Here is a 72,089-nt window from a genome sequence, read left to right as displayed (position 1 = left end):
AGAGAATCAACACAAAGACTGTGAGCAACATGTCTTGGAGAAGTCTCAATCTAGATGCTCCCATACCCCTTTAGAATATACGGAGTTGTTAAGTGAACAAGAGCAATCCAGAAAGTGTACCCCAAATACCCTGCTGTATACAACACAGTTGCCAGATCTACAAGAAGGACTCTACTGTTTTGAGACCTACAGAGAAAGTGAAATCCTTAAGCCCTGACAAAATATACACTATATCAAAATACACTAATCATCACCAAAGAAATAGCAGGGAAACTATACAAAATCTACTCTGAAATATATTGAAAAGTTTATGAGAAACTGGTTTCCCAGAGCACTTGGGCAAGAAAAGGCCCACACATAAGAGTAAAAGAGAAATCCATCCCAATAGATCATAAACCCCAATGCAGGAATACAAGAACAATGAACAAACAAGGTACCAAAGATATTGAAGTGAATAAAACACCGTAAAAAAACTCAAAAGGATGATTGTAAAAATGATCAATAAGTTCCAAGAGAACACAGAAAAACAACTGAATGAATGAATCAAGGAAGTCAGTGTAGTATATGAATGAGAAATTCAACAAAGAGATAAAGATAATGAAAAAGAATCCAACAGAAATCTTGGAAATGAGAGACATGATAAATCAAATAAAATGTTCAGTTGAAAGTTTTTCTAGAAGCATAAACCATGCTAAGACAAAATCTCAGAGCCGAAAGACACAGTGGATAGCCTTGGACAGACAATAACAAAGAAAACAAGTAACCATGGAGGCTGGGGTTGTAGCTTAGTGGTAGAGCACTTGCCTAGCACATTTGAGGCACTGAGTTCTGAAAGGCCAAGGTTTGTCGTTGGAGATTAAAATGCACACACACAGATAGCAGTGACAAAGATGAAGCACTTTACTGCAAGCTGGTGCTAGTTTATATAGAAAGTTAGAGTCAGTTATCTTAAACCAGGAAGCTCCCAGGGCCAATCACAGTAAAGGTCAGATCATCACCTATGGTGCACGCACGTCCGCCCTGCGTAAGATTCATGGGGGGCATGAACTGTCCACAAGTACAGAAGACGGGAGGGCCAATTAGAAGGTTTTCAAAACAACTTGTTATCCGCCCACTGGCAACTTGCCTGCCGCCATGTTGCATTAGGGGCTCCTTATCTGAAAGGCCCAGGGAGTTCTAGCCACCCACTGGCAATTTGCCCACCGCCATGTTTGAAAGGCCCGGGGAGTTCTCAGGGAGACTCCCAACAAGTTCAATCCTCAGCACTACAATAAATAAATAAACAAATAAATAAAGTATTGTGTCAATTTGCAACTAAAAAAATATTTTTAAAAAATATTCATGCCCAAACATTGGTGAACCTAAGTACATAAACAGACACTATTCAACTTAAAGGCTCAGAGAAACCCCAGTACACCAATACTGGATGGTTTCAACATACCTCTTTCACCAATAGATGTGTCATCTAGACATTAACATTCCCATTCCAAAAGGGAAAAATAGGGGCATAGAAAGAAGGGATGGGACCAAAGCAAGGTCAAAACCCAGTCAGTCAATCAGGTCCTGTAATTCTGTGTACAGCATCTAGGACACATGGCTGTGAGATGTTCTTTTCAAAGAACTTAGGCAGCCCCACCCGATTGGTCTTGCCAGTTGCTGTCAGCAACATCCATGCCACTGACTGAATGCTGTGCTACCTTGAAATTTCCTCCACCAGATTAGTCTGTCCTTTTAAAATTCACACAAAGTCTCAGGACATGGGCAAAATGTAACCAAGTTCTTTGCCAGAATATAACATGGATGGCCTCTAGTCCAACTCCCAAAAGAATCCTGATTTTGCTCTGAAACTTTATAAGCACAGCCCACATTCCTGTGAGCATTCTGGTCTTCTGAGCTCCCACCAGAATTGTCCATTAAGCTTTGCTCACAACATTCTAAAGCTTTTCTAACTCATACCTCTAACATTTTTACAATTCCTGCTACAAACAATTTCAACAACTTCTGGGTCACATGGTCAAGTTAGTCACAAAAATAACCCTACCTCTTGGCCCCAATTTCTGTTTTCGTTAGCTTTTTCATTGCTGTGACCAAAATAACTGACAAAGACAACTTAAAAGAAGAAAAGTTTCTCCAGGGTACATAGTTTCAGAGTTCTTAGTTTATAGAGAGCCAACTCCATTGCTCTGGGCCCAAGGTGAGACAGAACATCACTAAGGAAGGGCACAGCTGAGGGAATCTGCTCAGCTCATGGTGGGGTCAGGAAGCAAAGAGAGAGACAAAGGGGCCACAAGAATAGCTCTTCCAGGGCATACTCCCCAGTGATCCACCTCCGTTAGTCGTGCCCCACCAGCCTGTAGTTATCACGCAGTCAGTTTATTCAAACTAGAATGGATTAATTAGGTTGCAGTTTCATAACTTAATTACTTTGCCTCTTATACTTGCATTTACAGGAGCTTTTCGGGGACACCCATTGCCAAACCATAACACTCTATTTACAGATGATATGATCTTATACTTAGAAGACCCAAAAGCTGCACCAGAAGACTGCTTAGAGCTAATAAATAAATTCAGCAAAGTAGCAGTTTACAAAATTAACATACAAAAAATAAACAGCTTTTCTGTACACCTCAGTCTGCTGAGGAAGAAATCAGGAAAATAATCCCATTCACAATAGCCTCAAAAACAAACAAGGAATTAATCTAACCAAGGAGATGAATGACCTCATCAACAAAAACTATAGAACACTCAAGAAAGAAATTAAAGAAGACACAAATTGGAAAGACCTTCCAGGTTCATGGATAGGCAGAATTAATATTGCTAAAATGGCCATATCACCAAAAGCAATATGCAAATTTATTTCAATTCCATCAAAATACCAATGACATTCTTCACGGATCTAGGAAAAAAAAATAGTCCTAAAATTCATTTAGAAGAACAAAACACCCAGAATAACCAAAGCAATTCTAAGCCAAAAAAGCAGTGTGAGAGGAATACCAATATCTGACTTTAAATTACACTACAGAGCTATAGTAACAGAAAACACATGGTTATTGGAATAAGTACAGATAGACCAAAGGCCAAGAATAGAAGTCACAGAGACAAACCCACACAGAAACAGTCATCTGATCCTTGACAAAGGTGCCAAAAATAGACATTGAAGAAAAGACAAACAATATTTTTAATAAAAGATGTTGAAAAACTAGTTATTCATATGTAAAAGAATGAGACTAGATCCTTATCTCTCACCTTGCACAAAAGTCAAGTCAAAATGGATCAAAGACCTAGGTATTAGACAGAAACTATGCAACTCCTAGAAGACAACATAGGGTCAACACTCCACATATAAGCACAGGCAATGACTTTCTTAATAAGATTCCCAAAGCTCAGGAAATAACATCAAGAATTAAAAAATGGGATGGTATCAAGTTAAAAAGTTTCTTCAGAGAAAAGGAAACAATTAAGAATATAAAGAGAGAATCTATAGAATGGAAGAAAAGTCTTTGCTAGCCATTCTTCTGACAATAACCAGAGTATATAAAATATTCCAAAAATTTAACACCCCAAACCCAATAGCCCAATTAATAAATGGGAAAATGAATTAAAAAGACACTTCTCAAAGACCAACAAATATTTAAAAAAAATCTTCAACATTTTTAACAATTAGGGAAATTAAAAGCAAAATTACACAGAGATTTTATTTCATCCAATTAGAATGGCAGCCACCGAGAATACAAATAATAATAAATGCTGGAGAGGATATGAAGGGAAATGAACACTTTTACACTGTTGATGGGATTGTAAAAGTACAACCACTATGGAAATTAGTATGAAGGTTCTTTAAAAGACAAAGAATGGAACTACCTTATAACACAGCTGTCCCACTCCAATTTCAATGGATTAAAAAAAAAAACTAGAAATAAATGCTCATATATATGATCAGATGATCTCAACAAAAATGACAAGAACATTCAGTGGGGAAAAGTCAGTCTCTTTAACAGATGATGTTAGGAAAATTAGATAGTCACAAAGAGTGAAGTTGGACCCCTGCCTTTAGTCACATACAAAAATTAACTCAAAATGGATTAAAGATTTAAATGAAAGACCCAAAGCTTCTAGGGGAAAAAAAAAGGAAAATCTTCATGACACTGAACTTGGCAATAATTTTTTGGACTGGACACTAAAAACATAGGCAGAGTAATAGATAAAGCTGTATATCAAACCTTAAGACCATTGTGTAACAAAGGACACAGTTAATGGAGTGAAAAGGCGACCTACAGAGTGGAAGAAAATATTGGCAAATCATGTATATAATAAGAAATCTTATCCAGAATATATAAAGAACTCCTACAACTCAACAACAACAACAACAAAAAAAAAAAAACAGATGACCTGATTTTAAAATGGGCATAGGAATCAAGACTTTTCTCCAAAAATGATAAATAGACACATAGCCAACAATATATTAAAAGATGTTTAGCATCATTAATCACCAGAGAAATGCAAATCAAAACCACAATGAGGTATCACCTCACACTATTAGAATGGCCCTATCAAAAAACTGAAAGTAAAAAAAAAAAAAAAAAAAAATAACAAATTTTTAAAGACTGAAAGTAAGAAGTTCTGTAGAGGATATGGAGAATTTGGAAACTTTGTGCAATGTTTCTTAGTTTATAAAATGGTGCAACTTCTTTAGAAAACAGTATAGAGTTTCCTCAAAAAGTTAAAAATAGAATTTTCATATAATACAGCAATCCCCTTTATGGGTATATATCCAAGAATATTAACAGATGGTTCTCAAACATATATTTGCATATCTATACCATAGTATACTCTTCACAATAGACAAGAGGTAGAAGCAAACCAAATGTCCATCAACATATGAATGTATAAACAAAATGTAGCATACACACACACACACACACACACAAATGGAATATTATTCAACATGTTTTGGAAAAGAAATCCTGTCACATCCCACAATATGGATGAACATTGAGGAGGTCATGTTAAATGTCAGTCACAAAAAAAGGCCTGTATCATTTCACTTATGAGGTATTTAAAGTGGTAGGAGCTGGGAGTAGAGAACAGAGGGTAGTTGTTTAATGGGTGCAGAGTTTCAGATTTGCAAGATGACAAAGTTCTGCAGATCCATTTCATAACAATGTGAATATACTTAACACTACTAAACTGTACATTTTTAAAAGCTGAAGATGGTAAATTTTTTTGAAAAGCAACACTCACCCCCAGGTATTTGTCAAAACCCATATAATGGTATGAGTACACCTTAATGCAAACTATGAACTATAATCAATAATAGTGTATCAGTATTGATTCATTAATTGCAACAAATGTGCCATACAACCTAAAATAATACCTGGGGCTGAGCAAAGGGTAGGATGAATATATGGAACTCAATGTTCTACCTGTTTGATTATTCTTTAACTATAAAACTCAATAAAATAGTAATTATTAGCAAAATAAAACATTTCACCTATAGTTACCTGGATGGGTGATGTTGACTGAGAAGATGCACTGGCTTCTGCACAAACTTAAGTGTGACACAGATATGGGAAGAGGATAGAATAGTAAGCACTGTGGAACTGGTGGCTGCTGGTGATGTGTTAAAGAGAAAATGATCCACTCTGAATAATCAGTCACCAAAGTGTAAAAGCTAGAGAACCCCCTTATCTCCCTGCTGTATTTAAAGAAACCCTCATCTCTTATAGCCAGAGGGCTCACCAAACTGAGGACCAAGTCATGAAATAATTTTGAGATTATCAAAATTCTATCAGTATGAATTCTCAGCCCTAGCAAGTATTTTATACCAAATTCATAGCCCTGATAGGAAAAAGCAGGAATGCTTAAGACTTGGGATGGGGATATTTGGGTAAACACACTTGACAATATTGAACCTCAAATTACCCTGGATCCTTTGAGCCTGTAAATGTTTCTCCATGTTAGAGAATAGTGGCTACTCCTTGCCTGAAGACAATGTAGGTTCTTCAGTGGAGGAAAGTACCTTATAGGACAGTCATGTGCTGTCATATTCCCTCTTGCACCAAGAACTAAGGTCAAAACCGAATGGCCCAGCTAAGAGAAATTCAGACCTGCTAATGGATGAGAAGGATTATACACTGACCAGTGCAAGAGCTGGCCAAGATGAGCTCACAGGAAAGACAAGAAGTTGCCCAGACATGGACCTTGAGAACTGAGGGGAGTAGAATATGAAATTGGATAAGAACGAGTTATCAACTTGGGCCCAATCTTCCATGACACAAGATTTACCACACTGATAAAGCTCTAGAGGTTTTTCCTAATCTATTGTTGAAATGGCTCTTGGAAACCTAGAAAATTAATTGGCACATATGAAGTGAAAAAAAGCTAGCAGAACTACCATGACAGACTGTGGGCAAAGGATTAAGGGCTCAAAGAAATGGGCATGCTAGAATGGACTTAATATAATCCTTTGTACTGGAAAACCCATTAACTGACTATATTCCTTAGAAGAGCCTAGAGAACATTCTGGTTATCCAAACAATATTAAATGTGCTGGAGAAAAGGTTTTACCAGCATCATAGAGAAGCTTAGAAATGGCTGTCTTCTGTAAACTGAACTTAATAGATAAAGGATGCTGTTCAGCAGTGGATCCATCACTAGCTATAGGAATCATAAAATGCAAAAATACCAGAGGCCTCGTATTAGCACATAGTTGCCAGAAGTTAAGTGGTCATGATCACTCAAATGGACAGCAAAGTCAGAATGGTAGTCAAAGTTGACAGATCTACAGGGATTCACAGGACGTGATATTCCTAGAGGCAAGACAGATAGCCAAGGGGTATTGCTTAATATTGTTTAATAGGCCAAGAATATATAGGCAGAAAATTGAGATCAGCTTCCCTAATAGAAACCTATGGTCCTCTCCCTATTTTCCCGAGTAAGTTCTCAGATCCAGAATTCACTGATTGAAAGAGGAGACAGATTAAATCTGAGACAGTTTGAACAACAAAATAATTATGGTAAAGGATTATAACATATTAAATAAGTAAAAATTCATAGAGCTACACTTACACAATAAAGGAGAAGAAACAGCTCTTTCTTGCAGTAGAAAGCCAGTGAAAAACTATTAAAGGAATAATGAACTTAGACATAACTATTTAATAAGCATCTTCACCAGAACTGGGGGAAAAAAAAGTTTCAGGCAAGAATAATCAATGATTGCTAAAATAATAATGAACGTTTGATAAGAAAGAGAATATAGCATTCCCATAATCTCAAGTATCACTCTCACAAGACACTTACAAACTGACTGGAACAACCTTACCCAAATTATCAAACTTAGCATTTGCTGTAGTGGGACTAATCTGTGCCTATTATTATGACGGACTGAAGAGGAGACAATATTGCTTCAGTGGTAATTCTACCAAAAATCCATTTCCTGCTTCTGATTGTAAGGCAAACAAACCCATATTGAGAGACACTTTACAAAATAATTGGTCTGCACTCTAGAAAGCAGTATTGAGATTCCTTAGAAAATTTGGAGTAGAACTACCGTTTGACCCAGTTATCCCACTCCTTGGTATATACCCAAAGGACTTAAAATCAAGTAAACTATGGAACCAGGCTAGATGCCTTTCAATAGATAAATGGATAAATATGTAGTATATATACATAATGGAATATTACTCAGCCATAAAGAATATGAAATTATAGCATTTGCTAGTAAATGGATGGAACTGGAGACTGTCATACTAAGTGAAATAAGCCCAAAAAAACAAAGGCTGAATGTTCTCTCTGATATGCAGATGCTAACTCACAATGGGGATAGAGGGTAGGGAAAAATGTGGATTTGACAAAGGGGAGTGAAGGGAAGGGAGGGGATTGGAGTAGGAAAGTTAGTAGAATGAATCAGACATTATTTCCTATGTTCATATATGAACACACAACCAATGTAATTCCACATCATGTGCAACCAGAAGAATGGGAAGTTATCACATATGTGTAATATGTCAAAATACATTTTACTGTCACGTATTTAAAAAGTTGTTCTGTACTCTTCAAAAATGTCAATTTCACGAAATACGGACTCAGAAATTGTTATAGATTAACAAAACCAAAAAGAGCAGACAACTGAATATAATGCATGATCTTGGATATTCTTTTTTAAAGGATGTTTTGGGGACAATTGATAAAATCTGAATACAATCTATAGTTCACATAATAGAATTGCATCAATTTTAGTTTCATGATTTGATAATTGTAGTGTGGATATTAGGAGAACTCTTTGCTTCTAGAAAATGCATACTAAAGTGTTCAGAACCAAAGGAGAATCATGTCTATTAAAGTATTATATAGCTCAGGAAAAAAAAAATGTGTGTGATACATACTCCCTTATCTACCTACAGAGAAAAGGATAGAGCACATGCAGGAAAATGTTTACATTTGGGGAATCTGAGTGAAAAGTATCCAAGAAATTTTTTTGCATTTTTCTTGCAACTTTTCTGTAAGTTCAAAATTATATAAAAATTAAAAATATACACTAATGTAAAACTAAAAGTGAAGAAACTTCAATACCACAACAACCTTATATAGTAGTGATTATCCTACAGCTTCCTCAAAGGGGTCCCTGGTAATTTATTCAGATAACCATATCCTGGAGGAAGTGGATACCCAGATCTTGAAAGGGCTATTATGTACAGGGTCCCTATTGACACTGATACTCAGAACCTGAACTCTCATCATAGCAGAGTCATTTGGTATCAGGTAATAGTCTTATCTTTGGGTCCAAGATCTAATGGTCATTTCTCTAGTTCCCAAAGTATAAATGGAATGTACATGCTAATTTGCAAAACTCTCACATTGAACATTGCTTCCTTAACCACTGGAAGAATTATAATAGGAAAGGTCAAGTGGAAGCCCTTGAAACTGCCCCCCTTTAACCAAAAGAATAAATTAATAACCAAAAGAATAAATTAATAAACATTACCGCTTTCCAGGGAGCAATGAGAGAGATTAGAGCCACTCTCAGATTTCAGAATAAGAAATATTACTCTCAGCAGAGATCAGAAGAACCACTAACTACAAAGGTAATGGTACCTAGCCCTGTGCATATTCTCACTGAACTCACTTGTATGGCTCCTACAAATACCTGATAAATCATAGTGGATGGCAATGGAGTAGAACAACTTAATCAAGTCGTAGTCCTTATTGCAGTTTTTGTGCCAGGTGTGGTATCTTTACTAGAGAATTTAAATATAGGCTCTAGGATGTAATATATAGCTATTAATCTGGCTAATGCATCCTTTTCTGTATCTATCAGAAGATCAGAAACAGACCCTGTTCACATGTGATGAACAATAATGTATATTCATGATCTTGTTCTAGATTCTTAATTATTCTGCTGTCTGTTAAATGGTATGATTTGGATATGGTTTCAGTATGTCCCACAAGGGTTTATGTGCTGGGAACTTTAGTCCTAAAGTGGCAGTGCTGAGAGGTGGTAGGATCTTCAAGAGGTAAAACGTAGTGGCTGGTCCTTGAGTCACTGGGGGAGCTGGTGCCAGAAGATATTAAGGAACTCTTATGGAACCCCGAGTTGTTCTGTCTTGAGAAAGAGAGAGAGAGAGAGAGAGAGAGAGAGAGAGAGAGAGAGAGATTGTTTAAGAGTGAACCTAACCCTGAGTCATTCTCTGGCTTCCAGCTTAGCAATGTGATCTCTTCCTCTCACATGCACTACTAACATTTGCTATGAAGTCTTCACCAGAGCAAAGTTAAACTAAGCCAGTGCCATGCTTTTGAATCTCCAGAACTGTGAGCTTCATAAAGTGAATTTGCCTCAGGTATTTTGTTATAATAACAGAAAACTAATACAGTCCCAAAGCAACCGAGAACGTCTGGACTGTCTACAGATAACACACAGTCAGTAGGTATTTACAATCTAACAACAACAAAAAAAGTCCATCAAAAGAGGGTAAGCTATGAGACACAGAAAAGGGAGAGTTGCAGAAGTGAATGCTGGCAGCTCTGAGACACCTAGGAAGCTTACTGCATATAACATATCAAAACACAATGAAGTTTCCTACATGCACACACACTCCCTTAACAAGGAAATAAATGGAAATACACCACTTTGTCTAGCGGCTGGTTAGTCTGCATGGTGATGGCACACTGCTAAATAAATAACGATGCTTCCATTATACAACCACTATTAAGTGACGACTTTATAAAAAGAAGTCAGTTTGTTTCACCAAAGATACATCCAAAACCAAATAAGATAAAACATGCTCATTAGTTGCTCCAAAAACAGTTTGCAATGAGTTCCTTGAGATGCATAACATAATATAATGGGAAATTAAAACAAAGGATTCAAAGAAGACATAGTATTTAAATTCAAATTTAAATTTAAACAATAAGATTTTGGCAGGTTTAAAAAAAAAAAAAAACAGGAGAGTCAAACTCAGCAAAGCCTCTTCCTCCTAAATTAACGAGTTGTTTTTCAGACATACTCTAGTGATTGCTAGATAAAGAATAGGTGAGTAAGAACAAACCTGTCACCACAACCAGATCAATAGTTCAAAAGACAGATCCAGCTGACGGCAGACCAAGGGTGTCACAGTCATACAAAGAACGGTGTCCACGTGGGAATGAAGGGAGAGTTGTGTAAGAGAAATGTCTGGCAGCCAAGCAACTCCTTCTACCAGGGCAGTACCAACCCTGCACTGAGCAACCTTCAAAGGCCTTCGAGGGCTGGGGGAGGCATTCAAGGCAGGAGGTGCCACAGAGGCAGTTAAACACAGGGGTTGGGCTCCCTTGATTTTGTAGCCTTAGAAAACCGGGCCACTCCATTAGTACTAATAATGCAGGCAGAGAAGCAAAGACAAGAATGCTTTGCTTTTGAAGATAAATCCCCACAGGAAAGCTGCTTTGCTCTGTGTTGGAAGAAACAGACAAAGAGTTGCAAGAAAACGGTCACATCCTCCAGCACTTTCATCTCCTGGCTGCCTAGCAACTTCCATAGGTAGAGTGTGGAGAGGGAAATTCTCCTAGAAGCCTGAGAACACATACACGGTACCCTGTGTGCAGTGTCATCCCCTCTGAGCCCTGGTAACACAGCCTCTGAAGAGCTGCCCTGCGAGAGAGCAGCCTGTCCCTGACCAATGAGGGTCCGGGGTGGTGTCCTTACCTCTTTATGGAGAATCTGATTTGAGGTTGCTTCTTTGGGCTTATGGGTTGATATGTGGTGGGCTCCTCAGGCTGCCAGCAAGAAAATAAAAGTCGTTGTACTGATTGAAGCCAAAGGAATATTATGGTTTAAAAATAAGCAAGAGCAAGCTTAATTGAATCATCAGTTTTTAATCACCTTTTCACTCAAGTATCTTAACATGACAGTCCCTGTTTCTGCAGGTGCCAAGCCAGTAGCAGGGGGGCACATCTTGCTCGCTCTGTTATAGGTTCCTCGAGCTCCTACAAAGAGCATCCTAATCTTAAACCAAATATCAGTTCTCAGGAATTCTGAGATAAGTAATTATGAGAAGAAAAAGGAAAATTGAATAGGAACTATTATTCTCAGCAGAGATCAGAAGAACCACTAACTACAGAGCAAGATTTCAAAACAAACATTTTTTTTTAAAAAAAGGATCTAAATCCCAAGTACATGTATCTAGAGAAACTAAAGAAATTTTTTTTTTCAGAATATTTTAGACCCTATGAGGCTGCAACTGTAGCTCAGTGGTAGAACGCTTGTCTCACACATGTGAGGCACTGGGTTCCATCCTCAACACCACAAAAAAGTACATAAATAAAATAAAGTTATTATAACTAAAAAAAATTGTAAAGAATATTCCAGACCCTAATAGAGTATTTCTATGACTCTGCACATTAGCAAGGATGATTTAATAGAGGTCTATAAGTGTACAGTAATTCTATATTCTTTTTTAAATAATTTTTTCATTTGTTCTTTTTAGTTATACATGACAGTAGAATGTATTTTGACATATTATCCCATTCTTGTGGTTGTACCTGATGTGGAGTTACATTGGTTGTGCATTCATATATAAACACAGGAAAGTTATGTCCAATTAGTTCTACTCTCTTTCCCATTCTGTCCCCCTTACCTTCCCCATTATTCCCAATCCAGGGAATCTCCACTGACACACCCACACCCCCAACCATGCCTATTGTGAGTCAGCATCCGCATATCAGAGAGAACATTTGGCCTTTGGTTTTGGGGGGATTGGTTTATTTTACTTAGCATGATATCCATTTCCATCCATTTCCCAACAAATTCAGAATTTCATTCTTTATGGCTAAGTAACATTCCATTGTGCATATGTACCACATTTTCTTTATTTATTCATCTATTGAAGAGCACCTAGGCAGGTTCCATAGCTTAGCTATTGTGAATTGAGCTACTACTATGAACATTGATGTGGTTGCATCACTATAGTATGCTGGATAATTCTCTCTTCTTATGAAAACAGACTTTTAATTGTTTCTGAAACAAAATCTGTTCAGATATTAGATTACTGAAATCCTTTTAAGACTTATGGCTTTGAAATTTTAGTTATGTTCTGCTTAAAATATACTCTCAAACTGGGAATAAGTAAAAAATAATAATAAATATACTAACCACTTAGACATTTTTTTCACATGGAAATTTTAACACCAAAAAGAATTATCGGTTCAGAAGAAAAAAAAAATAACCTGAGGTTAGCAACTACTCAGAAATAAATAATTAAAACATTAATTACTACGATTAAATATTCAAGTTTCTACCTAAACGTCAAACACTGTTCTAACTCCCTTATGCTTGTTCCTCACACAATCCTTATAACAACACTATGAAATGAATGTTGATAGTGTTCATTTTTTCAAGTGATAAACTGAGGCACATAGAAATCAAATAATTTGCCCAAGGTCGTGTAGCCAGTAAGTGGCAATCAGAATTTGAACCGAGATAGCCTGGTCGTAAAGCCCACAAACTCATCCACTACAATGAATAACTTTATACAAAACCCACAGGAATGACCAAAGCCCCAAAGAAAATCTATCCTTGTGTTTTATATTTAAAAAATGTAGATCTGTTAACCCAAGATCGAAAAGGATGGTAGACTTTGCTCATGAGCCTATTGCTACAGCACCTTGTGCTCTAAATGTTTAGAGATGGGAAGAAGCAAGGGTGCCTGCGAGGTGGCCCACGCCTGGAATCCAAGCAACTCCAGGAGGCTGAGGCATCTCCAGGTCCAAGCCAGCCTCAGCAATGGTGAGGTGCTAAGCAACTCAGTGAGACGCTGTCTCTAAATAAAATACAAAATAGGGCTGGGGATGTGGCTCAGTGGTCCAGTGCCCCTGAGTTCAATCCCAGGCACCCTTCCCCCCCCCCCACCCACACACACACACAAAGAAATGGCAATGATTTTGCCCTGGCAGTTTGAGATTTTGCCAGTGACCACGCTGTCGTGAGAGAAGCACAGATCTGTGTACACACACAGATCGAGGGATTGTTGGAATCATGGCTTTGACTAGCGATGCCATGACTATTTTATGCATATCTGTGCATATTGAGTCCTAATTATTATTTCTGTGCATATTGAATCAAAATCAAGTTCTAAGTGATTACATCTCTAATGGCTTTAATTACAGGAACTTACTAAATCTCTGTAAATGGGGACTGCAGGGGACACAGCTTTCAAGAGCCCAGGCTGTGGTGTCAGACTTTTGCTTGAGGCTATGGCTTGGCCACCTGCTGGTTTTATGACCTTGGTAAAAGTTACTGAAACTCATTTTCCTCTTACATAAAAAGGGGAAACAATAGCCTCCACCAACTCTACCATTTCCTGGGGTTGTTGTAAAGACAAATTACAAAGCAGTTAGTCTGTTGCCTGGTGCAGAATAGCTTCCTTCTCTCCTCTTATGTACATTATATACACACACAGCACTGGTAAGTAAGGAATTGATATGAGCAGACCAAGAACTGAAGAATATGAACCCTCCAAAGCCAGAAAGCAGGCAGAAATAAATGTCAGAGGAAATCTTGAAACTTCAGAATCTCTGTAATAATGGTTTAAGGATATGGACAAGCCTTTGTGGGGAAAAAAATGAACAAAAAAACCCCTCAAATTTATGATTAAAGTATTACAAAAGACATCCTCTTTTAAAAGAGGAGCTACCCACTATCATGTATAATTTTAATGCACCAATAAAAAAAGAAAGAAAAAGTCAGGTGGAACAGTGCACACAGGTAGTCCCAGCTACTTGGGAGGCTGAGGCAGGAGGATCGCAAATTCCAGGCCAGCCTCTGCAACTTAACAAGAGCCCTCAAAAACAAACAAATAAACACACACACACACACACACACACACACAAAAGATCAAAAGGACCAGGGATGTAGCTCTGTAGCTTAGTGATAGAGTGTTCCTGGGTTCAGTCCCCAGTTCCAATCAATCAATGTTTAAAAGTTAGAGGAGCTAATAACAACATATTTAGAATAATAACAACATAGTTAGAAGTTAACTAAAACAGAAAGAACTCTAGAAGTCAATGGGCACAGAGGCCACTTTTGTCTGAAGATTTGCTGTTTCTACTAGTCTTGAAATTGCATGTGGATGACTTTTACTTGGCTGTAAAAAAAAGACAGAGGTCAAAGATCAGACAAAAAAGGGAGTCTTATAGGAGATTCTCTTCTCAAAAAGCTAGGGGACCAAAGATGAGGATGAACCAGATGAATCCAGGCCTTCTATGAGATGTTGTATCCAAGATAGTCTCAGAACTCAAACTTTGAAATAGGGTGGTTTTGAACTAAAATTAATAGAAGCAAACTCAAATACTCTCTGGAAGGCTATAACTTTATTCTAGTTTTCCACTGTTCTTAGAAATACTTCCAAGGCAATAGTCATCAATCATGAATGTACATTAAAAACAAATTATCAGCTGGGAATTGTGGTGCATGACTGTAATCCCAGTGACTCAGGAGGCTGAGACAGGAGGATCGCAAGTTCTAGGTCATCCTCAGCAACTTAGCAAGACCCTGAGCAACTTAGCAAGAGCCTGTCTTTAAACAAATAAGTAAATAAAAATAAAAAGATTTGGGGATGTAGCTCAACAGCAAAGCACCTCTGGTTTCAACCCCTAGTATCAAACAACAACAACAAAAAATTACCATGAGAGAGAAAAGTACTAACAGGTACATGTGTATGTACGCATGCGTGCACCAGGTTCTGACTGACTATGAGAGAATTCTTTTATTATTATTATTATTATTATTTATATGACAGTGGAATACATTACAATTCTTATTATACATATAGAGCACAATTTTTCATATCTCTGGTTGTATACACAGTATATTCACACCAATTCATGTCTTCATATCTGTACTTTGGATAATAATGATCATCACATTCTACCATCATTAATAACCCCATGCCCTGTCCCTTCCCCTCCAACTCCTAGGCCTTATCTAGAGTTCATCTATTCCTCCTATGCTCCTGCTCCCTATCCCACTATGAGTCATCCTCCTTATATCAAAGAAAACATTCGCATTTGTTTTTTTGGGATTGGCTAACTTCACTTAGCATTCACTATCTTCTCTAACTCCATCCATTTACCTGCAAATACTATGATTTTATTCTCTTTTATTTCTGAGTGACATTTTTTATCCATTCATCTATTGAAAGGCATCTAGGTTATTATTATGTTTAAATAAATATTTAAAAATTTTTTAAAAGATCCAGTAAGAGGTAGAAAGTGCAGAGGAAAGGTCAAAGACATTCATTTGGGGACAAAGACCACAGGGATAATGGCTGAGATTTTTCCATAAATATAGGATTATAGAGCTCAATGAAATCCAATTAAGATAAACAAAAATAAGACCTAAATATAGCACAGGGAAACTGCTGAAAACCAAAGACAAGGAAAATACTCCTAATTTAAGTCAGAAAAACAAACAGATTTTCTTTTTTTTTTTTTTTTTTTTTTAATATTTATTTATTTTTTTAGTTTTTCGGCAGACACAACATCTTTGTTTGTATGTGGTGCTGAGGATCGAACCCGGGCCGCATGCATGCCAGGCGAGCGCGCTACCGCTTGAGCCACATCCCCAGCCCCAAACAGATTTTCTTTAAAGCAGTATCAGACTGACAGAAAACAGTGAATTGATCTTTTAATGCGTTGAAGATTTTTGTCAACTTAGAATTATATCTCCAGTGACAATATTTCTAGAATATTTCTAAGTGAGATGAAGACATTTTATTTTCCAAGTAAAGGACAATTTAATAGAGTCAACTCAGATAGAAGTAAAAATGGTCCAAAGCCGAAGATAAGAGGTGTGAAAAGAATTTGTGAGTTCATCTAAATAAATACTGAGTGCATAAAAAAAGATTGTGTGGGTTTGAAATATAGAAATAAAATAAATGATGATAGCATATAAATTGGAAAAGGGAAGGGAGGGGAGGGAATGGGAGGTACTAGGGAATAAAATTAATCAAATTACACTGTTTTATTGTGTGCACATATGAATATATTATAATAAATCCCACTGTTATGTATAATTATAATGTGCCAATAAAAAAAATGAAAAAAGAAATTGGAAAAGGGATATACAGGGTAGAAACTATTCCAGTTCAATTCATTTCTCAGGAGAATGGTAAAGTTCCAAATTCACTTTAAACTTTGACACATGTTGTAATTTCTAGGATAACATCCAACAGGAATGGATAGAGAATATAGAATGTCTAAAACAAAAGAGGAAAACATAATTATTAAAAAAAATTAATTGAAAACTGCAAGAAAGTAGAAAGAGTACAAGACAAGGTAAGCACAAAGCATAAAATAAGTTGTTAGATTTAAACCCAAACAAAACAAGATCACAATTGAAATATTCACAGGAGACTAAGGAAAAATCTCTAATAGCTGATACAGGTGATTTTGAAACTATACTTTTAAGTGAAGAAGAAAAGTGCAAAAATTCTTATGTTTTGTGAAAGAGAGAAGAAAGAGGAATATATATATATAGGGGTTTTTTTAAACTTTATTTTATTTATTTATTTTTATGTGGTGCTGAGGATCAAACCCAGGGCCTTGGACATGCGAGGTGAGCACTCTACAGCTGAGCCATAACCCCAGCCCCTATAGAGGTTTTATTTTTCAAAATAATAGAGAAAGGATAAATGAAATAAAATTATCTATTTATGGGAATGAAAAGAGGTTGATATCTATGGGGTAGAAGAGACAGAAAAGGGAATGAGACTTTTATTTTGTATTAGGGATTGAACTCAGGGGCACTCAACCTCTGGAAAGAACATCTCATAGCCATGTGTCCTGGTTGCTGGTACATAGAAATAGAAGACCTATTTGTCCAGCCAAGTTTTGATCTTTCTTCAGCCTCATCCTTTCCTTATATGCCCCTATTCTTAATGGGAATGTTTACTCTGTGCCACTGTATGTTGGATATATGTAATTTGCTTTGAATTTTTATGGGAACTCACAGCCATGAGTTTGCCTTGGCTCTCAAAGGAAACTTTGGACTTGGGCAATGCTAAAACTGTTAAGACTATGGGATTCTTAAAGATGGACTAAATGTGTATTGCATTATTGGATGGACATGAGCTTTGGGTGCCAGGAGTCAAATGTTTTGGTTTGGATATGGGGCTGAGGGTTTCATAGTTCTCAGTCCACAGATTTTCAACTCCACTGCTCTGGGCACAAGGGGATGCAGAACATCGTGGAGGAAAAACACCACACAAAGCCTCCTGTGTTGACATAGGAACGTTCAGAGGTGAAACGATGGGATTGTGAGAGCTGTAACCTGCCGGAGTCCGGCTGCAGCAGAGTAAGGGGGCGGGGGAGTGGGGGGGGACGAACAACTTGTGTAGATTGACACAGCAGGAGTAGGAGCCCTTTATTGCAGGACAGGAGCAGTATTTATACATTCCACACAGCTTATCTAATTAGCATAAACTAGATACATCAGTCAACCAATAAGGAATCTCCACACTTAATGGCTCACTTTTGTTACTTCTCAAACCACTCCCTCTGGCATTTTGCCAGGCACCATCCAGACTTGTTTACAAACTCTAACATTCCCCTGGCAAAATGCCAGGTGTTATTTTGACTTGTTTACAGACTCTAACAGTAACCTAATCATTTCATCTTAGTTTGAATGGAAGGACAGGGTGTAACTTTAGGCAGGTGGGTTATGGCTGGATGAGGTAGGTCACTGAGGACATGTCCTAGAAGGGTTTTGTTTTGTTGTTTGTTTTTTTTTTCTGCAGCCCCTTTTACCTCCCTCCTTCCTGACCCTGCTATGTGCTGAGCAGCATCCCTCTTCCATGACATTCCTCATCTTGACCCCATAGCTATCTAAGGATTAAGACCTCTGAAACCATGAGCTCCAAATAAAGTTTTCCTCTTGTAAGTTGTTCTTGTTGGGTATTTTGGTCATGGCAAAAAGCTGACGGAAAGGAAGGAAGGGAGGGAGGGAGGAAGGAAGGAAGGAAGGAAGGGAGGGAGGGAGGGAGGAAGGAAGGAAGGAAGGAAGGAAGGAAGGAAGGAAGGAAGGAAGGAAGGAAATCTTATATCAGAGAGTGAAAAATGGACAAACAATGATGGGTACTATCAAAAGGACATGGGATCTAAAAGAGCTCTCAATAGCCAAGTGGATCATTTAAACTTCAAAATGAATAATGCAGGAATAAATTTTAACAGGTAATGAAGTAATTCATGAATCCACACTGATACTAAAACATTCTTTTAAAAGGGATAAGGCAAAAGATGAGAGGAAGAAAACTTTTTCTTAAGGCAGAATGCCAAATAATTGGCATAAAAGGAATGATAGAAATAGAAAACAACTTTACAGCCAGTAAAAATCACCAGTGGATGATAAAATATTGGATAAAAGGTTGTTGAGAAGCAGAATGTGGAGAAATCTGACAGATTCTCACCTGAACCAAGTGATCAACCTTAGTGTCATTAACAATGGAACCAAGTACATCATGCAACCCTAATATACCAGACTTAGAAGAACACAGCAACATCATTTATCTATATAGTACTTCTGCCAAAAATGCATATTATATTATGTTAAGAGAATGTAAATGTTTTTAAAAGCTAATCAACTTACATACATTTCATAAAAGTAGAGGTGAGTATTCATCTGCATTTGTGTATATACTTATAAACAGAGAGAACAGCAAAATGTTAATTAATTGGTGAATCCAATTGGTGTTCATTATTGCAAATTTTCTGCAGATTTAAAACTCTTCAAAATAAAAAGCTAGGGAAAATTTAACTGAAACACCCATTTCAAAAACAAAGGTTGTTATTAAAAAATTGAACTATATGCCATCTCTAAGAGCCACATTTAAACCTAAGGATATGAGCCAAGTGTGATGGCATTCACCTATAATCTCAGGAACTCAGGAGGATCACAAGTTCAAGGCCAGACTAGGCAACTTAGCAAGACCCTATCTTAAAATAAAAGTAAAAAGGACTGAGGATGTAGCTCAGAGGCAAAACATTCCTGGGTTCAAGTCCCAGTACCTGTCCCCGCCCCCAAAAAAAAGGAAAATGAAAAGAAAGAAAACTGGGTAGTTCTACAAATATCAAACAAGAAAGATTTTAATGAGGGTGTATGCCTGTAATCCTAGTAATTCAGCAATTCAGGAGGCTGAGGCAGGAGTACTTCAAGTTTGAGGACAGCCTTCACAATTTAGCCAGATCTGTCTGAAACAAAAAATGAAAAGGACTGGAGATGTAACTCAATGGTAGAGCACCCCTGGGTTCAATCTCCAGTATGGTGGGGAAAAAGAGAGAAACAAATAAAGATAGAAGGAAAGATTTCAAAGATTTCAAAGCATTATCAGCAAGAATTATAATAATTTTTCAAAAAGTTCAATTCACAAAGATACAAAAATCCTAAAAACATATATGTCAGTAAGAGAGCTGTAATATAAATATCAAAATTGTTGCAACTATAAGAAGAAAAGAAGAATCTACAGGCATAGTGAAAGATTTTAACCTAAATCTCAGTTAAGTATAGACCGGGCAGCCAAAGTAGCATTCAAACAAGAAGAGGATAATCCAAACATATAGGAAACTGAAATTTGACATCCAAGGATAGTTTCTGAAATATTGTTATATAAAGTTCTTTTATTAAGGGAAAAACAAAAACAAAAACATGAACCCAAAAGGAAGACTTGAAATATAAAAAGCCATAACAATCTAGAAGGCAGTTAAACATCCTCTAAAAATTCTTTGTTATAGTAAACAACCCTAGAATTGAGATCTTGAGAGATTATCTGAGATTATCTGCATGTGAGGAGTAGATGGGATACAGAAAGAAGAAACCGAAAACAGGCAAACAATCTTGTTTCATACAGGAAGAACCCATACATTCTGAACACAGAAAAATGCTTAGACATATGTCAAAAATTTAAGATTAACTACTAGAAAGACATAAAGTATTCTTTTTTTTTTTTTTAAGGATATTGTTTCAAACCAACTAGAGTTAAAAACAAGAACAAGAATAAAAATAAACAAACAAAAAACTGATCATAGACAGGAAAGGAACAAACAAATAAGAAAACAAGAAATACAATAAGACATGGCCTATCAACCCATCAGTGAGTACGACCCAAGCTATGTCAAGGGAAGTAAAGCTTTGGGCTATTTACAGATAGCCCTAAAATGAAATACTGCATAAAAGCTGAAAATAAATGGATGAAAAAAAAATACAAGGGGAAAAAAAAGTTAAAAGTTGATTATAATAATATTAATAGTAGCTTAAACTCTTTGTTGCTGCTATCACTGAGATAAAACAAAGAAGGATATTTTTAAAATTATAATCCACATATAATAGGTAAGTCACAGAGTGGCTTCAAAGTACATAAAGCAAATAGCCTTGTCAAAAACATAAGGAGAAGAAACACAGAAAAATGTTTAGACATATGTCTAGGCCACAGTAGGCCTACCTCTTGGAATTGACTCACATAGATATTCCACAGGATCTTCCTGCTACATTAGCAATGTCCTACAAGTCATAATCTATATGTCTCTAGCGTATACTGAGGATTGACTCCACCTGTAGGAGAAAGAGTAACAAGGGATGGTTGTGGTGGGTCTTTAAAAGAACTGGCATTCCCATCCAATGCATCTGCCTCACATGGGGTTATCATGGGGTTTTCATGCATAGGAAAGCTAGACTGGTCAGACACCAGAGGTGAGGGACTCCCACTGTCAAAGGAAGGTTGGGGTGACCTGAGGTTTCAAGATTGTCAGTTTTATCAGAATCTAACCAGATATTGCAAGTTTCTGAATCCCATTCTTTCCTATTCCAGATCCTAAATTTTAACATAATAAACTTGAAACACTGAATCCAACTATTCAACACTGATTCAACTATCTATTAGATTAAATTTTGTATCTTATTTTCAGCAAGATCAGCTCTTTGACCACAAGAAATAATCCTTTTTTGGGAATGACAAAGAAATTTTTGGTTCTCAGACCACGACTTGAGCTGAGCATTAAAGGACCAGGCCTTATTATTTTCTCTCTGTAAATACTCTAATAAACGCTGGAAAATCTGCCCCATGTCACAATCATCACCACTGCCACAACAGTCAAGCCAAGCATTTGTTTGGTATCCCAAAGAATCTGCATCCATAGGTCACAATTAACCACAGGTGAGAACTTAATTGTGATGGCACTATGTGCTGTTGATCGCCAGCATCCTGTTTCCCATTGGCAAGCAGTGGAGCTCTGCACTTAAGCCCAACAAATCCTCCAAACACCATTTGCGGGCATGTTCACTCAGGCAGGAGATACCTATCTTCTGGGACTATATTAGTCAAGGTCCAGGCAGGAGATGGGAATTAACTATTAATCTGAACAGGGAAGGTTCAACAGGAAGGACTATATCTAGAGAGTGTGTACTGATGTTTGAGAACACCCTTGAGTTGAGGAAGAATAGCCAAGGAAGAAACTTTGAAGGGCACCTCCTTCACAAGGCTGGGATGCAGATCCCCTGGGAGAGGATGAGGCTATGAGGCTGCAGTTCACTGCATGTGGGCCAGAGCTGATCCAAACTCCTCGTGCTAAGACTAAATGGTGGAGGCACCAGAAAGAGCACATAGAATGGGCACTGGCAATAAAACTTGCTAAAAGGCTAGCGCCACCTGGTGTCCTACATACGAGCCACTGGCAACCACACAGCAACCTGAAATAGATGCATTCAGAAAACAGGAAGAGGCCCCTTCCTCCTGCAATGTCCCTCTAGCGTCCTCTATTGACGAGGTTTAACGTTGCATGCATAGAAAGGAGAAAAGTTGATAGACTCCAGCTCCCTACCAAAGCAATGAGAAGGGTGGATTTAGAGTTGAAAAGAAGTAAATGGATAAATATTTAACTTACTGTGCATTTCACCTCCTTTTTCTTGGACCAACTGCACAGCTGTCCAGGGCTCTTTACCTGAAACAGTAACCTGAACCCTCATTCCCAACGGGGCAGAGCCCTGGGCAGCTTTACTAGAGCAATTAACCTTTCTTACTGGTTATGAGTCTGGACCCTGTGCAAAGCCTAATATCTTCCACCCCTGCCAATGTCTGGCTGGGCACAAAATCATGAGCCACCACACAGCTTGTAGATTCAAACAGCAACTCTTTATTCCCGAACTCACACCAGCCGTCTACAATCACGTTCTGGGGAAATCCACGTTCTCTGCCCAAATCCACGTTTTCTGCCCAAATCCACCTCCACTGGGCTTCTATCTCCAAAATATATTGTCTGAATCCCGTGAGAACTCAAGGGGAACTCAGGCAGCAGGATACGCCCTATTCCCAGCAGGAATAATCTTAAACCTTAAACCTGGAACCTAAACTGGGAACGCCCTAAACACGATTATCTTAAAACCGGGAACACCCTAATCTGCCTTGGTCCTTGAGCAAGGTCACGTACATTCAATGTCACTGCAACATGGGGTACGCTGGCAAGGAAATTGTCGTACCTACTTGGCTAATGGCTCCCAGCACACCCCCATTTCTCTGAGTCCTCTTTTGGCAACAGTGACTTTAACTCTCCCTTGATAGTTTCTTCAAACACTCTAGGTAAGTCTGCATTTGTTATCATTCGTTTTTGCCCATTTACCTTGTAGTGACTCTTGAAGCTATGACTGGATATTGGTTCTCTCAACCACCAAATTCAGTGTAAGTATCACTGTTCCTCTCAGTGGAACCAATTTCCTTTGGCACTAAAACCTTTACGCTAACAGAGCCCCAGTTCATGGGGACAAGAATTACTTTGTAAGTGGGTTATCATATAATCACTAGAGGGAACCGAGACAAGGTTATAGAGAAAGAAGCTGAGGCACAGAGATTTGATCACTTACACAGTTTGCAGAGCTAGAAAGAGCTGACCTAGAGTTTAAAACCAAGTTTGACTCCAAAGTCTCCAATGTTTCCAATACAGCATATTGCTTCCTACGGTCTACCAAGCTGCCATGAAGTATTGGAGATTAATTAAGACAATGACAGACACAAACATCCAGTGCTCTGCCCCTTGACATCTAGGAGAATCACCTATTCAATATCCTAAATTTATTATTATTATTATTATTATTATTATTATTATTATTATTATTATTAATTATTCTGGGGATTGAACCAGGGGTGCTTAATCTCTGAATCACATTCCCCAGCCCTTTTTTTATATTCATTCAACGACAGGATCTGAATTGCTTAGAGCCTTGCTAATTTGCTGAGCCTGGCTTTGAACTTGCAATCCTCCTGCCTCAGCCTCCCAAACCACTGGGATTACAGGTGTTCGCCACTGTGCCTGTAGCCCAATATCCTAAATTTTAATGTGAGAAGCTTAAAAACATCTCACCCACACACAACACTGATAGCTGTGCTGAGTTGCCCTACAGTGTTCCAGCCCATGTGTGTTGTTCACCATCCCCAGAGCAGCGTCTCAACTGCATAGCTAGAGAGTCCTTAGTTTATGACAGAGCTGAACCTTTTCTAGCAAGATCGTGGAATCTTGCAGCAAGAATGAGTCCTTGAGCCCAGTTATTATCTTGGCAGTTATTACCTCACTTGTCCTAAGGGCCGTAGACATTCAGCCAGTCTGACTTAAGTGTGGTGATCACGGTTTTATAGAAAAAGGTGCACCTGGTCAGAGAGGGCGGGGTCAAGCTTCTGAGGGAGGGGCCCATGGACCTTTAAGGACTGCTTCAAGCCTGGGCTCCACTATTTGTTCACAACAGGAGTAGCAGCTGCAAAGGAGCTGAACCCTTACAGATGGTTAAAATGTCACCTACGCCTGTCTTTCATAGTTTTGAAATTGCTGTTTTGTGATCATCTCTATTTCTGTGGCACACTCATGGGAGCAGGAGAGCAAACACATGGCTGGAATCTGGAAAAAACTCAGACCAATAGAAAATGCAAGATCCTTTTTTTTTTTTTTAAGGAGGCAGCTGGCCATAATCTAATAGGGAAAGAAATGGCCATGACGTAATTGTTCTCCCTAAAGATGAAACTTCATAACAATATTACTTTCATTTGTATAAGTCATCAACGAGCCCGGGCTCCCACATGGGTTTAGAGATGTGATCGGGTTTGTGAGTTCTAAGTGCTCAGGTGGGGCAGGTATTATCCATCTACTCTTCCCCAGTGAGCCGCAGAGGTAAAGAAGCACAGCCCACCTTGGGAGATGGAAAAGTGCCTTTCAGCTGCTGCCACCCAGCAGGGAGGCCCCTTCTCCCCTTGGTCCAAACTCCCTGGGCCTAGGTCTTATCCAGCTGTGCCTGGCACTGACTAAACACGTTACCTGCAACCCGTGCCCTCCGAGCCCAGGTATCAAGTGATAATCTGATTCGCCAACCAGTGCATATGCAGAGAGGCAAATAGGATGTTCCCCACCGACGTCTTTGGAGAGAACATATTCACTTTTTCTAACATGGCAGTAGTTATAATAGTTTTAGGTTTATTTAACAAACATGAATGTGGCTCCTGGCATGGTAATGTGACCAGCACTGTTGCAAATATTCATTCATTAAAACTTATAAAACCTTGCCAAGCTCAGTGACACACACCTGTAATCCCAGTAGCTTGGGAGGTTGAGACAGGAGAAATGTGAGTTCAAAGCCAGCCTCAGCAACTGCAAGGCGCTAAGCAACTCAGTAGACCCTGTATCTAAATAAAATACAAAATAGGGCTGGGGATATGGCTCAGTGGTCGAGTGCCCCTGAGTTCAATCCCTGGTACAAAAAAAAAAAAAAAGAACTTATAAAAGTCTTTAGGAAATATGTTCTATTGTTTGCCTTGTTTTATAGGCAAAGAAACTGGGGCACAGAGAGGGTAAGGAATTTACCCAAGGCCACACAGCTAGTAAGCTAAGGCAGGTTTCAAAAGTTCAGGACTTTCTCCTATACCCACACATACAAGTTTGGCATTTACCATGTGAAATTCTCAGAATGGCAAGTCTGCTCTGCATTTACAATTAGAGAAAACCCCTATTATAAAGAAATATAAAAGATGTTCGGGCAGAAACCAAAGAAGGATTTATTGTTTCCTTAGAAGGTAGGCCTTTCTTTTCTGTTTATTTTGTTCCAAATTAGCAGTGACAGCCGTCAATCTCAGATTCCTCTGTCATCTGAAGTCAGCCAATACCACCATCTTCTCTTGCTTGCTACTAATAAGCAAGCTGGAACTAACAATACGTAAGATTTTTATCCATCCAGCTCAACACAAACTAGAAACCTGAACCAAGAGACGAGACTGGTAAGAGCTGGAGAGCCCGGGAGTGTGGATCTGGCTGGCTCCTCCACCTGGGCCTATCCTGGACTCTCTCCCCTCTGTATTCTGCAGCCATGGCCCACGCCACTGCAGAGACAGCAGAGCCCAGTGACAAGAAGAGAGGGGACTCATAGAAGCAGACCCTCTTTTGAGGCCTCCATGAGCTGCATGAGAGATTGTCTTCATCAAAGTGAAATGTTTATATTTTTAAAAATAGGGCCTCTTAGGAGACATGTCATTGGAATTACTTCACTCTTGTTTTTCACAGAGTGAAAGTACCTGCTGGGAGCCATTAGCCAAGTAGGTATGACAATTTCCTTGCCAGCGTACCCCATGTTGCTTAGTGGAAGGACTCGTGGAAATAGGACATTTTGCAGTGACATTGCATCTAAGGTGACCTTGCTCAAGGACCAGGGCGGATCCGGGTTTAGGGTGGTTCCAGGTTTAAGGTTATTCCTGCTGGGAATAGGGCGTATCCTGCAGCCTGAGTTCCCCTTTAGTTCTCACGGGATTCAGACAGTATTTTTGGGGAGACAGAAGCCCAGTGGATGTGAATTTGGGCAGAGAACGTGGATTTCCCCAGAACGTGATTGTAGACGGCTGGTGTGAGTTCGGGAATAAAGAGTTGCTGTTTGAATCTACAAGCTGTGTGGTGGCTCGTGATTGTGTGCCCAGCCAGACTGCAGCAAGTACCTGCTGTAGTTTGGATAGGGTTTGTCACCCAACCATTCACTTGTTGGAAGCCTGGTACCGAGTGTGATGACAAGGGATGGAACCTATAAGAGGTGGGGCCTAATGGGAGGTCCTTAAGTCATTTGGGGCACTGGCAGAGGAAAGGAATGCTGGTCTCCAGGTGGGAGTTCTTGAGTGAGTGAGTGGTTATAAGAGGGAACCTGACCTGAGTGGCTCCCCGGCTTCCTGTATGGGGATGTGCCACAGTCTGGCTGGGCACAAATGCCGCAGTCTGGCTGGGCACACAATCACGAGCCACCACACAGCTTGTAGATTCAAACAGCAACTCTTTATTCCCGAACTCACACCAGCCGTCTACAATCACGTTCTGGGGAAATCCACGTTCTCTTCCCAAATCCACGTTCTCTGCCCAAATCCACCTCCACTGGGCTTCTATCTCCAAAATATACTGTCTGAATCCCGTGAGAACTCAAGGGGAACTCAGGCAGCAGGATACGCCCTATTCCCAGCAGGAATAATCTTAAACCTTAAACCTGGAACCTAAACTGGGAACGCCCTAAACAAGATTATCTTAAAACCGGGAACACCCTAATCTGCCTTGGTCCTTGAGCAAGGTTAAGTACATTCAATGTCACTGCAACATGGGGTACGCTGGCAAGGAAATTGTCATACTTACTTGGCTAATGGCTCCCAGCATCTCCCCCCTTCTGATTAATTAAACAACAAGCAATGCGGCTTAAGGACCGTGCCTGGTAGGTTGTCCAATTCAACATATGGTTCTTACCCGTCATCGGAAAACTGACCTTTAGGCGTCAGCCTCCTGTCTTAGGTTGATACCACTGCAATTGAATCATACCCGTCACTGACTACCGGTCCAGCATACAGCCATACTTGTGGATAGGTCTATGCACCAGTGGGGGGGTGAGGTTCTTTGCCTCACCTCTGTTGGCCCCCAAATTTGGCCTTGGTGCCAGTGGGGGAGTGAGGTTAATGTGGCTTATGGACCGTGCCTGGTAGGTTGTCCAATTCAACATATGGTTCTTACCCGTCATCGGAAAACTGACCTTTAGGCGTCAGCCTCCTGTCTTAGGTTGATACCACTGCAATTGGATCATACCCGTCACTGACTACCGGTCCAGCATAAGCCATTGGCCCCCAAATTTTAGACCATCACTAGCAGAAGGGAGGAGGATACAGAAATGCCACGACACCAAGCCAATTGACGGCTCCTTGGGAAAATTGCATCACTGGTGACACCATCAGCAAGATATGTCAGCACTACCACAATAACATGGGTGCGCTGGCAAGGAAATAAAATGCATCACTAGTGACACCATCAGCAAAGATATGCCAGCATTACCACAATTCGCTGCACCAAACGATAGTTACATAGTCCAGGCAAGTTCTGCAAGCAGTTCAAAGCAGAGGAATCTATCAATATGTCCATTTCCTCCCAAAATCCGTTTCCTCCCAAAGTAAGTTGACTCTTTGATTGAGCATTACTTGTTGAGTTCTTCACCGGCACTGGGATGGAGATAGGAATTCTGGCAATGATGCTAAAGAGACATTATCCTGAAAAGAATTATTAAATATAATGAAAAGGAAAGGTGAAAGTAAACAAACAGATCTGTTAACCTACTTTAAAAACAATCCTTAACAGCCTTTTACCTAATTTAAACTAGTAAACAAACAGATCTGTTAACCACCTTTAAAAACAATCCTTAACAGCTGTTTACATAATTTAAATTAAACCATTTAAATCACGTGAATAAAAAAAATAATAATAATTCGGATCCATTTTTTCATGAGCGCTCCTCATACAAGAAATATGGACATACGCACATACAGACATACAACACAAAACACAAGAGTGTACACAAACGTACAACACATAAGAAAATAGTAAAGGCCTTGTAGCTTTACCTAGGTGAAATCTCCATTGCAATGTTTAAAAACTCCACAGTCAAAAAATAAAACTGATCAGAAAAACATTAACCTAGGTTTGTATGAGCTCAAAAAATAAAAATAGAACCTTATGATGTGGAAAAATGCAATAATAAAATAGCTATTGAAAAAAGCATCCTGGTTAATCACTGTCGCAGATGTAAGAATGGCCAAGCTGGAGTTCTGGATATCAGCTGTTATGGATTTGAGTCAAATCATCTTCTTTTCGATCTGTAGAAACTGTTTTAGTTAATCTCTCTGGAATCCAAATGGGCTGCTGTTCTCCCTGTGGAAAAACACAAACAGACCCCCGACTCCAAACAATCACTGGGTCAGGACCTTTCCATTGTCCTGTTAGAATATCTTTCCAAAGTACTTTAGGCTTATGTACATTTTTTGGATACATATGCCTTTCCGCAGCACTAAGTCCTGATGAATCCAAATTTAAAAAGTTTAGAGTAAAAAGCGTTATTTTAAGTTTATCTTTGGGGGATATATACCCCCTTCCAATTCCCTCTTTTTGCTTTAATAAGTATGTTTTAATAGTTTGATGAGCTCTTTCAACTATGCCTTGTCCCTGTGGATTGTATGGGATTCCTGTTATATGAGTAATACCAAATGATGAGCAAAATTGTTTAAAAGAGGTAGAGGTATAGCCAGGACCATTATCGGTTTTTAACTGTTTAGGAACACCCACAGTGGCAAAATTTTGTAAGCAATGAGCTATAACATCTTTAGTTTTTTCTCCGGCATGAAGGGAGCCCATCAAAAATCCAGAAGAAGTATCGACTGTAACGTGTAAATATTTTAATTTTCCAAATTCTGGCAAGTGTGTGACGTCCATCTGCCAAATATGGTTAGGTATCAGTCCTCTAGGATTGACTCCAAGATTAACTTGTGGTAAAAATGTCACACAATTTTGACATTGTTTTATTATATGTCTGGCTTGTTCCTTAGTTATTTTAAAACGCTTTTGTAAAGTATTAGCATTAACATGAAACCTTTTATGAAAATTTGTAGCTTCTTCAAATGTAGAGAAAATATGTATGTCATGTGTAGTTTTATCTGCTAAATCATTGCCTAAACTAAGGGCTCCAGGCAATCCTGTATGTGCCCTAATATGTCCTATAAAGAATGGATCTTTTCTGTCCCAGATTAGACTTTGTATAGTGGAAAACAAAGAGAAAACAGTAGAAGAAGGGGAAATCCTACCAGCATCTTCAAGAGATACTATAGCATTAACTACATACTGACTATCAGAAAATAAATTAAATACAGAATCTTTAAACATCACAAAAGCTTGTAAAACTGCATTAAGCTCTACCTTTTGAGCTGATTGTTTGGGTACTAAAAATGTAAAAGTTTGATCAGGGGTAACTACTGCTGCTGTACCATTATTTGACCCATCAGTGAATATATTTGGAGCATTCATGATAGGTGTTTTTCTTGTCATTTTAGGAAAAACTACAGGATGCTTAGACCAAAAAGACAACAAAGGATTAGATGGTAAATGATTATCAAATGAAACATTAGATTTACACATGATTATTGCCCAAGTATTTAACTCATTAGCTAACTCATCAATTTGATCCATAGTATATGGAGTAATAATTTTATTGGGAGAAATTCCAAACACTCCCTTCGCTGCTTTTATTCCTTTGAGTATTAATTGTCCTACAGCCTCAGGATACCTAGTAAGAATAGTGTTAGGAGAATAAGATAAATGTATCCACAATAATGGACCTTCTTGCCAAAATACTCCTGTAGGAATATTTTTTGTTGGTAGTACAATAAATAATAAAGGCAAACTTATATCAATTCTATCCAAATGTATGTTTTCCATATATGTTTCAATAATTTTTAATGCCTTTCTTGCTTTAGGAGTTAACATGCGGGGTGAATTTGGATCTGATGGACCTTTTAGAATATCAAATAAAGGTCCCAATTCTCCTGTTGGTATACCTAGATAAGGCCTTATCCAATTTATGTCTCCCAATAACTTTTGAAAGTCGTTAAGTGATTTGAGTTGATCTACTCGTATTTGAATTTTTGGTGGACGGACCATGGTTGAGGATAATAGAACTCCTAAATAATTAATTGGAAAATTTAATTGTACTTTATCTATTGCTATCTCTAGATTATAATTTTTTAATAAGTTTGTAAGTGTGGCATAACATTCCAGCAATATGTTTTTATCTTTATGTGCCAATAATACATCATCCATATAGTGAAATATTTGTAGTTCAGGATTTTGATTTCTAAGTGGCTGGATTGCTTTGTTAACATATATTTGACACATAGTTGGACTGTTAGCCATCCCTTGAGGGAGTACTTTCCATTCATATCTCTGATCAGGACCTTCATGATTTAATGCAGGGATAGTAAATGCAAAACGTGGACTATCCTCGGGATGAATTGGAATTGAAAAAAAACAATCTTTAATATCTATAGCTAAAACATGCCAGGTTTTTGGCAAAGCAGACAATTGAGGAATCCCTGATTGAGCAGGTCCCATAACAACCATCTCATTATTAATGGCTCTTAAATCTTGCAATAATCTCCATTTACCAGATTTCTTTTTGATGACAAAAATGGGAGTATTATGGGGAGATATGGAAGGTTGTATATGTCCTTCCGTTAATTGTTGTTTGACCAGATCATGGGCTACTTGTATCTTTTCTTTAGTCAGGGGCCACTGAGGAACCCACACTGGTCTTTCTGATTTCCAAGTAATTTTGATTGTCTCAGTGGCCCTTTCTGAAAATCCAACCCATGTCTGTCTGTTCCTTGATCTATTTGTACTGGTGCTGCTATACCTTGCCCTTGTTTTCCTAATCTTTTTTCTTTCCTAAAGCCTTGTCTAGCCCTAGTAGTGGGCGCATTAGGATTGATATTATTTGTTAACGTCAAACCTAATTGATCTAGGACATCTCGTCCCCATAAATTTATAGGAAGATGATCCAATACATATGGCTGTATAGTTCCTTCACATCCTTCAGGATCCTTCCAATCTAATATCATAGAACTTCTATGGGGATTAGTCGCCACTCCTAGGCCTCGAAGCGTTTGAGTGGCTTGTTGTAATGGCCAATGTTTTGGCCATTCTTGACGAGATATGATGCTAAGGTCAGCTCCTGTGTCCAGTAGCCCATTAAACTCATGACCTTGAATATTTAGTTTTAGCATTGGGCGAGAATCTAAATTTAAAGACAACATAGCCCAATCTACACCTGTGGAGCCTAATCCCCTGGAACCTCTTTCTACACTATGACTAGGAAATTTATTATGTAGGCTGGGTATTATTAACAACTGTGCTATTCTATCTCCAGGTGAAATTACTGATATACCTCTTGGAGAACTAGCTATAATTTTTATTTCACCTACATAATCGGGATCAATTACCCCAGGACTTATCATAAGTCCTTTTAATGTAGATGAACTACGTCCCAGTAATAAGCCTACTGTTCCTTGGGGAAGAGGTCCTTTTACTCCTGTGGGAATGATTTGAACTCCCATCTCTGGAGTTAATACTGCTCTGGCAGAGGCACAGATGTCCAACCCTGCGCTCCCTCGGGTTTGTCTGATGAGGGATTTAATGGACAATGTGTCCTGGGCACTACCCTGATGGTGTTGCTGGGATCCTCCACTGCCCCGTATATTTGTGGTTGTGGGCCCCGGAGCATTGGGCCCCCCTGTCCGTTTTTTGGCAATGGAGCCTGATGCCTTTCTCCACGATATCTTGGATAAATACCTGGTCTTTGTCCGTTTTTTGATAAGGGAGTACCTTCTATGGTGGTTTGAGAACGGCATTCATTAGCCCAATGTCTCCCTCTACGGCATCGTGGGCAAATACCTGGTATTCTATTCCTTTGATACCTACTTTTGTTAAACCCTCCTCCTATGGGGCAATTCCTTTTAAAATGTCCTGTTTGTTCACAATCATAGCATGTTTTTGGCCTGGCATCTAAAGCCTGTTGTACTGCAGCTGCCAAGACTTGCCCTTGTTCATTAATATCTCTACATAATTTAATATATGTGTTTAAATCTTCATGTCTCCATGGTCTAATAACCTCTCTGCAGCAACGATTTGCTTGGTCATAAGCCAGTTGTTTTATTAATGGCATTGCTTGTTCTGTATCCCCAAAAATTTTGGCAGCCGTTTGAATTAGCCTATCTACAAAGTCAGCGTAAGGTTCATTAGCTCTCTGTATTACCTTAGATAGCTGACCTTGTAAATCTCCATGTCCTTGTAAAGTCTTCCATGCCCTAACTGCGTCTGCAGCAATTTGTGCATATATAGCAGGATCATATTCAATTTGTTGCCGTTGACCCTCATAAGGTCCTTTTCCTAACAACATATCTAGATTTCTTTGAGGGTAACCGGCTGCTGCATTTCGCCTAGCTGTCTCCGTGCAAAATTCCTCATTGGCAACCTTCCATAACAAATATTGTCCTCCATTTAGTACAGATTTACACATGCTAGCCCAATCTGCTGGCGTCATGTCCAAGTTAGTAATGGACTCGACCATGCTTACCGTGAAGGGAGCTTGGGGCCCGTAGGTTGTTACAGCCTCCTTTAACTGCTTCACTGTTTTAAAATCTAAAGCACGGTGAATTCGCTGCCCTCCTGCCTGTTCACGTACAGGGCATGCTAATCTTTGAGGTCCTGTCTCAGGATCCCATTTATCAACTACGGGGTTTGAGGGCCACTCAGCTGTCTCCATCGGTGGGGCTGTTGGTTGAATTACGCCCTCTTGTGATAAAACGGAGTTACTAAAAGCCTCCTGTTGTGGCCTTTTTCCTAACAACCCCTTTTCCTTTAAATTTTCTTCCTCTGTCTGACTAGCTCGAGAGACCTTCTCTTTTGCTTGATCTAAAATGTCTTTCTCCATGGTCTGAACCTCTAACAATTTACTTAACATCTTTTCGGTTTGTTTTTTACTAATTTCTAATCTACTATAAAGATAACGCAACCCAATAAGATAGCACAAAACAAAGCCGAAACTGAATGAAACAAAAACGGAATAAAAAATCGTTGTATCAATTTTCTCTTCCTCAGGGCCGACAAACTTCAAACCTTTAGTCAACCATTTTTTCCAGTTTGCCTGAGAAATTTCTAGGGATAGGCAGCTTGAAACAAAAACAAGATAAATCAAAACAATAACACATTGTTTTTTGAGTTGGTCACCCATTCTTTCGCTCTTCCTCAGGGGCGAGCAATTTCACTTACCTCTAAGCTTCAGAAGTTCCCCGTACAAGCCACCAAATGCCACAGTCTGGCTGGGCACAAATGCCGCAGTCTGGCTGGGCACACAATCACGAGCCACCACACAGCTTGTAGATTCAAACAGCAACTCTTTATTCCCGAACTCACACCAGCCGTCTACAATCACGTTCTGGGGAAATCCACGTTCTCTTCCCAAATCCACGTTCTCTGCCCAAATCCACCTCCACTGGGCTTCTATCTCCAAAATATACTGTCTGAATCCCGTGAGAACTCAAGGGGAACTCAGGCAGCAGGATACGCCCTATTCCCAGCAGGAATAATCTTAAACCTTAAACCTGGAACCTAAACTGGGAACGCCCTAAACAAGATTATCTTAAAACCGGGAACACCCTAATCTGCCTTGGTCCTTGAGCAAGGTTAAGTACATTCAATGTCACTGCAACATGGGGTACGCTGGCAAGGAAATTGTCATACTTACTTGGCTAATGGCTCCCAGCAGGGATGTGATCTCTTGCACTCCTATGCACCCCCACCATGATGCCATCTTTTAGACCCTCACCAGAGGTAGAACCAATGGGACCTCCTAATCTTGAACTTTCGGAACTATGAGCTAAGAAAACTTCCTTTCTTCATAAAGTCAATCACATCAAGTCTTTCATTATTCTAATGAAAAGTGGACTCAGAGTGTCCTATGTGATCTGGAGAGGGTGAAATAAATTCATATACTAAGACCTGATCCCAACCTTTGAATTGCTAATGACTCTAAAGTCTATGAATAAACATATTAGCTATCCCCTGATTAAAAATAGAGATTCAAATCAGATACTGCCATCAAGGACTTGCAAGATATTTGGGGAACAGATAGGATTCTTGAAACTCCTTTGGGAGGATAAAAGGCAGTGCTGGTGATCAAACCTGGGGCTTTGTGCATGCTAGGCAAGTGCTCTGAGCTACAACCCCAGCCCTCAAAACTCCTTTATCTGCGCCACCACTGTAGAGCCCTAAAACAGGAATACCTACCAGTGCCTGAGCTGCCCATATCCTCTTAAGAGAAACAGAACTAAACAGCCCAGTAGGCTACCACTGATTCTACCCACGCACTCTGTTGGTATTCTGGGATAAGGTGTGCATGATTTATTAGTAGTACTCAAGTTATTCGATAAGTCTTCCTTCCTGTAAAGTTGTACTACAGATGTTTTTTTTTTTTCCTTAATTGTTGTTTCCAAGTGCCTATTTCAATGTTATAGAAAATGCTAAGTGACCATATGTATGATGCACAACAGAATTGAGTGAGACTTGAGAGATAATTGGTCCAATGAGAGCAAAATGAAGTCAGAGACCGTGAAGTTCAAGTCCCACGCAGCATTCCCATGCACAGTCCTCTCTGGAGAACACAGCCATTCACTGCAAGCCCCAGCCCCCTCTTCAGGTTAAAAACTTCCTCCTCACTCTAGTGTTAGTTGGAAAAGTTTCTGCCATAAATAGTCATATTCAGAGAGGGGGAGTAGCAGGTCAAAGGCTAAAAAGAAAAAAAAAGAATGTATATATACTTAAGTAGCTGAGATAAGTTTATGACCAACATACTTGTCTGGAAAAGCCTTGGGCAGAGGTCATGTGACAACAAAACAAAACAAAACCAAAGCCCTTTGCCTTCACTTGGGTGAAAACTGGCTCTTTGATTAAATCTCAATCCAAACATCTTGTAAACTCAGGGTAGTTGTTACACTGTGGAAGTCCTAGTGGCTACGAGGCCATGCTAATCATTGCAAGTGCCAGCTGTCAAGGAGTTTTTTGTTTTTTTTTAAGCGGGTGTCCTTCATCAAGATAACGTAAATTTACTGACAAAGGAAATTTACAGACAGCCCAGAGGGGAAGCAGGAGGTAAGGGTGAATGGCCCAGTTAAAAACAGCAAAGTACTCGCAGAAGAAAGTTCCCTGACCTTGGAAACCACACCAGGTTCCCAGCGCCCTGACCAGCTGCTCCATCAGAAAAACTCTGGCACAGAAAAGCATAACCAGACATTTTGCTCACACCTTCTGAGAAAGCCAGAGAAGGCAGAGAAGTGTGTGGGCCTATGAAAATAAGAAGCAACACAGAAAGGATGTAGGGGTTGGTTAAAAATAAAACTTATCAGATGAGAATTAAGTCCTGAGAATGTTATCTCTCCCCGCAGGAGGGTGGAAAAAAATATAGGCATGTCAAGGAGAGCACAGGCCACAGGATGAATAAGCATAAAAAATAGGAGGAAATGACCAAGCAAACGTGCCAAACGTGCTGGAGGAGGACCTCTGGAGGTACGGACTTCCCAGGATCACTCAGCTCTCCCCGGAGGAGGAGTCACTGAGAATTAGAGAATTAATAGAAGCCCAAACCCCTAGAGGGATAGGAAGAAACTGCCAGAGGCACTGTTTGGTGGGGAAAGACCTTTTTTTTTTCCTCTCTATGCCTTTCCAAATAGATTATATCCTTTTTCGTATGTACGTGCATTACTTTCTTTCAAAAGAATTAATGTCTATGGAAAGTTCTTGGGAAATTCCTACTTACCAGCATCTTATGGCAGGTAACCTGGTCCCCAATAAATTTTTCAAAATCGAGAGAGAATTTGTGAATACTTAAATTCTTTCCCAGGTGCTCGCTTCTCCCTCATCTGCCCAGGGCCATGCCCCAGCCCTGAAGGGAAGAGGCTTGCTGGGAACAGCCTTTCTCCTACTCTGAGACCTGTGAACCTGAGCTATTCCCAGAAGTCTCTTCAAAGGTGCACACCACACCATGAACTGTTCTCTCTTAAATCCCACTTCCCCTGCAGCTCTTGAATGATAAATATTCTTTCTACTCCTTCATCCCAGCTGGGTGCACTTGTGTACACCAATAATCCCAGCAATTCAGGAGGCTGAAGCCAGAGGATTACAAATTCAAGGCCAGCTTCAGCAATTTAGCAAGACACTGTCCTGAAATTAAAAAATTAAAAAAAAAAAAAAGGACTGAGGATGTAGCTCAGTGGTGAAGCACTCTTAGGTCTAATCCCCAGTAGCAAAAAAAAAAAAAAAAAAAGACATTCCTTAATCCCAAGGTCACATTTGCCCCTTCATACATTATACATAGGTCATAGGGATGGATATGTGTTTCCCCTTAGAAAAGGGCAAAACAGACTACCCATTAAATTAACTTATCCACTTCTAAAGTAATTTCACTCCTCTGCTTTTAAATCTATTTGCAGAACTGAGACAATAAAACACAACAGCCATTCTCTGAGATGTTTCTCTAACTTTAAAAAAATAAAAAAATAGCTGGGTGTGGTGGCGGCCACAAAAAGAGCACAGTATGCCCAGTGATTCTAGAGGTTCACAAGTTCAAGGCCAACCTAGGCAACTTCATGAGACCTTATCTCAAGATGAAAAAAGGACTGGGGATGTAGCTCAGTAGTAAAGCATCCCTGGGCTCACTTCCCAGTATGGGGTGGGGGGGAAACACCACACAAAATAGCCCTGTATAAACGTTCTGAAAAATTTTGTCACTCAGGAACATTAAGGAGCAAGTACTTCCATAAAAGATGTCTTTCCTAAGTGCTAAGTTTATCAAAGATCAAACAAATGAGATCTAAGGATGAAATGTGGCCCCTTTCCAACACCCAGTCTTTCACAGTACATAAGCCAAAGAGCTGAGTATTTTAAAGAATTTACGAAGACATCCTTCTACAGATAACTTAAAACGATTAGGTAGATAGCCCAAGTACCTTGGAGAACTAAAAATGTTTGTAAATCTGCACTCACTGTCACCGGGAGGTGAGAGAAGTATTCCACTTCCTTATCAGATGGAGAGCTATCAGCAACAGAACCCACCAAGCTCTGCCTCCAGACCAAGGTGGGCAGTTAGGTGAGCCAAATAGAAAGGCAACATCTCCTTTACTCTTCACAGAATGCATCCGACATAGGGACAGGAGGGCAGCCGCTTGTATCTTTGCCAAAATGTCCTAGGGTGCTGTGGCCTGATGGAATTTCTCCAGACTGTACCCAGGAATCCCAGTGTTTCCTGTTCTTAACGGTCCCTGCTGCTTAATAGATATTAGGGTGGGGACACACACCAAAGAGCTTATGCAGAGCCTTAACTCAAGGGGCCAACGTTGGATGTAAACCCAAAGCTCCTCCATGATCCTATGAGGCCTGGAGGGAAGATCCCATTTCAAAGTCAAGAGAAAATTCAACCATGAAGCTGTTTTGTGTGTGTGTGCTTTTGCAATACTGAGGATTGAACCCAGGGGTGCTCTACCATGGAGCTACATCCCCAACCCTTTATTTATTTTGAAACAGATTCTTGCTAAGCTGCCCAGGCAGGCCTCCAAACTTGTGATCCTCCTGTCTCAGCCTCCCAAATTGCTGGGATTACAAGAATGTGCCACCATGCCCCGCTGTGACACTGATGTTTTCTGCTTGTGTGATTGCTATCAAAGAATTGACACTCTCTTCAGATGCTGGACATGACACTCTTTGTTAATAACCACAATTATGACTATAATTATTATCATGCAAAAATATCAAATAAGCATTTAAAGCTCTACCTCTCTGATCTGCACTCAGTCCTGTTCTTTTGTTTGGCTTCTGCTCTGCGGGAAGGAGATGCCAAAGACAACAAACACCGAGCTGGAAGTCTAGAGGCAAATGCTGGTGTGCTAGTCCATCACCATATAACCTTGGATGAGCCACCTAGCCTCTCTGAGCACATTTCCTCAGCTGTGAAAGAGGAAGAGCTGTCCCACGGTGGTTGCAAAGAATAAACATGCGAGAGCACGTAGCACAGGCTCCGTCACATAGGTATTCAAAGTACTGAGTCAACCTACCCATTGTTCTCAGCTTCTGTACATCATGACTCTTTAACCTCTAACCCTGGCCTTGAAAATGTGAAGGAGCTAAACCATGGTAAATCCAGCATCTCTCTCTCTCTTTCTTCTATTTTTTGTAGTGCTGTGAACTGAACTCAGGGGTGGCCACCGAGCCATATTCCCAGTCCTTTCTATTTATTAATTTTTTTAACCATTTATTTGATATCAGGTATTGGGTCCAAAGACACTTTACAACTGAGCAACAACCCCAGTTGTTTTTATTTTGCATTTTGAGACAGGTTCTCACTAAGTTGAGAATTTGCAATCACTGCCCATGAATTTGCAATCCTCCTGCCTCAGCCTCCCAAATTGATGGGATTATAGGCATGTGCCCCCATGCTGAGCCAAATCCAGCTTTCAAAGGATCTAAACTATCAACCCAGTGAAAAGCAACATATTAAAGATCCTGGTTAGATGGAGGTAGATTGGATAGTCTCAGTCTTTAATATAAACCAGCATATATTACCCAATAGAGTTCAACCATAGTCAGCTTTATTATGAACCGTTTATTGCCAGTCTGTTTTGATAATAGTCTCTAACTATCTCACCAAAAAAAAACAAAAAACAAAAAAAAAAAACATGGTATTCTTTTCATGCCATTCAAAATAATTCAAGACAGAAGCTAAGTCAATTTTGTATCTTTTTATTTAAAATGACTTTACTAAGAATATCCCTTTTGCTCGTCTTTATAGTTGATTGAATGTCAAAGTACCTGACAGATCAACTCCTGTTTTATACAAACTGCTGACCTAGCATGGCTTTCCCATCATTGCTTTCTAAAACAACACAGGAAATTTCAAGACTGAACAGCCAAAAGAAAGTAGGATGATCTAGCCTCTAAAAAAAACCTGAGTTATTTAAAGATAAAAAATAGAATCATGTCTGAATGGATAATTCATGATTCAGACAGCCCAGAATATAATTGGTATTAACTACTCTACTAAAGATCTACTTAATGCACTTAGGTAAGACTTTTTATTTCTGTGAAATTGGATTTTTGGTTCAAAATTTAATCTCCTACCAACGACTCTGTACAATATAGATGATGTAACGGTGAGGTAGGCTCTTAACATTTCATTGCCAGGAATATAAATGAAATTGATCAGATTATTTGCCAAATAATGTTTCTTTAGCAGAGCTAAGTCCTCCCCTAAGTGGGCTGTCAAAGAGAAGAGAAAAAGCAGACATTGGGTATTAAACTTATATTTTCAGCTTAATTGTGCAGAACTCAAATTCAGCCATGAAAAATCAGCCTGCATGATACACACTGATTTGTTGTACAGTTTATTAGTTTGTAGGACTTTTGTCTGGAGGCAATGAGGTCAGACCTTTTGGCAAGTCAAAATATCAATTAAAATGAAGATTAAAAAAAAAAAATAAGTCATGCTACTGGAACTACACAACACTCCTTCAGAATAGTATCACTATTGTTCTCCTGACATTCGTAATCATAGAGAAAATACAGTCACAAGATTACAGAATATAAAATTTCCTAATAAACAACCTTCCTTCTTTCTTTTTCTTTTTCTTTTTTTTTTTTTTTGGTACTGGGGATTGAACCCAGGGTCACTTAACCACTGAGCCACATCCCCAGCCCTTTTTATTTTTTGAGACAGGGTCTTGCTAAGTTATTTAGGGCTTTGCTAACTTGCTGAGGCTGGCCTCGAACTTGCAATCCTCCTGCCGCAGGCTCCCGAGTTGCTGGGATTACAGGTGTGTGTCACTACGTCCAGCCCATTCTTTCTCTCTTAATGAGTTTTTAAAAAATTGGTTCAAAGGCAGAATGTACTCTGTCCCATCTGAAACTATTCTTCTGTTATTCCTAGAGTCCCAAGATACAAAAGGGAAGAAATGCTATTTGAGCAGTTTTGGGATTCATAGTGGTCAATGAGTGACTGGTTTGGAGATTAAACACATAGAAAATGACACTATGGAAAAGCATTCTAAAACTCTTAACCTAAATTTATAAGTCAATAGTGACAGAAAGGTGTGTGTGAAAATTTTTGTGAGCCCTTCCTGCAAAAGATGGAGAAATGAATCAAACCATTACAATACTAACAGAGGAGACTGAGTTTATTCAACAAGTATTTACTGAGCCTTTACTATGCACCAGACCCTATTTTAGGTGCTGGAAATATATTGCATTGATTAAAAACATACAAAATCCCTGTCTTCATTGTGCTTACACTCTAGAGGAAGGATACAAGACATTGAACGTAATAAATAAGTATATTACATAGTAAGTTAGAAGGTGATAAGTACTACGATAAAACAAAATAGAGCAGTTGTGAGAATGAATGACAAGTCTTACGTAGAAATCTTCCAAAACCATAGAAGGAAAAAATTTATTTCTTGAAAAGACTAGATATCCATGCCCAACCAAAGAAAATGTTTCTGAGTCTTTAATGTTTACAAGATTTTCAAGTAGGAAATTAATGGGCCTTTAAAAATTCAAACGTAGAATTGAAAACTAGGAAGGGTGACTTTCATAAAATAGGTGCTCAACGCAGAGTTCCTGAAGCACTGCCAACCACAGTGGATCTGAGGAGTCAAGTTGGCTAAAGAAAGTCCAGTAGGGACACACAATGTAAAAGAACTCAAATAGCTTTGAGATTTTTTTAAATTTCCATTTCCTCTTGACAATGACACCCTATCCTTTTTTATTTTGTTAAAGAAGGGTGGGCTCATTAAAAAGGAAGGAACACTGAAAAAAAAAAGAGAGAACACCCATATTTCCGACTCCATCTTCCTTCTCAAACAACTGTTCACACTGCACACACGTTCACTGTCTATCAACAGATCTAGCTCTCTTCACACTCTTTTCAGAGGCTAACCCTAAACTACCAAGTAGACTTTTGTCCTCTGATTTAAATTCAAATTCCCAATCCAACAAAACAATTAATGTCTAGTTTGGGCCTCTGGGTAAGTGGTGTCTCCAGGTAGAAGGGAAAATAAAGAATGAATGGTGATATACTCTTCAATCAGAAAATCATTATTTTTAGCAAAATGGGACAGAAGCATAAAGTCCAAATTGTAAGATAAGGAAAAAGGAGTGTCTGCACCATGGGACACTTACAAATCGATCACTATGACAGCAGCCCTTTCTAGAGGTCATTTTTCATTGGGTTGTAGTAATTCTCCAGAAACTCCAACAGCTCTGGATTAACAACATCTGGAAATGGTTCAGATGACACCAATTTCTATCTCCTTCTGTTCAGGCTTCAGTGATGTCTCTCTGTGGCGTATGTCACAAATTGGTTTCTTTGCAAACCTCCTCCTTTCAAATCAGGAAATGTAAATAAAGTGCAAATAAAATTCATTTCTGTGCTCCCAGGGTCTAGTTTTGATAGCCAGTATCACCAAATCTATCAGTTAAACTGCTGGCCAACGAGGATGTCTGCAGGTCTTTCTGGAGTTAGCAAATGAATTCATCTGGAGAAGACAGTCCAAGAAGTCCTGGCAAGAAAACATGAAGTACCACATACAAGACAGGGATGTGAGGGATGCAAGCAGTAGAGGGGAACTTATGGTCAATGAAGAGGTCATCTTTGGATCTCAACTCTTAAAAGAGAATTCTGGAACCATTACTAAAATGAACAAGGCCAGCAGATTTCAGAGCACAGTCAGTCTTCAGTAAGGGCAGATTCAGTTTTCCCTGGGTTGGGGACAGAAAAGAGAACAAAAAAGTAGAATGTCAAATCTGTTGAATTTTATGTCACAAATGTCACCAAAAAAGTTCCAGTAAATACTTCCCATTTTATAAAGCAAATGAAGCCCTAATAGAGTCTTGCCAAAAAAAAAAAAAAAAAAAAAAAGGCAGTCTTCTTTGGAGTTTGATGGGTATATAGTCCAAATGGGTCACAAGCTAGGCAACATTACATACATTTCATTATTGTAAGACTTCTTAAGAGTCTTTGTTTAATATGCAATAAATACTGTCACTCTTCAAGAGAGGAATACAGTACGTAAGCATTTACCATATTTGGGGGGCCAGAAGTTTACCTTTTCTTAAACCAACGTGTTAGGATTAATGTTTTAGTGCACCATATTTCGGGGAATGCTACCTTACAATACTGGTTGGAGGGGACAGAAATGGTGTTGTCATGTTCAATTTATATTACATGGATCCTGCTTTTAAATTGAGTCACAGTGCCACACTAACATAATAAATTAGCCATTTTAGCTGGGTTCTATTATGTTTTATTTGTAATGTATCAAAATCATGGACCAAATTTAATATTACCTATGACTAGTTAATACTGACAAAAGTTAATTATTTCTATTGATTATAAGCCATCATAGAATTGGTGGGCAATCTCAGGGAATGCCCTTTGTGTTTTTTCTGATTTTTCCAAGAGTGCTAAATCCAATGTTTCAGGATTAAACCCAATAAGGTGTCATTATGTAGGGAGCTAAACCACAACTGAGATTAAACAGAGTATATTACAAAATATATAAAATTAAACTCAAGGATTGACTTGATCAAAGGTCACAGGACATTATCAAACATGTACTACCACGTACTAGTTAAATTCCTGAATTTCTTTTTGGCTTCTGCCCTTTCTTCAGCATCAAAGTACCAAACAGTCATAGCATATCTGTAAAAGATAAGCAGGTGTAAGAAAAGACTACTTCCAAAAAAAACCAAACTTACTGTAAATCTCACATTAAAGTCACTCATGAAACCAACATGTAAAGGTTTACCTATTATGAGAAGTCTACCCCAATTTTAATTTAAAATTAATTTCTCTGGTTTCAATTCTGTTTAAATGCTTTAATGAAACACATAAGGATGCCTGGTGTGGTGGCACACACCTGTAATCCCAGCTACTTGGGAGGCTGAGGCAGGAGGATTGCAAATTTGAGGCCAGTCTCAGCAACATAGCGAGATTCCATTTCAGCATAAAATTCTTAAGGGCTGAGGATACAGTAAAGCACTATTGGGTTCAATCTCCAGTATGAGGTGATGGGATTGGGGGCTGGGGGTCCTGTCAACAGATCTTCTTTCTCACGAATCTCAGGCTCTTAGCAGAAAAGACAGGGAATTAAATATGTAACAACAAGGAAATGTGACCTATATGGAAAAGACTGGAAATGAGTCATTCTGCTAAAGACTGGGAAACTCAAGCTAGTGGGGAGAGAACAAAGAAAATAAGGTAACAATTGAGTGAAGCTTTGAAGAATAACTTATTTAAATGATAGGACAAAAAAAAAATCTTGGCTTTCTTTCTTTAGTTTGGGACATTGAGGCAGAGATTCAATTGAATAGCAATACCCTCAAGCTTTCTATTGCATTCCAATTAATTTGCCTTATCCTGTCCGAGATAGATTGTAACAGAAGCCATTATTTCATGCTTGGGTTTTTTAAAGGTTTCCTTTTGTAATTATTATTCACTACAGCAATTTCTATAACACTTGATTTGTTTTCAAGGGCTTCTCATACACATTTGCTAATGTCCCTGTGAAGTCAGTCACCATGGGACTGGGAATAACCAGAGAATTCTACCACATAACACAGGGTCCAATTAATGTACCCCATAAAACAAGCCACAGGTAGACTTCTGTGGTAGACTTCTGTGGTAGAGGTGATTACCTGCTTATCTAGAGCTCAGTCCAAGCTGGCATTGAATGTGGAACTCTGGAGCTCAGATGGGTGACTTCTGAAGGGGGATTAGTGATTTTCTCTGAATTAGGCTTATTAAGGTTTAGTTCTTAATAAGAACTAAAAACTCTCTACCCAAACTCTCTGCCCCTGCCCTCATCTGTTATTCTTAGCACAGGCTACACTCACATCACTCCCATACTGCCAGATCTTTAGCTTCAACCATAAATCAAAGACAAATGAGAGACAGAATTAAGATTTTTACCAGGAATTCCTAGATTAATACTAAACAATACAAAGTTGCTCAGTTATGCTGAAAATCTTCACATCTGTATGCTAATAAAAAAGATTTTAAAACCTCTAATTGTTGAGACATGGATATAGCTAGTCCAACAGGCCAATTTTATGCTACAGAAAAGGTAAAAAGGAAAAGAAGTCAGAGCAAATTACTTTTAAGTTTCTCTGCTTGTGACTGGCAATTTGTAAAGTCATCTAAGGTAACCACATAGAACTGCCTTTATTTGATATGGAAGGGGTACTGAGAATTTAATTCAGGTGTATGTTTTGCCGCTGAGCTATATCCCCAGTCCTTTTTATTTTTTATTTTGAGACAGGGTCTCATTAAGTTGCTTAGCACCTCACTAAATTGCTGAGGCTGGCCTTGAACTTGTGATCCTCCTGTCTCAGCCTCCCAGATCACTGGGATCACAGGCATATGCCACCACACCAGCAACATTTAAGTTTCTAAAAGGGGAGGAGAAAAGGAAATAAAACAAAGCCAGTGAGAAATCTAGAATCCTATGTACACACACCTAACAGAAAATAATTTGTTAATATTTATTTCAAACCAAAGTTTGATTTGTATACTACAGAACCCAAAGTTTCTCCTTTAATTTTTATCACTCCAAATAGGTTTACCTATCAGCTTTGGGGTGTGGTCCATCCCTTACATGCACAGAACATGAGTTTAGAGAGTTCACTGGGAATTAGACTTTGTACAACAATCCCCCAAAGAGGAATCAGGGCCCTGGCTATTACCTGGTGGCATAGGAAGGCTGGACTTCATGCGGGTTCCTGCGATCTGACCAGAAGAACAGGAGTCTATCAAAAATGGGCTCCACATCAGCTATGAATGATTTCCCTTCTGGAAATATCCGCAGGATCCCACCATGTAGCTGAGGACCATAAGAAGGTAGATCATTTCCTGGCCACATGTACAGTTTATCAACAATAATATTTTTAGCCCCATCTGGAAACAATGCCACTTTCTAACCTCCATTCCAAGTGTGTTTTATCCCCTAATTTTTACTTTCTTAAATTTTATTTCAAACTTAGCTAGAGATACCTTATGTACCTCATAACTAAGCCTTCCAACCTCCACAACCATAAAGCCCATGGTACTATTAGATCTTATATAGAATTGCCACTGTATGTTTTTGACCTACCCAAAACCCTAGCAACATCATCTGGTTACATCTAATATTAACAACTTCCTAAGGTATTCATCACATGTAACTTCCCCTTCAATAAGAATTTATAGCTTTCTTCTCTGCACGCCTCACTCCTATCTGACCTCATTAGTTGAATGTTACATGCTTTTTTTCCCTGTACTCTCAGACTACCTGTACCTGTACCTTTTATGACATACATCACTCTTAAACTGCTTTTTTCTTTTTTCTGATGTATACCCAATCTATCCTACTAGAAAAATCACATTCTCGGTATAATGCAGGCCTACCACATCAATGTTCCTCCACAGCACAATACCTGACACTAGCAGAGACACAAGTATTTGAGGGTCTCATACTTTGCAATTTACTGTTATTGACTTGATAACTGTACCCATAGCAGCACCCATGAAGGTTCTGAAAGAGAGCTAATGGATATATTCCCACCATGTTAATAAAATAGGGAGAATAAGCCTCTTTACTGATTCATTAGTTTCCCAGGTTTCATTTTTCTGACTTTCACATAAAATATACTGCTTTATGATAGCCAGAGTCTGCCCTAATGAACAGGAAATGGACATGCAGAAGGTTCAAAAGCCAAATAAGCTTGAAAAATTCTCTGACTTCCCAGACTCCTAAATCATGCTTAACTTTCAGAGAACACACAAAGTCCAGACGAGTGTGTGTAAGTGTAGAACCAGACTTCATATCTCTCTCTCTCTTTTTTTTATACAAAAATAAGCCACGTAGCCTTGGCATTCACAAACCATAGTAAGCCATGGCAAACGGCCACCAAATGAGACGTATCACTCAGCAAAAGAGGATTGTGTGGGAAATCTCTCTTGGGGATCCTACAGTTCTATTTTTGTGGAATTCTCTCAATGTTGCTGCTGGAAGGGAAAAGTGTATATCTTACTCTGTTCTGAGAGACATATCAGCTCTGAATTATATGGAAAAAAACTGATTTATAATCCTCATATTAAATTACCTTCCCTTCATCAACTACTCCCCACACTTCAATAATTGCCCCCACAAAATTAAGTTCATATGCATTATTTTTATGTCATCAACTATACTACTAATTCCATAGGTGGGGGGAGGGAAAGCATAAAGGAGAAATAGAAAAGATTTATCAGGAGGCAATAGGGCTATTAGGAACTCAAAACTCCCCCCTGAGTTACATGAATTCTTCTCCCATTTGGAAGTCACATGCTCTTTTTTCTGAATTCTTAGTCCACCTTATCTGCACCTTTTATGACATATAACCCCACATGCACTGCCACTGTTCCAAAGTACCTTCGCATCCCAATTCTTGTTCAGATAGTAGATGCAGGTGATACAGCGGCCATCACCATTGGGGTTGTCCACATGGCGAACATAACCTGTTCCGTTGCCTGGATAACAAGCCACCATTGCCTAGGGAGAAATTCCAAGGACACGGTTAACAAAGCTGGGCAATCCTCCCCTCCTACTGATAAACAGACAAGCCTCCTTCTGTGATATATGACATTTATGGGTGGTCACTAGATTCTTAATTGCACGTATAGTACATAAATTCAGATTACAAACAGAAGATCAAAATATTAATCTTCAGCATGTAAGATTAACAGGCAAGTCACACCCAGTGGAAGATGGTCCAACCACACCCTTACAGTCCGAGAATGTTTTAAAAGACTTATAACCCATCTACCTCATCATTAGGATGACCCACATTTCTGTAAAATTCCTTAATGAAAATCCAGGTTCTGGGTTCCCATCCTCAACCCACCCACAAGATCAGAATCACACGTGTGGAGCTTAGAGATCGGGCCTGGTTACTGAGTATTGCTGAATGGCAGAATCGTACTGTCTTATTTACAAATAGACAAATCCAAACACAGAGGAGGAAAAGGGTAGGCTTACTCAATACAAGGTTGGGCCAGAGGAAGGCAGAAGGGTCAAGAGGAAGCTATGTCCTAACTTAGCAAAAGCAGCCCAGGGAGATCCCTTTCAGGGAAAAAGCTACACATATCTTTTTTTTAAAATTTGAGGGGTGGTACTGGGGATTGAAGCCAGGGGCATTCTGTCACTAAGCTACACCTAGAGCCCCTTTTTGTTTTTTATTTTGAGACAGGGTATCACTAAGTTACCAAGGCTGGCTTGGAATTTGCAATCCTCCTGCCTTAGTGGGATTACAGGTATGTGCCACTGGGTCCCCAACACACATCTTAATATGCACTTCTTAGTGGTTTTCTTCTTTCTACTGATAATTATCAAATCGAGTGATAATCTGAAGTTCTCTTCCTTTGTCTAAATGCTACCTGTATCAAATCAGATAGAGAATAAAGCAGAAAGCCATGTCAGAAAACTTACTGAAAATTACTATTTGAGAGTTACTATCAGAGGGTAAAAAAACTTCTAATCGTTTCATGAAAAAATTGTAACAGAAAGTGGGGGGCAGGGGAGCAAAGTACAAAAGCCTTTTCTTTTCTTTACAGGACACTACTATATTTTTAAAATATGTTTATAGGGATTCAATATGTGCAGGAGATTAGTGAATTGGTAATATAAAATGAGGGCAGAGAATTTTTTTTCCTGTTCACTGATGTATTCTTAGCACCTAGGACAGTGCCTGACACATAGATGGTGCCTATTTAAAATTTGATGAATAAATCAAATTTGGCTCTTTCCCAAAAAAGTATGCTCACATTCTACCTAGATTGATAGGTCTTTCTGCCATTTTAAAAAACCTACTTTCAGGAAGAATGGAAGAACTTTGGATTGAGCAGAGGGGAGTGAGGGGAGGGGAGCAGGTAGAGGAGTGGGAAGGACGATGGAATAGGATGGACATTATTACCCTATGTACATGTATGATTGCATGAATGGTGTGACTATATCATGTACAACCAGAGAAATGAAAAGCTGTGCTCCATTTATGTACAATGAGTTGAAACACATTCTGCTGTCATGTGTAACTAATTAGAACAAATAATTAAAAGAAAAAAAACCCACCTTCAAACATATATGTGGAGAAACAGGTCATAATATTCTCTGATAAATGGCGGGGTTGCTTCATTGGTAAAACAACCAGCTGGGAAGAGCATCAAACTGATGCAGTAATAGTTCAATGAATCAGTTTCAATGCAGGTCATTGCCAGTAGTAACTAGGAAACATGGAACTAGGCATCTCACACATTATGTACTAGAATAATCAGGCTGAATGGTAATCTGGCTTTACAATGATCTTAAAGCTTAAATCACCATATCCCCCACACTTCATATCCTCAAGCAGCTAGCCATCTTGCCTTTGAACCTTGAAAATGTTAATGCCATGTCATCCATACAGCTGAAGTTAGCCTGTTAGCTTAACATCTTTCCAAAGATGGGATTTTGAGAAGACTGCAATAAAGATTTAACAAATGATGGTACCTCCAAGTAAAAGATGGCTTAGAGAAAGAGAACTGGAAACAGACAGAAATGATAGGCCTAGTTGGAGAGGAAGAGATAAATGAAGTCATCCATAATGAGTAGGGAATTACCCATCCCTGGAAGCAACTATTAGGATTATAAGAGCCACAACTGAGCCAATAATGAAAGTCACTTAGGCCACAAACAATTACTGGCTAGATTCCCTATCATCTCAGCCTCCCCCACTATGTCTGTCTGAAAAGAAAAAGTACTCCATCAATGCTATAATCTTATATTCTTAAACAGCTCTACTCTAAGGAAAAGGTCAGTGGTCTGGATGTCTGCCATCTAGTGCACTCTGCAACTAACTGTGTGATCCCAGGCTCAGTTTCTTTCCTATAAAGAGGGGCTTAGCTGAGCACACATAGTGCATGCCTGTGATCCCAGCCACAGGAGGCATGGGTAAGATGATTACTAGTTCAAGACCAATCTCAGCAACTTAGCAAGGCCCTAAGCAACTTAGCAAGATCCTATGTCAAAATAAAAAATTAAAAGATCTGTGTAGCTTAGTGGTAAAGTACCCCTGGGGTCAACCCCCAGTATCCCTGCTCCTCCCCACAAAATAGAAGGACTCGGGTTACATGGTCTTCAAAGTCCAAAAAGAGCTAAGACTTGATCTATGCATCAGCCCCAGGAAAAGCAAGATTCTTCAGGGAATTCTGAAATGCTTAGTTGCCTCAGAACTCAGCTTAGATTAAAAAAAAAAAGAAAAAAGAAAGCATAAAAGTACATCCGCTACTAATTGCTGCACGTATAAAACACACATAGATAAAGAGCTAGCACAAATCTAAAGAACTTACTATTAGGACAAAACCCCTAAACGTAAGCAAACATTCTGATTGCTTAAGGGAGACAAAGGGACCATTTTTCTGGCCAGAGCCAATATTCACCCTCTCTCCTTGTTCCAGAAGCCACATGCATCATGTTTGTTACAATGGAAGGAAATTATTGTGAGCCTCAGTGGGCCTGTTGAAACTACACTAGCCAATTGTATCAGTGAGTTTTTGGATGAGTGCCATAGGAGATGGGTCTCACCTCAGGCACATTCCCAACTATCTGCTGATCTCTGACAGGGGCTAAAACTACCAGGCAAAGGATGTGCTAAGAAGCAAACCACACTTAATAAATAACTAGTCATTTGCTTCTGAGCCAATTTGTGCACGGGGCAGTAACAAACTCCGGAAGCTAAGCAGCTCAACTAAGTTGCTATCTAAATCTCATCAATCCTGGAAAGGGACCTAAACTGTATAATGGAAGAAAAAAGCTTTTATGCTTTATTGTTAAAAGAACGGAGCAGGAGTAATTTAATGATTATGTAACCAACATGGCAAGCACTAACACTGACATCCACCAGGAGGATGTCTTATTACAAACCTTTCATTTCTAAAACTTCCTGACTGGATTACTATTTAACTTAGAGAAAGTTAATAACACAATAGTGTCACCTATAGTAGCATATCCAGTGTAGTCCGATTGTTCTAATTCTTGGAAATGTTGATGAATTCACTTGTCCCCTTGTGCATCACCACTCATTCCTCTGGCCCCTCTGTGTACCTGTCAGGCCCCCATCCCCAGAGGCCTCTCCATAGCTCTGTAGCAACAGGAAATGAGAAGAGGAGTGTACCAGGTATTCCCAGGCCGGCTTCAGATCAGAGATATGTGCTCTAGACATCTACGAAGCCAAGTTCAAGCAGGAAGTATGCATGTATTCTTTAAAGATTTATACAGATATATAGAATCATGACCATCCAAGTCCAAGTATCAGATTTGTTCCCTAAATGACACTGGTGGAAAAGAAAACAGTGATAATTGTGAGTTGTTGTTAGTGAACTGACTTTATAAAACTGTATCTCGCTCAAGTTCAAAGATAAAGCCGTAAAATAAAAGTCTATGTTTTTCATTCCAAGACTGAATGAAAATGTTCCTGAAACAGAATGTTCCTGAATGCTGTTAGTTAACCACAGCTTAACTATAATATACAAACCACTGAAAAATTAGCACCAGCAACCTCTACTGTCTATTCAGCAATGATGATCATTTTTTCAGACCACGGGTGGGAAAGGGAACATCTACCCTCCAGTTAGACTTGTACTTCTCTAATAAATTATACAATCCCCAGTGCCACAAAATACAAAAGCAACAACAACAAAAAATCATACCATGTACTTTTGTGCAAGTGTATTTTACATTACTCATAAATTTGGAGTCAGATTTGCTAATAGGAATTGATTTTGAACCAGTTATAATAAAGTGGCATTTCGTGCAAATTTAACTCAGTAAATTAAAACATCAAGTGCCTCACTTTACAAAATTTGCAATACATGAAAATCCATTGTCTTACGTTTGTCAAGAATAGCATAACTTTATGGGGCACAGCAGCACATGGCTATAATCCTAGTCAGATGGATGAGGAAGAGAATCACAAGTTCAAGGCCAGCCTAGACAACTTAGCAAGACCCTTTCTCAAAATAAAATAAACAAGAAAGAGTTGTGGAGGGAATAAAAGAGACCATGCACCTTCTTTAGCCTGGAAAAAACAGCCAAGCAACTCATCACAGTGGAGAAAGTAATAGCTGAAGTTTTCTAGCCAGACATGAGTCTCATTTATATTCAGGTGCCAGCAGGCTAGGTGACATACTTGCCAATGTTTTCAGTCTGAGGGCAGAGGAGCTGAAGGCTACACTTCCGGGGACATTTTTCTGGGTGATTTGTGTTCAGCAGATCTTGTAACACACATATTGAATGTGGACAGCGGGCAGGGCAGTCCCATGGTTGCATGGCCTATGTCCTTCATTCATAAAGATGCCTACTGAGGTTCAGGGGTCCCCTGGTAATTCATCAAGGTGGGGGAGGGAAACAGAGGCACTGAATGTGCTAGCAGCAGCTCTAAAATTGAAATTATCTCATTTAAAAAGTAAAGCAAAAATACAAAACCCTTAAGTATCCAAACTGCTATATGCAGGCATCCCACAGGAAAGGTCAGAGTAGGAAAAAAATGAAGAGGCATGATCTTTGCAAGTTTTGTTCTTAAAAAAAAATTAAAGCCAAATTAAGGCCAAATGTCAAATTACCTTATTTTCCATTTGGCTTTGACAAAGAGAATTCCAGAAATCCTTTGCAAATTAATTCCAGAGGGCATGAAAAAAACTAACTGGAATTGCTGCATTAGCCTTTTGTCACCTTCCTTGTTCAAGGGTTTGTGATCTTCAAGGATACCCTGTGAGATCCATTGTCACTTAGATAAGTTCCTATAATACATGGTCACAAGGCTCTTTACAAAATGATAGCAACTGTGCAAATCTTTCTCCAAGGTTCAAGAAAATGTCACCAACACAAAGTTCATACTTGCTGCTAACTGGTCCTGTCTATTATACAAAGTTGAACATATGAGCCAGATCTCGATGTGATGATCCAATGGCACTACCTTATGAAGCATTAAAAAGTGCTTTAGAATTTTTATACTTTCATTCATATACATAAACATTTCATCCCGAGACTGGGAAAGAGAAATGAGTTGCAGATAATGTAAGGACTTTAGAGAAAAAGATAGGAAACTGCTCAAACTGTCATTTGCTATCTTAGCATCTTGCTTGTTATCCATGTTGTTAGTTAAGATTGAATCTAGCTATTTCCTTCCTTCTAAAGCCTCTAGTTAGAGATTGGAGGAAAAAAATAAGGGGAAAATAGAAAATATACTTTTAGAGTGGTCAATAACATGAGCTGCGTCCAGCTACCACATTCCCTTTCCCAATGTTTTAGCATCTCACCAGACAATTTGAAAGACTGCTAGACACTCAAATCTGTCAGGTTAGTAGTTCTTCCAATAAACCCCAAATTATTCATGAAAACGTTTTCTACCATTCTATTTCCACAGTAAAAACTACTTCCACCTCGTTTGTCCAAAATCCACACTACAAGTAACTCCATTCCCTGAATCTATAACCCAGAATGTTGCTATACATTAACCTCACCTCCCAGCGTAGAACAGTGCTCACCATGCCCTTACACCTGAATTGTGTAATAATGTGGGGGTTTCTGTACTTCTGCAAAGGAAGTCATAACCGACACTTAGTTACTTTGGTGAAGTGGGTCTGCCTGCTCTTCCTTGTCAGGCAAGAGTACTGTGACTAGAAGGGCAGAGAATTCACCATCTTCATTTTAAAACCTGCCTTCAGATGAACTTGGCCCTTACTTCCGGATCATGCAAATAAGCATCAACAACTCTTGAGATTCTGAAGTCTTCAATTTAGTTGTGTTGAGTCAGTGACAATATAAATCTACCTCAGCGCAATTGCTCCCACCTGCAAGAAATATACATATCCCTCCACCTGAACCCCCCCAACACACACACACACACACACACACACACACACACACACACAATCTGCACAAAACTGCAGAGTATTCCCAGGCCTGTAAAGTCTATCTGTACTAGGTCAAGATTCCTTTCCAGAGAATCCTACACTTCATGCATAAACTTCTGATTAAATCACCCTCCCCCAAGCAGCCTCTAAAACTCTGAGACCAGGAATTTAAGAGACTATTGTCATTCCTTTCTCAATTAATTCCTCTCCTTGGAGGGGATTCAGCCAGAGCTCTGCAATTAGGCACAGTAAACAGGCCAGGCAACATCGACATATCAATACAGGCTCTTTGGGTTTGGGAAAGCCGCCCTTCCCGTGGAGGCCTGGCTCTAAGCCAGCTGGGTGACGACTGAGTGACAGGGCTACGTGCGCTTCGTGAGGGTGGCAGCCAGCCCACACCCGAGCACACCGCCAGGCAGCCTGAGGAGGGAACGGACACTGGGGAGCCCTCCCCCTCCTCCCCCATCACTACCCCAGTCACCAGAGAAATGTTTTCAACAGGGACTTCCTCACAATTACAAAATCAGCGAAAGTCAGTCAAAGCCAGGGTTGACGACATTAAATAAGACAGGCATTTAACCATGTCCTTTCTGATGCCTTTCACCAAATATTAACAGCTGACACTTCCTGAGAACCCGTGTAGCCTGGTGGCACACATCCCTCTCTAATTGCCTGGTTCAGGGAAAGGTGAGCAGCGGCCATGTTCCCTGAGTCACACTGCTCCCAAGGCCTCAGTGGAAGTCATTAACCCTGGAAGTTATCGAACAGATCTAGAAGTTTTCATTATATAGAAAAGCAAATTCATAAGTAATCCTTAAGGCAATGTGGGGATAGGGACTCAACAACATTTAACTTCTTTTGATAGTGAGAAAACAGGCTTATCAGAAAAATACAACTTCACCTGTAGATCTATAGAGACTTTGAGCATAATAGAGAAAAGGAATGCTGTGACTGCAGAATTGTCAAAGGATTAAGTGTGGATCTCTTTACATTTCTCATCTGAAATTACTTCTAAAATAGTTGAAGGAATCTACGATAACTTAAATACAACTAGTAAGACAACACTTTACTAGTGGATAATATCTAAAAGCATGGTTACCAATCAAAACATGTCATGAAAACTGTCTTGAAGCATATTGTTTAGACAGAAGAAACCTATATTTGCATTTCAGCACTGGGAAAAACGTATCTGCTGAATGAAAGAAATAGTACATAGCAAGTCAAGCAGAGACTCAAAACTCATCAAACAGCAACCATTCTTATTTGCTCAACAAACACTTATACTGTGCTTACTGAGTGCCTGACATTGTTTTGTGTGCTTCATAAAATACTGCCTCATTCAATCCATAACAACCTCACAAGGTGGGAACATTTTCTCCACTTTACAGATGAAGAAAGCGGAGGCACAGGAGGCTGGATAACATGACTTTTCAAACCCAAATGGTCTGGCAGAGGAGTGTGAGGCATAAGTCATCAGGCCATGCTTTACCAACAGTTTTGTAGCATCTAACATTAGCCTATTTATTCCTATCCTATTTTTCTATTTTTTGAGGGAACTAGGATCTCCACTTATACTGGAAGTACAGTTATCCCTTAGTCTTCACCTGGAGTTGGTTCCTGGATACCCCCCCCACCACCCCTTGCTCAGATATCAAAATCCATGGATACTCAAAATCTTTATACAAAACAGCAAAGTATTTGCATATAACCTACTTACACTCTTCCCTATACTTTAAATTATCTCTAGATTATTTATAATACCTAATACAATGCAAATGCCTTACAAATACTTTTTATATTACATAACTGTGAAAAAGTATATCCACGTTCAATACAGAGCCAATTTTTAAAACATACTTTCAATCCACAGTTGGTCGAATCTGAAGATATAAAGAGCCTACTTTATTTGATTCACCCTTTCCATAGTGATAGAAAATCATAAAATGCAAAAAACAAAAACAAAAAAAAAAAAAAACACAAAAATATGAAAAAACTGAGTGGACCTGAAATTGAAGCTATGAACTAAAAGCTCCAAGGGGGATATTTTAACAAGAGCCAGAGGCAAAGGAAATTGACCCTGAATCCTGCAGAAAAGCACTAGTGTCCAAATTCTTGTCTGTCCAACTTATTCCCACTGCAGGGCCAAGCTCAATCCCACCGTAAAAACTCCACAGCCTCTGCTAGGCTCCGCCCGCTTCATGTACAGTAGGTCAACAGCCTCCATCTTAAACCCAAGGCCAGTCCACAGGCTGAGCTGTTCTTCCCTCCCTGAGGTCCTGCAGGAGGAAGTCAGCCCTTCTCTCTAGGTCCTTCCTTCATTAGATCAGGTCAACACCAACCAAGGCTTTCAGACTTGTTTCAAACTCAAGATGATAAATGGCCAATGCAAAATAATTCTAAAAGGAAATACAAAAGCATATTTCCCCTGGAAAGAAAAAGAGCAGCACCTGGTAAAGGAATCCCCAAGATGGGATCAATTTTTCCCTGTGCAGCCACAGTGCTGATTTAGGAGACATCTTAACTCTACTACTACCACACTAATTAGAATTCATGGGATACAGAACTTTCTAAAGTCACGTTAATTAGAATTCACTGGATACAGACTCACTAGCTTAGAGGAAGGCTGAGATCCAGAAGGCCTGTTACAAGGGTAGAAAGTAGAAGACTTTTGAAAGAAATGTCTAAAATCTATTATGGGGGAATGGAAAGGGGGATTAGAAATAAAGGCAAGCCTGGCTATGAACATGGGGTGGGGGGATGGTTAAATGTTCCCCTGCTCCTCAAAGATGGCCATGAGCCCCATTTTACAAATTTGGAAACTAAAAGAGTGATTTATTGGATCTTATGGAACCAAGTGGATGAGCCAGAATTCCAAACCCCACGGTCTTTCCATCACTAAACACTGCTTCTGAAATATCAGGGGGAAAGTCTTATTCAAAAACAGGAGTTATTATTTCCAGAGGGAACAGGAATGATATTACCTTCTTTCAACTTCAAAATAAGTAAAGGTTCTCAAATAATTCCCGACTCACCAAACACAGGCTCAACCCCGTAAGTGGAAAATCAAAGCCCTTCGTGCCCAAATAGAAAAAGACAAATGGCAGCCATTTAACCACTCCTACCTAATCATACCTTTGACTCCAATCAAGCTGAATTCAATTTGTTTGTCAAGTTTCCCCCCAGACCCCCACAGCTCATCCTTCTCTAGCCTCCTAAGGATAGCCATCTTGCCCTGGAGGGCCAGAGACCACTTCAGGCTCCTGTATGATGTTTCAAGTTAGCACATAATAGATGCTCATGATTTAGAGAATCACCTGCTCACAAGGCACTACTTCCCATTTGGGATCCTCCGAAGTCACTGTGATTCCTTCTCATTCTTTCTGGGGTCTTCAGCTCACACCCCTTGCAAGACTGTTGGATTCATGCATGAAAAGGAGCAATAACTTGCAGTCATTCACAAAGATTTTTTTTTTCCACTCCACTCACCACAACAGGAGGGAAACAGTTCCAAATTTTAAGTTTTCTGGTACAAATAATAGAAACATAATGTATGTGTATGTTTAACACATGGAGAGATTTTTTTTTTTTGAAAAAATGTCCCAAATAAAAAACAAGGGGAATTTTTAGTTTAAGTTTTAGCAGTGAGTAAGTTTTGGAGCTGTTCAACTGAACTCTGATTTTCTTGCTAACAGAAAAATTATAGGGAAATATATCACCATCCCTATTTAGCTCCTCTTAAAGCATGAACTCCTACTCAGTGGTTCTCAAACTTTAGCATGTATGAGAACCACCTGAAGAATTGGTGCAGCTCTGATTTAGATTTGGGAAGAAGCCCAAGAATTTGTATTTACAGCATGTTCCCTGCTAATAGTGATGCTGCTGGTCTGGCCTCTGAGAACCACAACTATTCTGTGCCAAAACCAAGAGTGGTTGTGTGATGCCTCACCCTCAATGATAAAAGGCTTAAAAAAAAAAAAGTTACCGGTACTAATTAATTTGGAGAACTGAAAGCAGGCGTGTAGAGCAGGAAGTGAGAGAAATTTGTAGGGCAGTTTCTGGCAGAAGCTTTTCAGGGTCATTCCTAAAGCTGGCAGGAAACATTCTAATTGTCACTTTTTTTTTTTAATCTTATTCACTCATTTATTTTCATTTATTTTAGGATCGAACCCAGTGCCTCACACATATCAGACAGTGCGCCACCACTGAGCCACAACCTCAGCACCTCCAATTGTCACTTTCTAGCATCACTGTTTGGTGTTGGGCTATGCCTCTGGGGATTGCTGTCTTGTCAGTTCTGGGGTCTGACTGTAGGTATGCATTTTACTCTCTCCAGGAATCAAATATGAGGCACCGAAAGCACAGATGGAAATCTAGTCTCAATTTTCATTTAATTCCTTAGAATCCTGGAAATAGAAACCATATTGTGCTTATGCTGTAGATGGAGAAAGGGGGCTCAGAGAACCGACTTGCTCAAGATCACAGTAAGATGAGATAAAATATAATGTCCATTCTCATGCCTAGTCATAAGTATTGACCAAAGTTAAATTAAAACAGAAAATAAATAATTAAATCATCCAAAAAGAAGTGGAAATCGAGGTCCTGAGATGTTCCTTGCCAGGGGCTGAGCCAGGATCAGAACCTGGGGGCTCTAAGCCTCATGGTCCTGGGCTTTTCTTGCTTCTTTGAGTCAGACTTATAGAGGAGCTGCTTTATATATGAACTATGTAGGAGCTGCCAGAATCCCGATGTGACTCTGGTACTTCTAGGGTAGACCACATAATTTCAGAACTGAAGAAAAAATTTACAAAGCTAAGGTCCTCCTTTGGGATGATATGTAAACACTCGGCATCCCATTAGAGACCATTCTGCAAACTCATTACTTTAACATTTTATGGCTTTTTTTTTTTTTTTTTTTTGATGCTCTGGCATCCAACAAGCATCTTTAGGGTTGGGTTTTGTCTTTGTTTTTGGTAGTGGAGATTGAATCCAGAGTGCTTTACCACTGAGCTACATTCCCAGCCCTTTTTAGTTTTTGAGACAGGGTCTCACTAAATTGCTGAGGCTGGCCTCCATTCAGCGATCCTCCTGCCTCACAATCTGAGTCCATGAGATGACAGGCATGGGCCACAGTGCCCAGCTAAGCACCTATGAATTTTAAGGGACTATTCTAGGCAGTAAAAGTATATGCAAAATGCAACAGTCTCTGCATTCAAGGAACTTCTAAATCTGTGAGGCATAAAGTAAAACAGGCAAAGAAAGAAATGTGCTAGGGTAGCCTAGACTGAGCCACCACAGAGTTCTAGGGAACAGAAAAACTTCATCAGATGGGCACTAGAACTTACCATACCTAGCAAATCATTTTCTAGCATTTCAGGAACCGGGAGGGAAGGAAGGCAGTCAGCAGGAGAGATTAAATGTAGAAAGGTCAGATGCGGTCAGACGTGGAAAACTTTCAGTGTGTCACCAAGAAGTTTACAGCGTTGCAGGCAGACAATGGGGAAGGAGCATGGTTGGTTTGTGTTTTGTTTTTAAGAATGGAGACTGCGTGATTAGAGATGGGTCCGGACTACTACACTCTCGCAGAACCACAGAAGATGGATTACAGAGAGAATGAGACCCAAAGGCAGGTGATTTATGGTTAAAGCCAATCTCTTTTAAAAACTTTCTTCCTCGGGGTTTTCTACTAAGAAGGAGAAATTTTAGTTGAAAAGAAAAAGACAAAACTTGAGGTTTCATAATGAACCTAAAACACACATCAGTGAAAAAAGCACAACAGGCCAGATTTTGACTAATAATACTACATATTCCCACAGCGTTCAATACTGTGTATTTTAAAAGCATTTTGCTGCGCCATTCCAGTCATTCATATTAACCCACAAAGTGATGAAGATGAAAAAATAGCTAGCCAAAAACAACTCACCATGATTGCATGGGAGGGACTGAGATTTCTGGTTAATAGTTCCCAGAATTGTCTGGATGGATGAACTGGATGGAGGGAGGGGCACAGGTGACAGGTAGAATTCTTTGCTCTCTGTCTAGACAGCACAGAGCGAGCTCTTGAAGGTGTGCAAACTGTCTAAAGCAACATGTCTTTACTACATTTCCAAGCAATGCTTAAATAGAATATTATCCTGGAAACTTCAAAACAACTTCAGTGTCCCCCATTAGAACCAAAAATAGATGGCGCTGACACCTAGAATTCAGTTTCCCATTTTTGTCTTCTTCCCACTGGCAAATAATCAAGACTACTATCATATTCTTTGATTCTGTGTTTGGAGATTATTTTTATGGGTAATACTTGGTATTTTTATTAACAGTACTAGATATGAAACCCAGGGACATTCTACTAACAAGCTACATCCGCAGCTCTTTTTAGTTTGTTGGGATAGGTTTCTGCTAAATTACCTAGACTGGCCTCGCAGTTGAAATCCTCCTGCTACAACCTCCTAAGTAGCTGGAATTATAGGCAAATGCCATCACGCCCAGCAACAGTCAGTATTTTGGCCTCATTCTGAAAGGAAAAAATATATATTTTTTTAATATGAGATAGACACATTCACTCCAGAATTTAAGAAATGTTATCACAGTACCTTTCTAAAGAATAAAAACTTGTCCTGACTTATAAGGATGTATTGACACTGCTTTGAACATAAGGGACATTTATAGCAAGTAGGTACCAAATAAATCCAATACAAGATCTGAAAGAGTGCATTATACAACAGCAACCCATGGGTATTTAGCTGAGGTAGGGTTGGGGTAGGGAGTGAAAAATATGTACATATAGTCACTACCAGCTCACTAAAAACAAGAACAGAAAGTCATCCACAAATCAATATCGAAAGAGGATGCAAAATTAAAGTAAGTGTCATAGTGGTTTAAGTTAGAAATAATTGAGAGAAAGGGGATACAAATTCTATGTATAATTAACCAAGCTAACTAATCTTGCTTGGCAAACAGACACTAGCACTGAATCTAAGCCAAATCAATGGTTCCTGGCAATCTGCCAAAGCTGAATTCCTTAGTCTGGCATCACAAAATGATTTGTCTGTTGTATTTACAATTCCAATGCCTCTGGATTCAGCTACCCGCTGGGCACCCCTGGCAGATGCCCAGCAGAATACATCTGAACTATCATTACTGTCAGAACATGTGCATTTGACAAACACCAGAGAAAAGTGACGTGCATTTCTTAGAACAATATCAGCTAACAGCTACAAAGTGCTGATACAAAAGAATTATCAAGTCTGTTGCTGTAATAATTAACACAAAATTAATAGCCTTGTTCATAGTGTCAACCTGTAAGGTGCTCCTTGGTCTTCAATGGGCACAGGTTAAAATGTCATTTATTTACCCAGGGCCACAAAGTTGAACCAAAAACAGAGGCCTTGCCAGACGGAACAAACATAACCCACAGGTGAGAAGCCTCTGCGCTTTATCCTGAAGTACACATGACACGGATGTTTGGAGATGCTTCTCACAGGAGCTCTGCTCCTCATGGGGTGGGTGGTATGGAACTTCCCCATGTCCACTTTCTGGCCTCTTCAGAGGTGTCTTCCACACATGGTAGGTCTCAGGAGGGGTCATAAGATGCAAGGCTGTTTGCTATTTATACAATTAGAAGTTTTCCAGTCAGAGTCTGGAATCAGAGTCTGGAAAAGTTTTGCTTGAATATGGTCAGAAAGTGAAATAATTCCCAATACCCAAAAACTGAATACAAAAGTAGGCTATATAATTTCCACCAAAGGGTATTTTTAAATATTTAGTCAAAATTCTATTCAAAATTCTCACATAAAATGCTAATGCAGCTGACACATGGAACAGCACGAGCTAGTGAAGGCTCTTCTCTGTGAAGCACCTGTTCTCAGGCCCAACACCTACCCCAGGCCCTTCTCAAGACCTGCTTGGGGTATTTTCTCTCTAAATATAAAAACAACTGATGAATGACTGAGAGATTGGGTGGATGTGATTTCTGATACCTCTCTGACTCTAACAGCCCTTACTATTAAAGTCCTGGTTACTTATACTGATCATTTAGTTTTAAACAATAGAGAAATTATATAAAGCCCAAAGAGAAAAAATGACTAATGAGCCCAGAGGTGGACTTTTTCATTGGGGGGGGCGGGGGCAAGAAAGAAAGAAAAAAAAAAAGCCAGCAAGAAAAAAAAGTTGGTGACAACTATTGTACCATACTTAGCTCTCAGCTCACTTCTTCAGGTGGCTTTAGAGTCATTTCCCTCCTTACTTCCCCCATCCAAGTGCACATCTACCACAGTTCAAGGCAATTTAATGGTTTGCAAATTAAATTGATAACCCCTAATTTCGGGCTTTACTGCAAGCAGATAAGGGTGTGATTAAGTGGCCAGTGGCCCAAAATTGAGCAAAAGGAATGTAAATTAAACACACACACACACACACACAAACACAAACACACACACACCCACACACACACTCACCACTCTCCCTTCTTTGTTCCAAGTGTCATTCAATAAAATAGAAGAAGAACACCATGAAAACTCATCCAGCAAAATGCCTTGCTTCCCTGTCACTGGAACTGTATTCCATAAATTATTTCCTTGAATTAACTTCCTTCCTTCAAGAGATAAGTTACCTTTTATAGGAATCCTTATAAAAAAAAAATGTTCAGAGGTTCAAACAGTGCCTCAGTCCCTAAAATACCTTACTCACAGACTTTTGAAGATTTTAGTTGCAGAAATATGGCTATGGTGTTCAGACCACAAATTCTGTGCTCTGAGAACTACACCTCTCATAGACTCTGGCAACCCTATTTTTGTGACATATGACTGATTTTATGTGCCTCCCACCACCCCAACCAAGGCTGATAGGTCCCATGAGCCAAAGTGGGACAGTCAGACTCTCTCCAAGGCAATGAAAATATGAATTCTGTAATGTTAATCAAGCCTCCATTCACCTGGAACTGAAGGCTGCACTGGCTATCATAGGGCAGCCATCTGATTAGAAGGAGAGAGGGGAAGAAATAAGGTGCACAAGCAGAGAAGCAAGAATGGAGGCCGAAAAACTCAAAAGAACTAACACACCAGATGGCCTGAATCTGAAGGACTTTCTAGTTCATGGCTCCAGTCTTCTGAGAACACTGATTGCCTTTCCTGCACTTGGATCCTGAGAGACATCCTAGCCCATGTTTGCTTAAAGTAGCTTGCAACCAGGATAAGTTCTAACAACCAGAATATTCCTAACATCACATGAGAAGGGTGGGCCAAAACTGTTACTGTTCAACGGCACCTTGTAATACCTTTTCTTTTATTCATAAACTTTTTGTCCTTTAATAGTCCTCTAGATTGGTTCCAGGAAAAAAGACTGGTCCATCTGTTCACAATGCAACCCTCAGAACATCACTGTCCAGAGACACCTTGGTTAGGAATCCCAACATCCAATGTTGTTAATACTTTTCCTAAAAATAATAAGAAATACTAGCACAGGAGTCCCTTTCTTCTTAGATGTACTCAACTGACAGACATCAATATTTTTTTTTTCCTGTTTGGTCTTTTCGTAAAGTTTAAGAATTAGTCAAGTGTGCACTAAAGGTTCCTAAAATTCAAAGGTATATATGAATATACTCACTGTTGTACCCCCAGCTCTGAAACAGTACCCCACAAAGTATTACTCCCTCAGCACCTGCTGAATACATGAAGGGGTAAGAAGTGGGAGAAGATAATGGCTAAGAGTACAGACTCTGGAGTCAGACGGATCTGGGTTGGACTCCCACATTTCACTTAAAGCCTTTTAACAATGATGAAGATCAGAATTTTACTAAGAATTTTATGTACATTATCTATTTAATGTTTCTTCCTCTCAAAAGCTTTCTGGTAAACAAGTCATGCGGGTCAGCCCCTGTAAGCCCAGCTACTCAGGAGGCTGAGGCAGGAGGATCACAAATTTGAGGCAGCCTAGGCAACTCAGTCACACCCTGTCTTAAAATATAATTAAAAAGGGCAGAGGACGTAGCTCAGTGGCAGAGTACTTGCCTAGCATGCACCATGCTCTGGGTTCTATCCCAAGGACTTAAAAAAAAAAAAAAAAAACTTTAAATATTATCTTCCCCCATTTTTACACTTGGTGAAACCTAAGCAACTTACTTAAGGCCACGAGGTTTAGTAACTGGAAACCTAATCCCCTATCCCCTTTCATAAACTGCTTCTTACCACTTTGAAACCCTGGGCAAATTATTTAAGTGCTCAATTTGTTTAAGATTGTGGTTCTGAAGATAGTATTTGTATAGTGCTTAACACGGTACCAGACAGCACAAACTACTCAATAAAAGTTTTTTGTTATCATTAGAGTTAGTAATTGGTGAGTCTACACTGAACTGCTTCAAGCAGAGGGAACTTTTGGTTCTATAAATTACACGTTCTCTGGAAAACAGCCATTTACAAGATTTAGGCAGCCAAAGAAAAAGAGCAAATTATAACCAGTATTTATCTTGGATATAGTCTAAACTCTCCAGGAGGGAGTAACTAACCGATAAGAAATCCTTTGCTAGCATGAAAGCAAGGATCATACTTGAAGTTAGGGGGCGCCATTTTGCAGTGCATTATAGAAAACCACTCCCCCGAGTGGGTCTTCAGCACCCTGGGTTTTTTTTTCCTCCAACAAAGATTAAGTAGATAAATTCTGACCAATAGTAATTTTTTGGCAGGAAGTAATTCTTTCATTATTTCAGTTTTAGGTCCAGTATATATTCTTGCTTATTTCTATTGCCTTTGCTATGTATTCATTAAGATATACATTACAGGGCCGGGGTTGTGGCTCAGTGGTAGAGCACTTGCCTAGCACTTGTGAGGCTCTGGGTTCAATCCTCAGCACCACATAAAAATAAATAAATAAAGGTACTGTGTCCAAATACAACTAAAAAATAAATATTTTTAAAAAAAGGGACTGCAGATGTGGTTCAGTGGTAGAGTGCCACTGAATTCAATTCTTCATACATCAAAAAAAAAGATATACATTACATTATTCAATGACCTTTAATAAGAGTCCAGCAAAAAAAAAAAAAAATTTAAGTTCATTAGGATGTATGCATTCCTAAGTATAACCCCAAGAAATCTAAAGTACTTAAAAAACAGTTGGTCTAAACTACATGTATATATTGACAATTGTTGAAACTGGGTAAAGGGAACTCATATTAGCCTCTACATTTGTCTGTTTGAAAAGTTTAATAGAATGCTACAAATAAGTTTAAAATATATGTACAAATTCTGTCTTTTGAAAATTTACCTTTTACTGAAAACCTGTTTAAAGGATACAGCAGGAAATTGGGTCTATGTACATCACTACTCTGGGAAGCAGCCCAAACAAAGGACTCCACTGAAGGAGAAAAGCCAGTAAAAAAGAAAAAAGGTTACATTAAGGTGAAACTAACATATAGCATACAGAATGGGTGTTTCTCCAATGCTTTAATAATGAACTTTGAATACAAGACCCAAGGTCACAGACTTCTTTAGACAAGCAAACCAAACTTTAAAAAAAAAAAATACTAATTGCTCAAGCTTGGTTTGTGTCTTGGTTCTAATTGACCAGGGATTACTCCAACCTAGAGGTGATTTTTCTAAAGACAGGAATGAAGAGCTTTGTGCCAAAATAGCCAAAGTAAAGCTGGAATCTGGGTGTGGCCAGATGTCTTTTCAGCAGGCAAGATGAGTTTTCTCTATCTCACAGTCACCTTCTGACTGGGTCAACTGAAAAGTTATTTATCCACCCAGAAGATAACCCATGACTGAAGAATCATATCTAGAGATTTTTTTCCTTACCCTGACTTACACAGCATTTTCATTTCATTTGAGTTAACTTCTCGCCTGAAACCCTATCCTCATCAATTAAGACAAAACTAGATAAAAATATTTAACTTTCAAATGTTAGTGACATCATCATTCTACTAGTTGACTTCCTTCAGAGCAAAACTGTGTTCCTAGAATGCTGGGGTGGAGAGGGGTGGAATTCCTAACACCTGAGTTTAGAAGAAACTTTCAAAAAAAAAAAAAAAATGATAAGCCATTTGCTCTTCCAGGTTGAAGCAATAAGCACCTCCACCACACTAAGGCTTTCCCTCCCCCTCTCCCTTTTTCCCCCCTCCCCTCCCCCTCTCCAACCCCTGGAGAACAGCAAGGTCATTCAGTGCAAAACAAAACTGATCAAAAGACAAATGACTTTCTAATCCAACACCACAAACCCATGGAAGTAAAAAAAAAAAAAAAAAAAAAACTTCAACAGAGTTCAATTCTGAACTTTTCCCAAATCAAAGTAAAATTTCGAAAGCAACATTTTCTTCTAAGATTTACTCTGTGTCCATTTACTACTATGCTTGCAGATCCTTGTCCTCCTGGTTAGAAAGATAGATAGCAATCCATGGCTGCCCATCCCACTCACCCATCTCAACCCACTTCATATTTTCAGTCTCATTAAGAGTGCTCCTCTCAGCTTGTGGGGAAAATGAGATAATAGTTTATCACAGGATAAACCTTAAATTGAGAAATATTACATTTATTGTCAAAGGATGGTACAAAGGTGAGTGTTCATTTTTCCTCACATGCTAGTATGCTCTCTGCCTCACTGTGCTTAAGGACAAGTTTTCCATCATTCTGAGCGCTCCTTGACCAGACCATCCTAGGAGAGCATGAAAGAACTGCCACTGGAAAACTGGCTGGACTGTCATTTGAAGGAAGAAAGACTGAACAGCAAGACTATCCCAAAGTAAAGTACATGCACCAACATCATGATACCTACATGTTGCCAATTTTTGTCAATCTACTGTAAATGTTTCCAAGATAAATTACCACCCAAGCAATCAATCATTTCCCACTATGTGTACAAAAATATGCTTTCTACCCTGAGACACTTGACCATTCTCAAGAGCACTTAGCTGGTTGTTTTGGGTGGATTTTGCAATTAATTGATAGAAAAAGGAAGGTGATGGTGTGGAGCCCAGCAGTAGGAGTGAATTTTCAGTCAGGTAGATGGTCTAACAGTATCCTGGGTTCGAGAGGTCAAGGGCAGCACTGAGAGGGAAGAGGAGTTCTAGCCTTTGACATGTCAGACTCTTCCTTCTCACCCCTGCCAAATTCCACAAACCCAACTGCCACAAGGCAAAATCGCAAGTGACTCCAGAATTCGGAGTGCTGTTGTAGCAATCCCTTCTGACCACAACCAAAGGATTAAGTGGCTACTTAAGTAGGCATTTAAGATTATGAGTACATGTGTGTCTCTAATATGCTTTCGCTCATTTGGATCTTTGAGAATCTTCATGTCTTAAAATCGGACCAACAGCCACAGTTGTTCTGTTTGTATCACCCACCAGAACAATTATTTCAAAGTCAACAGAGGTCATCATAATGATACACCTGAGTCCCTTGACTTAACATGGACTTTCGCTCAGAGGATCTGGGGCGGGAGAGGGAGATAAGAAAGGATATAAGAGGACAAATCAGGATGACTTTTTGATTAAAAACCAAAGTTCACTGCAGCCCAGCGAGGGCCACGTACAACAGATTCGGAATGCCTCCGATTCCCGCGGCAGCTGCGGTGGGGCGCCCGAGCGCGTCCTACCTTGGACCTTTCCTTGACGTAGTATTTGCCTAGCCGGCTCCCGCAGTACAGGACCAGCCTGTCGATTAGGGACAGGAGGAAACTGATGGCCTCGCAGCCCTCCTCATTGCCCCCGATCCACGTGATCTGGTCGCCCCGCAGGTGCCGCTTGGAGACTCCGGCGCGCGGCCCGGCCAGCTGGCCGTCCCGCAGGGCCCCGTTGTAGTGCAGCTGCTTGACACGCTCCAGGACGCAGTCTCCCACCACCTCGCCCAGGAAGTTGTCCAGGTAGCAGAAGCCGACCTCGTGTAGACAGGGCACTATGTACTCCAGGGCGATTTTCTCCAGATCCAGCCTCATGATGTGTCCTAGAGGCATCTCGCCCTTAAAGCCGAGGTCGGGGACCCCCAGGGTGCACCAGAAAAGGGAGTGGACCTAAGAAGCGCGAAGCCGAGGTGCGGGGCCCGGAGTTCAGCAACCTGCAGCGGCAAAGGTCCCCAAGCCACAGTAGCGCCAGACACCGGGGAAAGTTGTTCACAACTCTGGGGAAAAGGGATCGCGGCTCAGGGACCCGAGAGAGTACTCCAGGGCGCCACGACCAAGGGCCGGACTGGCCCGCGAGGAGTCGGAGGGCCCCTTTTGGAGATGACTAGCCACCACTGCTGCGCCGGCGGCCGGAGGCGGGGAGAGGGTGAGGTCCGGCCCCTAAGCCGGCAGACCTCGGCGCGTCACGGGCCACGCCCCTGCCCCGCCCTGGGAACGCCTCCAGGACAGCCCTTCCCCCAACCGATTACCCCTCCCGATCTACCCCTCCCGGAGGATCCGGGCGAGCTCCGCTGCAACCTCAGTTGTTTGTGACCCGGCAAAGGCTGGAGAACAGACGGATATTTTAGCGTGCTCTCGATTTGCATATTGTTTTGCATAAAATCCCGCTTCAAATTTGAAAATCTGGATCCTCACTCTGAAATGTACATGAAATTAACAACACAGTTCACTGCCACATTCTGGGATAGTCACCTCACAGGCTTCTGAGCAAGATGATAAACCCAGGAGCAAATATATTTATTAAACAGTGGTCTCAGTCTAGCTTTACCTGGAGTCTTTCCTTATTCCCCTTTTCTCTGCTGTTTGACCCAGGTCAGGAGGTTTATGTCACTAAGAGAGTGAAAGAAATCCAGTTTTAACTTAGATTAACCCGTTAACAAATATTTCTCTTAGCCTCTACTGTGTGCATGCCCTATATGCTAAACGAAGGGGATATGCACAATGAGGAAATGCTAGATCATATCTGCTGACCCCTATAATATTGTATTTTGCTTTGCCACATAATTTCGTTCACTTATCACTCAGGCTTCTTTTTTGTGTATGCATTTTAGTTGTACATAAAGGTGGGATTCATTGTTAAATATTCATAATGCATATAATATAATTTGGCAATATCTTTCTCCAGTATTCCCCCTTTTCTTTCCATCCTTTCTTCTCCTGGTCCATTTCCTCTGTGCTACTGATCTCCCTTGATTTTCAAGGGACGGCCCTCCCACATTTCTTTTCCTTTTTCCGCTCTAGCTTCCACATATGAAACAAAACATATGACCCTTGACTTTCTGAGCCTGGCTTATTTCACTTGATGTAATGTTCTCAAATTCCATCCATTTTCCTGCAAATGGCATAATTTCATTCTTGTTTATGACTGTCATTCAAGCTTCTTGCTACGATATGATGTTCTGAAATTCTACCTTCAAAATTAATCACATGTTCATGTAACAGTAGACATGGGCATGCCCCCCTCCCCCAAGTCACACTCCAGGTCACTATTCCAGGTCTCTCCTCTCACTTTTTCCACAAGCAGCTGCACTCACATGAGAGAGCTGGACACTTCCAATTCTCCACAGATAAGCTGATTGCTTTGCATATTTTTTATTACCTTTCCTTCCAAATACCAGAGATCAGAATTAGGGGAAAATTTTTCATAAATAACAAGCCAAGCCATTTCCACATTTTTAGTTCACATTATTGTGCCCTCAGGTTTTTTCATTTAGGCTGAACAAAAGAATGTACTGGCTCTGCAGGTATTGTTTATTTTGTACACAATTCCCTACAGCCTTTTCACTTTAACTCTTCCAATTGCCCTCTCTATCTGGCTCAGAATGGAGAAATGGAGTGAAGTTCAGATCAAGAACAAAAGGTAAGGGTGGGGTGCACGCCTGTAATCCCAGCAAGTCAGGATGTTGAAGCAGGACCTCAGCAATTTAGTAAGGCCCTAAGCAACTTAACAAGACCCTGTCTCAAAATAAAAAAATAAAAATAAAAAAGTGCTGGGGATGTGGCTCAGTGATTAAGAGCCCCTGGATTCTCATTCCCTAATACCCAAAAATAAAAGCATAGAAAATGGAAAGATACTGCTATATGATAGAAGCAGAGACATGTGGTCAAGTTAAAGCCAGCGGGATGTTCAGGAGGGGCGTCAGTGGTGGAGGGTCTAAGAAACTTTGGTGAAACTTCTAGTTATATTGAGAGCAGGGGTCCTGCCAAATCAGTGATGAGTTGGCACTTTTGTATGACAATGGGAGCTACACCTCCTTGGGATAAAGGCTTGAGCTGGCCAGGACTCAAAAAACTGTCATCTAAATTCCCACAGCAGCTCCTTGATGACAGGAACCCATCATCCTTGGAACCCCAGTGCCTAACACATAGTAGATGCCTAGTCAATAGTACTGGGGCTGGCACAGCTTAATATATAACTACTAGGGAGACTGAGGCAGGAGGACTGCAAGTTCCAGGCCAGCCTTGGCAACTGAGCAAGACCCTGTCTCAAAATAAGAAATACAAAGGGCTGGGAATGTAGCTTAGTTGTAGAGTACCCCTGAGTTCAATCCCAGTGCCAAAATAAAAATAAAAGTGAGAAAGATCTTCTCCCTACTTCTGTTTGAATCCCATGTAGCCAGAAGCCACTTTGACCCCTCCGATGATTTCCTTCAGAGACACTATGGACAACAGAATGACCAAGAGGAAACTGGTGTGAGGTGACCTGAATATAGGCCCTGGTGGGCAGTGGCTTATAGTTTTTGTAGCTTTGTGGACTGTTGTAGCAGAAGTAGATATCCCTGAAGAGAACCAGAATTTAAAAAGGGAACAAATGACACATAATCCTTGGCCATAATTTTTCTAGTTGAAGTTTATTGTTGTGGTGGTTGGTTTTGTTTGTTTTGCTACAGGAGATTGAACACAGGGGCCTTTTAGCACTGAGCCATATTCCCAGCCATTTTCAGTTCTTATTTTCAGACAGGGTCTCACCAAGTGGTTTAGGGCCTTGATAAGTTACTAAAGTTGGCTCAAACCTGAGATCCTCCTGCCTCAACCTCCCAAGACCCTGGAGTACAGGTGTGTGCCACAACGCCCGGCTTAGCTGAAGGTTTTCTCTAGATATAACTGATACTTCTAGGAATAAGTATACTTCTAGGAATAGGATACTTCTAGAGCATATGCAAAGGACTAGAAACCTACAGTAGCTGGTAGAGGAGGAATTGGTCAGTAAAATACAGACAATTATATACCCACCTCCCAGAATGAACATGTTGACCCAGGATTATAAATCCCAGGACTGGGTAATTTGATTTACTGTTCAAATAATTTTTCAATAAATTCAGAGTAAAATTGGAACTAGTCAAGTTGTAACTAGAATGATAGGTTAAGGAAGCTCTAGTAACTGGTGACTTTGGTTTCAAAGCATGGGCAGTTTAGAGAGGAATTCAATCCTATGGCACCAACTCTGCTTGGTAAGGGCACTTATTAATTCATCAAGAACCCCTCCATCAGTTGGGGTTACCAGCACTACATTTATCAGAGGAGTCAGAGATACTTTGTCAAAAATCAAAGTGCTTGATTATACAGAGGGGAGAGATACCTGGAGTCAGGCATGGGCTCTGAGATTGAGCATCAGAGAAACAAAGCCCATGCTTATTGTTAAAGTGCATTTGTTTTAGTTATTTGTCCATTAATTTGTGTCATTTCAATAATGAATCTTAGTGCCCAGCTTTCTGTCATTGTGACAAAATACCTGAAATAATCAACTTATGATGCACAAAGATCCGTTTTGGTTCATAGTTTCAGTCCATAGTCATTTGATCCCATCACTTTGGGACTGTGACAGACTAGTACATCACCTCATAGTGGTCAGAAAGAAAAGAGAGGGAGAAAGGGTTAGGGTTCCAATAGCCCCTTCGAGGCACACTCCCAATGACCTAACTTCCTCCCACTAGGTCTCCCCTCACAAAGGTTCTACCACCTCCCAATAGCACCACAGGCTGGTGACCAACCCTTTAGTATATGGGCTTTTGAGGAACACTTAAGATACAACCATATCAAATATTAAAATATCTTTTCATATTAATAACTGAAACCAATTAATTTCCTTGTCACTTAGATATGACTTTGTCTTCCAGCATGCATCTGCAGCTCAGAATGCAGCCATTTTTAAGCATGTGGAAGAGAAGAGGAGAAAGAAGAATGTTGAACTTCTTGATCTTGGAATTTGAACTAGAAGAAATCTTAGTGGTCACCAAGTCCAACTTAACTCTCTTACAGATAAGAAAACAAAGGCCCTGGGCTGGAGATGTGGCTCAAGCGGTAGCGTGCTTGCCTGGCACGCGTGCGGCCCGGGTTCGATCCTCAGCACCACATACAAACAAAGATGTTGTGTCCGCCGAAAACTAAAAAATAAATATTAAAAAAAAAAAAGAAAACAAAGGCCCAGAAGAGCTAGACACTAGTGATTTTCCTGAGAACACTCCGCCTTCTCAGCTATTACAAAGAAAGTACACTCATATATATGCTTTCATGAGGTAAAATTCACAAAACCTAAGTTTATCCATTTTAAAGTGAATGAGTCAGTGACATTTAGTATATTCACAATGTTGTGCAACCATTACTTCTGTCCACATCTAAAATATTGTCAATACCTCAAAACACAATTCTATACTCACTAAGCACTTGCTATCCATTCTCACCTCTTCCCATTCCCTGGCACCACTGATCTGGTTTCTATTTCCATAGATTTACTTACTCTCGATAATTCCTGTAAATCAATCATACCATTTGTGCTATTTTGAGACTGACTTTCACCACATTGTACTGTGCATCAGCACTTCCT

General features: G+C 39.7%; 1 protein-coding gene across 1 annotated transcript; it reads right to left on the bottom strand.

Annotated features, from left to right (window-relative positions):
• Positions 1-40,577: 40,577 nt before the first annotated feature.
• Egln3 (egl-9 family hypoxia inducible factor 3) lies at positions 40,578-67,634 on the bottom strand. Its single transcript, XM_046427488.2, has 5 exons — positions 66,962-67,634; positions 46,869-46,988; positions 45,163-45,299; positions 43,047-43,120; positions 40,578-42,177 (listed from the first exon to the last, which is right to left on the bottom strand). The coding sequence occupies exons 1-5, from the start codon at positions 67,316-67,318 to the stop codon at positions 42,146-42,148; spliced, it is 720 nt and encodes a 239-aa protein (XP_046283444.1). The 5' UTR covers positions 67,319-67,634; the 3' UTR covers positions 40,578-42,145.
• Between the last annotated feature and the right edge of the window lie 4,455 nt (positions 67,635-72,089).

The sequence above is a fragment of the Marmota monax genome, unplaced genomic scaffold (genome assembly GCF_021218885.2).
Source record: "Marmota monax isolate L192 unplaced genomic scaffold, Marmota_monax_Labrador192_F-V1.1 WCK01_AAM20220418_F8-fsc00222, whole genome shotgun sequence".
NCBI lineage: Eukaryota > Metazoa > Chordata > Mammalia > Rodentia > Sciuridae > Marmota > Marmota monax.
Note: the sequence above shows the minus strand (reverse complement) of the source record. Positions and strands in the feature narration are given on the sequence as shown.

What these genes read in the sequence shown, in the direction of transcription:
- Egln3 (XM_046427488.2), bottom strand. Translation starts at nt 67,318, where the DNA reads ATGCCTCTAGGACACATCATGAGGCTGGATCTGGAGAAAATCGCCCTG. An exon ending in CAGCCTTCCTATGCCACCAG is followed by an intron (nt 43,121 to 45,162) that starts GTAATAGCCAGG and finishes TATCTTTTACAG; the next exon opens with ATATGCTATGACTGTTTGGT. An exon ending in GAAATTCAGGAATTTAACTA is followed by an intron (nt 42,178 to 43,046) that starts GTACGTGGTAGT and finishes TCCCCAACCCAG; the next exon opens with GGAAAACTGAATCTGCCCTT.